Here is a 72,089-nt window from a genome sequence, read left to right on the forward strand (position 1 = left end):
GAAGGATATGTTATATCACTCTTCCACTAAAAAAGCTCCCAACAGAATATTAAAACAACTTACATACTTCTTAGCGCAACGGCGTAAGCCGAATCAAGTAAAAAAAAATGCAGTGATGTTAAATTGCAGTTTGCTAGATGTCGCTGGATCTAAGCGTCAAGTCCTGCATTCCTATACTACTAATAAAGCATGAAGGGGCCTTCCAAATCGATAATAGCAAAATCCATTTCCAAAACAACCTAATTCTCCAGTTATCTTTGGAAAATGTAAAAAAATAACAAATTAATAAGTTGGTAATATGCAAGATAGAAGCAGCCAGCACTTTTCAATGATGCAGAGGAGACTAGCTAATTGAGGAGCCGATTTTCTAAGCATGATATCCAAATTTAAATTTCAAAGCCCTAAGTCAGTGATTAATTTCCAGGTCGAACACAAATACTGGCACAGTCGCTCTGTTATCGCCACTGTTCATGATGATATAGTAAGCATGAATGCTCATACAGCCCTTGGCCCTGCAGGTTAAGCGCAATTAGGTAGTCCTACAACCATGGCAATTATGAAACAGTCACAACAGGTTTTTGCTTGCCAGAGTGAGTTAAAAAAACTCAGAGTGAAGATGTATGATGAAGTATCCTAGTTTTTTTAATCACTTGAAGGTCATTTAATTCCATGGTTCAGACACTGATAACACAGTTATTCGTATACTAATATTATAGAGGCCACGAAACTTGCTGCCAGGTTTATAAATTATGGGCACACATTGAGGTTGGTGTGGCTTACCTGACCAAGCCGGTGGGAATGGCATCTGGCTTGGGTGGCTTCTTCCTTTTTCGAATGGAATCAGTCTCAGTTTAAGAGTCTTTGGAGTAGTTTTTTGGCCATGGATGAATGTATGAAAATTGTTTTCATTTCCTGCTTCTTGGTTTTGTGGGGCTTCTGTTAGCTTCATCCCATCGGGTGAGTTTGATGAATGCCCACATTCAGAAGGGGATGTTACATAAGCAGTTTGTAATAATTCGGTGATACTTAAATCTTGATGTTTTCTTTCCTCGCTCAGAGGCAAGGTTACCTCGACAGTTCTACCGTTTCTTTTGTCTACCGAAGGGCTTGGCCTATTCCCGTTGTTGGGTGAGAGCAATCCGTTGACATTCTCCAGCCCTGCCTTCTCAGAGGATGTAGATGGCGTGTCTAGAGATTCGCAGACTCCTGGCTCTGTGAGTAAGGGAGATGTAGGCCCACTCGTCGATTGATCTGAGGAATTCTCCATCTTTATTGCCAGTTTATCCCGGACTGAGGGCTCTTTTCTAAAATACCAAATTATAATTTCATAACTTCCAATGCACCATATATATTGTCATGTACATATTAGGCCTACTACACGAACAGAAATTTTGACGGAATAGACTATCCTGTAGTCTATTTCAAACACCGGAAGTTGAATTTGAAGGGTTGATTATTCAGTTAAGTAATTATACTTGAAATAAAGTCTGCAAAAACGGCTAGCTACATATATTTATTTATTTGATTGGTGTTTTACGCCAATCAGATTTCTCTTATACGACGGCGGCCAGCATTATGGTGGATGGAAACCGGGCAGAGCCCGGGGGAATTCCACGACCATCCGCAGGTTGCCAGACCTTCCCACGTACGGCCGGAGAGGAGCTAGCTACATATATGCTGATGGCATATCTGGGTCAAACCACCAGATTTTGACTAGCATGTCTGCTGTCGTTTAGGAGTGGCAAGGTAAAAATTGACGGCATTGAGGCCATTCTGTGCCCTGTTTATATAATCGAAATAAACTTATCTGAAAATCGACGTAATACTCTAAACCAACATAGAAAAAAGTGAACAGATAGGAGAACAGTAGGCAAAATCTCTAAAGAGAATTAAGTTTGGAAATGTGCATATACATGAAGACTGGAAACTACTTACATCCATTCTTATGATCCGGACAAGCTATGTCGTGTTGATACCAAATGGCCAGGCATCGTGTATCTGTGATTATGACGTCAGATGATGTTTGTCTTGGGAAACAAATCACATTTATAACGTGACGTCAGACTGACCATTTTTTATGCATACAATACCACTGTGACGTCAAAATGGCACCATACCAACAGCGAACAGATACGGTCAGGATGCGTCAATATCAGGTGAATGGTGGCTTGTGATTTTTGCACCGTATATTCTGTCCGATTTCCTCTACAAAGCTGAACGAAAAGTGAAAAATAAATCAATAAATAATTATTATTTTAAAATTATCCACAATCAGCATAATCGGCCAAAGGAGCTCTATTATTTCTTAAATTACACTATCTCGCTTGAGTTGATTCTCCCATATCCTTTGCATGGGCGTGGAAATTCATATTGAAAGTACAATGTAGTTTAAAATTTTAAACTCAAAATACTTTAAAATACCCATGCAAACTAAATTTTGGTACCAGTGTGTTAATGACAGTGACGTTATAATGGCATGTATTATCGCGTTGCCCAGCCGCGTTCACATCGGACAATCTCTCATAGCCGTACTTGTGTTTCAGGTGTATCCGGTCAGGTGTATTAAAAGATCAACGATATGCTTTGATTGCATTGACGACTCGAGTAGCCTAAGTTATCAGGTTTAATTACCTGCTGGTGCATGTGGTGCGATGTCTGATCATCACGGCGTGCATTCCTCCAACCACTCGTAAACTAGAATGTCTTCATATAGGATACGGTACGGTAAGTGAAACATTCTTGAGTGTAGCCGCACACCGAACACCGATATATAATACAGATAATTTAAAAACAAATAAGCAGACCTACCATCATTATTATATATATGTTTTATATATCCGATACGCCTATAAGTAAAGAAAATAAATTGTAAAATGTAGAGCTGCAAAATAACTTAGATGTGGTGTGAACAATCTAATCCCATTCTATTAATAACAGATTTGACTTTTTGACCGTGCCACTCTGAGCACTCTTGATAAAAAGAGCCCACTTCGCCCTGAAAATTAGTGAGCACCGGGAATGGCCTGTAGTGTATAGGCCACACATATAGGCCTACGCCAACGTGAAAGTTGCTTCACCTTTTAAAAAGTGAAAATATCTGGTCACGGTAAAAATTAATGTTTATGTCATCAATCTGAGAGTTTAGAACTTATAGAAAGTCAAACAAAAACTTCAGAAAACAGACCTTGACAAAATTTAATACGGTATTGCGTGCACTACTGATGTATTCTCAACAGGATGTGGACGCCATAGTCAAAATATGAGACGCATGAACATACGTAATTATCTGCCCCTTGGTTGTTGTGGTTGTGCTTGTCTTGTAGTTCCGGCAACGAATAGTGCTTTATCTTTCTATCACCTGTGCAATCTTTAGTAACGTTTTCAGTCTCTTAAATGCTTTATCGCTAGTATTTTAACCTGAATGGATCACAGGAGTAAGCGAAGAATTAAAGAAGCTAAGTCAAAAGCACGACCGGGTAAATCTCTCCATTTAAATCACTTGTCACTACCAGTAAATCCTGATATTTGTTTATAAAATGTCATTCAACAACAACAACAACAACGAAATATTTGTAGTAAAGATAGTACGAACAGTAAAGACTAGGATGGCCCTATTGTTAATCAATGAGCCCCTGCACAGATGTTCATTGTGCAAACCTGCTTCTTTACTGAATTCACTTTACAATGTGACGGACCCCTCAAGTTTAAAATTCTCGACTTCAAAAGAGACTAGAGAAATGTCCCTAGATGACGTATCATTTTATTTCTTTTTATTTTTCCTTATTATTTTTTCTGTTTTCTGTTCCCTGATATGTGTAAGCATGTTGTTACAATTTGTTTTTTGTGTGTGTGTTGTGATTTACTACTCCGAGATGGTATACCGTAGTGGGGTAGTACGGTAGTGGGATAGTCTGGACAGTATAACTCTCCTAAAGACCCCACTTCTGTGACCTTATGGGTGTTTGCCTTGAAATCAAGAGACCCAGGGTCATAGCCAGATCGAGTCATACCAAAGATTTTAAAATGGTGCTTTATTGTTGCTGCCTGGCTTGGCGCTCAGCATTGAGAGGTTAGAGCAAAGAAACAGGGCTGGTTGGCTTGGTGTCAGTGTATTGTGACAGGATGGGGTGTCATGTCTGGTGTCTTCTGTGCTGTTCTTTTAGTTTTTTTCTCCATTGGCATGAAATATTACCCTTCTGTTTTAATTTTTCCCTGATATAAATACAGTATGGGGATTATGCTGTGTGAATTTTATGGAACTTATTTTTAATGATAGGCCTAAAGACATCAAGTGTCTGTATTGTACTAAAATTTGAAGGTTTTCTATTTGCTACTAACATTTGACACTTTGTGATGATTGTGTTAAAGGTCCTGAAGCAAAGAGAGAGATGACTTGCATACAACATAATTAACATATACTGCAAGTGTAAAGATTCATAAATGCCTGCAAGCAACAGCTTGGTAAAAATTGGCATTGTATTTCATCTTTTACACCTAATGATATAATTCTTGTTACTTTAATTACACTCCACACTATCAGTGTGGTATACTAGGGGCCTCTATGGCCGAAGGGGTTAGCACGCAAACGCAGCGCAATGACCCAAGAGCCTCTCACCAATGCGGTTGCTGTGCGTTGAAGTCCAGCTCATGCTGGCTTCCTCATTGCAGATTGCTGGTAGACCTTCCCACTTACGGTTGTGGGTTTACCCCAGGCTCTGTCCAATTTCCTCCCACCATAATAGTATATATGAAAGTATAAAATCTCTGTTTCAGAACTTGGAGAAAGTGATTGGTATCGATTCAGCTATCTGGAAACATTTGATTTGTCTCACAAAACGGTGAAGGATTGTGTGGAAAGAATTGATGGGTCAAAGATATCCTTGCAAGAATTCATTGAGCATTATGAAAAACCTTATAAACCGGTTGTGATAACAAACATCCAGAAGCATTGGAGAGGGAACGAAAAATGGACACCAGAGGTATAATCATCTCACTCTTCAGCAGCTAAATTGTTTGTATGGGATACGACTTTGAACTGATTAATATAAAAAAGTGGCAAATATTGTTTGCATTTTGTTTAGCATTCAGGGCCATCCCTAGTTTAAAGGTTGAAAAGGATGTGGAAATGATAAACCAGGATACATGCTCACTTAACACGTGTTTATTTTGATGAAATTGCTGAATTGTATAAGTAATATGTGAAGCTAGACATACAATTTTCTCATTGGGCTTGAAATGTTTATAAAAATTTACCTGTCTTAAAATATGACTGTTAAAAAGCTTTTCGCTGTCGAGCTATGGACACATTTCCAGATATGGGAACACCTCACAATACAGTCCTTGCAAAATGAAAACTTTCACCTTCAAAGAAATCTTTATTTCATTGCAGAGAATGACCAGAAGGGCTAAATCTGCATTTTCCTTATAAACTTCTTGCTGTTGATACACTTACACCTAAAAATACAGTCCTTTTAAAATGAAAACCTTTGTCTTCAAAGAAATCTTTTTTTTCCTTTAAGAGGTTGGCCAAAAAGTACAGAAACCAGAAAATGAAATGTGGCGAAGATGACGAAGGCTACTCTGTGAAGTTGAAGATGAAATATTATATAGAGTATATGCGACACAACCATGATGACAGCCCCTTGTATATATTTGATAGTAGTTATGGTGAGGTAAGTGAAGTGACGCGTATTTCAAAGTTTACTCAGGTGAAACATTGTCTGTTAAACCTAGTCTGTGCTTCCATTTGTCAGAAGTTGTACGAATGATTCAGTTTGTCTTGTTTTGACACCTCCCACATGCAAAAAGCTTTGTGAATTGACTTTTGTCATAAATCTTGACATCCTAAACCAAGCAACACTTTATTGAAAGCTGGGAGAAAATGAGTTTACAAAGCTTTATGTCTAATGGCCCCTGACCGGTGTAGATGTCCCCATCTCAGCCGCAGTATTATCTGTGTGAAGTGCATTGGTTTGTTATCTGTTTCCTCCACCAGTGCCCCTGAGTGGATAAAACACCCAAAGAGTAAAACAAAAAATAAATAATTTAATAAATAAGATGAATTTATCCTGATTTAGTCCAATGTGAGGACACAGTTCATGTCACAGTCCCCCTTTAGACTGGAAAAGATCAGTTATTGAAGACTGATTTTCTGTCGCACAGCATCCAAAGAGAAACCGGTTGCTAGAAGACTATGACATACCAAAGTTCTTTCGTGATGACCTGTTCCAGTATGCTGGAGAAAGCAGACGACCCCCATACAGGTTAGTTGAAACAAATCGTTTGCCTGTACGCTGTAAGATGTGGACAATCGCACTTGACTTGTGAATGGTTGGGTAGTTAGTTGAAACAAATTGCTTGCCTGTATGCTGTCAGATGTGGACAATAGCACTTGACTTGTGAATTGTTGGGTACTTGATGAAGTACAGTGATTTCATTCAGCCTCTTTTCACTTTGTCAAAGTTAAACCTATCTGACATCAAACATTCTGTGGCACAGCTTAAAATGCTGATCAGATAATAAATAATTAAAAATTAAGATGAATATTTATTTCCTGATTTCAAAGTGGTGTAAGTAAGAGAAGAACAGCACTAGTTTTAATGAGTTGCGTGAACACACTAATGTTTGAAGAAACATGTTACATCACCATCTCTCAGTAGCATTACAGTATTGTGATAGGCTACACATGCATGGCAAATCGCACTGCACAGCAAGCTTTATTGTGGCTGCATCCACAAGTTCCATGTGGATTTAGTTCATTTTATTTCAACTATCAGGTTATATGAGAGAACATGAAACATATTCATATGGATTTGATTTGTCTCCACAGACTTTGTTATTATTGTTTTTAAAAAGAATAAATACCACAGTTCTGTCGATCATGATTATTCTTTCCATGGGCCCATTTCACAAAATTCACGCAGCATTATGTGTATGTAACTTTCTTGGTAACCAGTGTTGTAGATATTACATCATCATGGTAGTTACATGTACATACCGCTGTGTAAAACGGGACCCAGATCTACATGTATATACATACATGTCATGGTTGTAGGTGGTTTGTGATGGGGCCAGCCCGCTCTGGTACAGGTATCCATATTGACCCGTTAGGAACAAGTGCCTGGAATGCTGTAGTGCGAGGTCACAAACGGTGAGTGGAACCTACTGGACATTACTTCTGGAATATAGGAATATTAGCTAACCACTAAATCTGCCAGTAGTAGTGGACACTAGACTCAGGGATTGGACCTCAATATTCCATCAACTGAGAAATCTTCCTTTTGTTTTAATATGTTCATAATGTTCAAATTGCTCAATGCATTCTCATTGTGTGGCCCTGTTTAAGACTAGGTGAGATTTTAGGTCATTTGCCATATTGATTAATATGTATTGAATCACAAGGAAAATGCATATTAACTAGCAAGCAACCATTGGAACTGAAAGGTGTTTGTTACTAAAGGAAAACAGGTTTATCAGTCCAGAAGAATATTGCCCTGACCAGCATACATCTTTACTACTCAAACATGTTGTGTTTTTCTCAACATCTTTTTTTTTGTATCAACTGTGCAACAATTTCTCCAGTGTCCGTGTTCTGGGTTTTCAAGGTATGCAGGTGTAGCATTTGTGGTTTGAGTTTATTCTTATGTCTCATGTGTTATTCTGTTATGGTTATTGCCTGTGTCCTCCTTCTGTCCCCAGCTGGTGCCTTTTCCCCACCCACACCCCTAAGGAGCTGCTGAAGGTGACGTCTCAGGAGGGAGGCAAACAGAGGGATGAGGCCATCACCTGGTTTAAGGTTGTCTACCCAAAAACACAGCTGCCTTCCTGGCCTAAAGACTGCCAGCCTGTAAGTCTTGGCCTTTACTGTTGGCAGTCCCAACATAGCAGATGACTGTATTTTTTTTGTGGTAATGTTATTATGTGTTTGATTTGCAAGAAATCAACAAATTTGGTGTCCAAGAGAAACTGAACACATATTTCCACATACATGTAATTGATATATTCAGGTAATATACCTCCAACAGTATTGTTTCTGATTAGTCAGATGTATGTATACATTTATTGCTGACTGCATTGAAGAAATATCTGAACGACATGTTTGTCTTTTAACTGTGTTCACAGTGATTAATTTGTCTAACTACACATTAAAAAAACAAAAGACCTAAATTTTTTTAGCTTGTCAGTGTGTTTATCAAAATATTTTATATATTGCATTTCCACATGCAATAGGTTTGGTAAAGGTAGAACATATCATGAAAACTATAGGTCAAGGAAATGTAATTGTTGGCATGGTCTGTTTTTACCCTGACAGTTGGAGATTTTGCAGAAGCCAGGAGAGACTGTGTTTGTGCCTGGAGGCTGGTGGCATGTTGTGTTAAACCTTGATGATACAATCGCTGTCACTCAAAATTTCTGTAGTGTCACAAACTTCCCCATTGTTTGGCACAAAACTGTAAGAGGGAGGCCAAAACTGTCCAAAAAATGGTATCGTGTGCTGCAGGTGAGTTGTCTCCCCTGACAGAACAGTTGTATACATCCTAAATGACAATAAGTAAAATATTGTCTTCTGAACACTGGTACACTTGGGATGTTTTCCTTACCTGGAGTGGATGTAAGATATCAAACATATTTTCATTGTAAAAAAAAATTGCCAAGACATTATTGCACATTAGAGAAACAGGTGGACTGCTCATCTCACTTGAATTTGTAAGATTAACTCATCATCAGGTAAGAGAGCTGTTTTGGTGTTGTATATAAGGCATTTTGAGTTGGTTTTTACAGTTTGGCCGAACATAGCCAAACTCACTCACTGTGATATAGATTGCATGACGTCGCAAGTAGACAGCTGATCAGACTTTGCAGCTGTTCATGTGGCAAAATGGAGCACATAATAGTCACACCTATGGATTTTGGCATAGCATAGCTCACCTTATTGAACATAAAATACCATAAAACCAGTGATATTGCTGTACGTTGAAGGATTGTCTTTCAGGGAAATATAATTTTCAAAATTTAATTCTCACCTGTGAATTAATTCAGACAGGTATTTTATTTCTATAAAATGCAGTAAACTTATTCCATTACGGCATACTACGAGGTCTGCAATCGTCAGTGGAGAAAGAAAGCTTCCAGTCAATACTTAGATTTCGTCAATGTACAGTTATTTTTCAAACGTGATGAAATGACCTAGTCAGAATTATACAATAATAAAAATAGTTTCTATGGCCTTTAGCATGTATAGGGCTAACGTCCCGTAACCCATTCCTGTAATTCTTAAGCTTTTCTGCGTAGGTTTTTGCCATGTCTGTCAATGGCCTACACTGTTGACTATATGGCTAATTAGCTCAAATTTCTAGTTGTGACGTCATGTGAGGCTCTGGCCACAGAAATTAATGAATACAAATAGGTTTTTTGGGGCAAATCTCAAAGTTGACAAAGACACTAAAAAGAAGCATTAAATTTTTGAAAAATCAACTGTTTAATCTGCTCGTTTTAAAAACCATAAACCAAACCTTTTGATAACATGTAATTTCACTAGGACTTTAATAATAAAAGACTTGTATGTCATCATTTTTGAGAACATCAATGTTATACAAAGTGTAAGTAAGTAACATAGGAGATTAAAGATATCTAATTTCCTCAGATTGCGTAAACTGTAAGTCAAATTGCAATCCTGTCTTAATGCGATCCATGATCAACATGTTTACACCTTGCAGATATTAAATGTTAGAAAACACCAACTGCTTTCGGGTTGTGGTGTAGCAGCAGTATTAGCCTTACACTTCTGTGGCTATTGTTTCAGAGAGAGAAGCCAGAGTTAGCGATGGTGGCTGACAAAGTGGATCTGAACAAACCAACAGGCCTGATGTCTGACAGCTCTAGTTCAGGTTCCTCCTCCAGTTCCAGCTCGGCAGATTCTGAGTCAGATAGTTCTGACAGTGACAGCGACAGGAAGAGCAAAAGGTGAGCAACCGCTCTGTGATGAAAGTTTGTCTCCAGGTTCTTTTTGAGTAACCTCAGTCAGATCAAGTTTTGTTTAAAGAGCCACCTCGATTCATGCACAAGTATTTCATCTTTCAATATTTCCATGAACCTCATTGGCAGTTTACGTTCTATAACTGCTTCATTTGAATATATAATATTGCTCAGTTTGGACACATTTTTGGTTCATTTTCATTCTATGTATTCTCTCAAGTTAATTTCAAAACCAGCAGAACCCTTGCATAAAATTTGCATGATTTAATGATTTCTTTGATCAAGTATTGTCTGATTGTGAGGAAATTTTGTGGTGAGATTTTTTTTCCCTTTGATGTTGTTGGAGGCTTATTGATACCTTCAGATCAAGTCAGTAAACCCAGTATGCTCCATGCATAAGTTGTGCATATTCACTGTGGGATATAAAGTCTCAAGAATTTGGTCACTCTCATAAGATTACTTCTCAGGAGAGTTTCTGGCTTGTGATTAGTTATGGAACATGGGATTTTAGATGATTTACTATAGTTTCTGTTGTGCATGCAGACGCCGCACTCGCTCTCGGTCAGGCTCTCTGACCCCTAACGCCAGTAAGCAGCACTGTCGCTCTCGGTCCAGCAGCCCAGCAGACTCCAGGCGAAGCGTCTCCAGCACCCCCAAGAATTCCAGGTGACAAGTCTCCAGATGATCTACATTGCACCGTGCAGCTTGCTACCACTGGCCACTGCAGCAGCCAGAGATTTGCATCCTTATATATACATGTAGCTTGCTATTGTTTTTTTTTCTTACTTGGCACCAAATTTTTGCGCCGCCAAAAGGCTGATGTGATGACCACAAGTTATTCCGTTTACATACACGACTTGATAAATGTCTTGTATGGAACTTCTATCCTTATATTTGCAATAGTAGTATAAAATCAAGAGTGGCTTTTTTTATATCAAAAAAAAAAAAACATGTAATAGTTTATAACACTGTCAGATTTAATTGAAAGGTGTGACAGTCTTACCTAGTCTTCGGCAGTTTTGTTGATCAGACGTTGTTGTATTGTGTATTGTGTGGCATTTGTGTGATTTTTGAAGAATGAATCATACCTCTCTAAAACAGTTTTAAACCTTTAAATTCTTGAAGAATTCTGTTACGGCTTTATCTACAGATGTAATGAAAACTGATCACTTTAAAAATCAGTTTGTATACCTGTAGCACATCACATCACACCCACTCATCAGTTTTAAGCAGCCATAAATATTTATGAAAGTCATTTGAGAACAGGGAGAAATTCTGTTAGTTTGAATATACAGAGAGAAATTCTGTTCATTTCAATATACAGAGAGAAAATCTCTTAGTTAAGTCTATATTCATGTTTTTGGAAATATGATCTATGGATTTTTATCACATTAACAAAGTAAATGGGAATGATAGGTGAAGTTTTATCACAAGCCCAGTACTGTAACTGTACATGTCAGCCATTTTCTCCTCATCAATGTATTAGACATGTTAGTTTAACTGACAACACAAATTCCATATCATCATTGTTGGGTCTGATCTGTCGGATGTAAATATGTCACTGCTGTCAGCTTTTAGTCCAGTCACTTCATCTGTTAATATATACGCACTTTATGAAGACAACAAGCGTTGGTTAGTCATAATTTATAATGATTTATTTACCTTTTTATTTGAATGATTTTTTACGCATCACTCAAGACTATTTCACTTGTACGGCTGTGGCCTACATTGTGGTGGGAGGAAGCTAACAAGACCGACCATATTTTTTATTTACAAGGACGACATCTGACTTCTGATGGTTGGGGACACTCTTACAGCAGCTTTTTGCACCAGTGGGGTGTGTTTATAAGGAAATCAGTTTAACTAGAAATAACTGAATGAAATGAATGTGACATTTCTGTTACATCTATGTCTGTACACATCAGTTGACCCAGAAGTTAGAATGTCGTCTTTGCATTCATGAGACAGGGCCTGATTCCAAGTCTGACTAAAACTTTAAGATTGGTAGTCTTGGTATGTTCTGTGTGAGAAACAGTACGAAGGGATATGCCAGTGCTCGTCAGCCTGGTGTCAGTATGCTTTGACTGGATGCCAGTGTCAGATCTGGTGTCCTCAGCATGGCAATCCAGTGAGGTAAAACTACAGGTAGGTATGTCTAACTCCTCTATGCGTGTATACAACATCATAGTACTGCATTTTATAGAATTTATTGTCTGTTGTGAGAACATTTTACACGCACATGATCACAGTTAACGCATACAAAATTTGTGACTAAAGGTGAATGTTCAGTGTGAAAAACGGTCAAGAAATACAGTAAGGCTGTTATTTTTATTTTTTCACCAATACAATGAAACTGTGTGATGGGTGGCATGCCTAAGATAAACCACTGATCTTTGGCAAGTTACTGACAAACTTTTCCGCATGGAGAGTCATGGATTGCTTATTGTCACCAGGTCACCACGATGAAGTGGAGTGGGTGAAGTGACAAATTCTGTGTTCAATCCTCTGTCAAATATTAATACCAGTTACATATAATTTGAATCCAGAGATCCATTTGATATTCACAAAACAGCAGGAATAGAACAAAGTTAAGCAGACACAACCAAGTACACGGCTTATTGATTTTTATGAAAATAGTTTAATTGCATAGGTATAAATACTATACAGTAATTGATATATTATGTTAATAACATCTACTGTAAGTCTACTCTTGGTACAAGGGCCTATTTAATGAAGCAGTGACAACATTTACCCACTCCAAACATTCATCACATATCGTGTAGGCATGGATATACCTCAACATAGCAAAAGGGCAAAAGATATCTATGTTATGAGATGGGCCCCTGATGTCTGTGGTGCACAAATATGTACCTAGATTACAACCGCTGTAAATACCAGGGGTCTTTTTCACAAAACAGCTATACACTGTAACCTGAAGTACACATGTACTGGTACACGGCTTGAATCAAATTTTCTTCTTATCCACTAATAATTCAGCTTTAAACATGAAAGTGCTAATCCTGCATCATTTTTACTCCTGTTTAACCGTGATAACATAGGTGTAGGTTGACACTGATGTCTCAATGCTAATGGGGGGTAACAAAGTCTCCTTCCATGATCGTCTGTTTAAGTACTGGGTTTGAAGTACGAGCAGTGTAATGGTGCAATAAGCAAATTCAACCCTTAAACTGCTGCATGTACATGTATGTAATATGGAAGGCCATCCAACACCAAGTCATACCATGCACTGGATGTGTGTGATGGACATATCAGCTGTTGGTGGAATAAAGTATGCAATAAATAACACTTTTTCCTCACTAGTTTCTTTCAATTTCTCTATCAAATCATACGGGCAAGCCTTTAACTGCAGTAATGACACTGAATTTAATACCTATCAGAAAACATATGAGTGAGACAGCAGTAAAACTGTCAATGTCCAATGACTGAACATTTATCACAACACCTGGGAACTAGACTCATCATTTACAGTAGATACCCGGCATACAGTAAGTGTGCTTACGAATTTAACATAATTTATACATATACTGAATATACACTGTAACATAAAAATAGTGCTCCGGCAACAATGATAGGTATATTATACTGTAACCTTAAGTAACAACGTAGGTACACATTAGGTGACTGCTCACCTATGTCCAGTGTTACAAAAAAAAATAAATAACAGAACAGTGTACATTATCAGTATCCACCTAAAAGAAATGCATGTACCTCCATAACACTTCATCACATACCTAACAAGCCCTTAATACCGAGAGGGCATCTTACAAATGACAATAAAGTTTTACATAATCAATTCCATACTAACATGATGACAGTACTGTAGGCTTACCTACAAGGGGATGGCAGAAGGGGCTATACGTTACACTGTGATACAAAATGAATTGGCATGCAAATTGCACAAAAACACCAAGTGATCGTATCAACAATCAGCTGACATGTTGGGTAATTTTGTGAGGCCGATGTAGATCTTACATGCCAATCAGCACGTAACAATTCGTGAACAATCAAACCACTCATCAATGTTTACTAACACACAAACTTAAAAACAATCCTCTCAGTTATCAATACACAACATCAATACACAACCATCGCACACACACCAAAACAAGCAACAACCTGCCTATCTTGTGAATCATCTACATCCCTTAAACTACATGTACAGTACACCAGACATTTTTAGAAGTGTTTCAAATATTATTTGAAAATATATTCAGGTAAATGATATAATTCCATTTTATTTTACTAGGTTTATGGTGTGATGTAGCTGACATTTCTCTTCCCTGACAATATAGACAGAGTTAAGCTGGATACCCACTGGTGATTTTCACCTTACCTGCATAAGGCTGTCCTGGTTGATAATTCTGAGAACGTCATCTAACACATCAGCACTAACAATACTGCTTAGCAGTTTTAGTCTGATGGAATCAGGCTTTTACTAATTTGGAATTAATTATATCATTAACCTTAACTTGTGAATGATCTTGAGTGCAGTGATGTTAGGATGAAGGCTAGATTGACTGATTGGTGCTTACATATAACCCTATACTTATAAATATTTCACTTATATAAGTCAATGGCAGGCAGTTTAATGGAAAAACCACAAACCTTTGTCAACCAACTAACAAAGTTTTCCATGTTTGATGTAACTCAACCTGTAAGCCATTATTTGTTAGAAGGCAAGTGACCTGTGGTCAATTTCATTAATATAAAAGGGGGCATTTTCATCACCTGTTAGGCTACATGATGCAAAACAGTGAATGAAAAAGTGAGTGTTACTACACAATGGTATGTGAAAAAAACATAAAACATAACTCTGGCAACTTGTACCCTGATATAAATATGAAATCTAAACTCACAAGGTAGAAACTCTGTCATAGGTAATAATTTCAGTAACTTTGGGTTGCCCAAAATAATATATGTCTCATATGTTTTTTTGTTCTCTTTTTTTTTTTTGATATTGTATGAATCACTATTACAGCCAGGGTCCATCACAATCAACAAGATACAACACTGTGTGGAGATACCAAATAATAGCACCTGACATCAACTGGCATGAAATCTTCACAACCACTATCTACATGAAAGCACCAGTATGGTGACCCATTTACCCACCATCAGTGATAATAGGACATTATGGCATTTCAGCGCACAATATAGTAAAACTGTACAGATCCATATTAAGCTCATCTGCTGTTGTGAAAATCAGCACAATACGACTCAGTGAGAATATGCAAGTTTACAGAGAAAATCTTAGAATTCACAACACAAAAATAAAATGATCGTCTTCAGTTGCATTAAAGTCTGTGCCTGTAAAACGTACAATGCCCGATGTACACATCTAACTGACAGCTTGGTGTTATAAGTTATAAGTGGTTCTCCTGCTTTCATACACCTGTATATCTGTGCAGCAAAAGCTCTCTCCTTTAGTATAATACAACAATACAGTTTTAACGAGCATATATGTTATTACACTAATATTCTAACGATAAAAGAAACACTCCATTGAGCACAGATTTCACAGGAAGCCTGGTGGATAGTCAAGAAATGCTTCCTTATATTAAGCACTTGAATAATTCATGTAAGAAAACATAAAAGCTGTGCAAGTTCAATGTATACTGTGACTTTATAGACAAGCTCTGTAAAGCAATCAGCACGGTAACTAAGGGAAGACAACTCTGGCTGACAGAGCTTGACAGAGTTATCTCTCAGCCCACCATGTAAAGTCCCATTGCCTCATCACTGTCACCCTGCAACATTTGATAAAGCCTGGGTTTGGTGGCCTTGTGGCGCGTAACGTCCAGTGAGGGTAGCTTGACCGGCTCGTTTGGCAGACCATGATCCTGGTTATACGGACACACCTTTAGGTGGTCAGCCAATGGGTTGTTGTTCTGAAAGAGCCATCTCTCCACAGGTGTGAATGAGGTACTGAAAAACCATTTCTGAAATAGGAATTTAATTTAAATAAATCACTGATTTACATGAAAAGTAAAAGACATAAAACTAAATGTTTCCTCATCAACATAATGCTTCAGACAAAATTTAGCAGTCTACTGCAAAATATATATACAAATAGATCTATAAATGCATTAGCTGAATGGACCTTGAAACGAGCTATTATAAGCAAAAAATATTCATGGGATGACACTGACACCCTCTTGTTCACTACAGACCACTGTACAATCTAATGTTTTAAAACAATTTTTACTTGATAGGAAAAATTTTCAAAAAAATAAATCAAAATAATTCCTTGCATAGTGTTCAATGGTCTTCCACCTGAATTATATTTCATTTTAGTGTTTTCTTTTCCCGATTTAACACTAATGAGATCCCATGACAAAGCTCTACATTGATTACATGTATATAGGGTAAGCTGTCACATGTACACAGAGATAAGACTTTCTTCTAACCATCTTGTGTGCATGATGTAGAGTACCTTGATACCTTTCCCAAAACTTAATTAATCTCTGTCCTCTTGGTTTGTTTCAACATTAATTAGACAACAAATCCACACATACAAAGAACTTCTTTCCTGTAACATTGGTGGCCCACTTTACCTTGTAGGCGATGTGCCAGAAATTCCTCTGTCCCATTCTTTTCTTCTCCCACACCTGTACGACCACACCTCTCTCCTCTAGCATGTTACAGCAAAGTTCTCGAAGAAATTTACTGGTGAGAGCCAAGTTAGAGAGACTGAAGCTGTCGAGAGACCGAGCAATTCGATGTAAAACCTCATATGGGAGGGTAGTCAGCAAGTCCTGCTCTTCATCAAGCCCTCTGTCTGACAATTTCTTGTTATAAAACGGCTGGATGTGAATATCGGAGTCATACTTGTAGGAGGTGGAGATTTCAGGTGTGGCTTCTCGCTCCTTCACAGTCTTGTGACATGAATCGCTTTTAAGATTGTCCCCACTCTTGCTTGATTCCTGCATATCAGTGAACGCATCCTTGCGGTAACAAGCCATGACTTCTCATACGGTGGCCCGTACACCAAAGCTCTCAGATATCATGCTATGTACAACCTCTGAGCCCATCTCTGTGGGACAAAACCTCTGAAATGAGAACTCACAACCGTAACACGCCAGCGGACATCGCTGCTCCAGCCAGCCATTGAGCAGACAATGAATATCATTGTGGACGTTCTTGAAGTGCCATGGATATTCATCTCTCCTGAACTCCTGGGCACACAAAAATGTGTACATGGCAGGGGCTTAGGCTGGTACCGCGTGATCGATTCAATATTAATGTCCACACCTAAAACCTCGTTCAGTTTCATCGGTTCTTTTAACGATAACAGTCTTTTGGCCTCATTCCTCTATTTCTTTGCTGTAATCAACAAGCTGACGAGCAGTAGATAATCCCAGAGATGGTTCAGACGAAACTTTTGAGATTGATGACTTTCGGAGCAACAAATCCTCATGATCTGAAGACAGATTGTCCGTCAATGATTTACTCTGGCCGATATGAGATGCGGTTGGTTTGGTGGTTAGATTCTTCACTGCCGTGTCCTCTTTGGTGTTGGGTTTGCGAGTAAGTGAACTACTATGGTCAGTCAGAGATTCCCCTGGATGGTCCTCTAGATCCATCATTTCATTGCCTTCCATGATACCTGTCAAAGGGCTGTTGATATGGTTAGCAAGAACATCAAGTGCAGCAGAGAGAGACTCTGTTGTCCTGTTGTGAGGCTCTATACAGCTGGCTACAGACGCTCCTCTGTAGCCCAGGTGGACTTGTCCAGGACTCCCAGGGCGCATCACTGTCATCATCAGATACAGAGTGAGATGTGTCCACAGAGTTAGCCATATCAGACTCCACTGAGCTGCTTCTGTAGTCAAATGGTACAGCCGGGAACCTCTTTGTTAGAGCATTGCGCAACACACGTCGTGTTCTGACTGGTGCCTTTCAGTGACTCTATCAGCATCCTCTGGTCCCGCATGGCCAATGCAACATCTAGTTGCGCACATCGTATATGAGGATTAGCCAATGGGATTGCGGCTTTGGCCTTCATGTCTTGCGAGTGTAAAGGCCAACGATTCCATTCACTTGAGCACCTTATGACACTCGCTGGACAGGTCTCTAAATGAATTCCTAATTTCCACCTAGGTATAAGTATCGGGCAACCATTCTCGCAGTTTATACATGGTGCTTTCACCAAGGGACACCAAAGATAATGGTCTTTGACTTTACAGGAGTGTAATCGTGCCCCGCACCCCACTTCACAGTCAATCACCTTACAGTTCAAGTCCTCGGCTGGGGTCTCAGAACAGTAACTGTTGTAGCAGGAAAAAACAGTGATCATGTATGTACTCTGATGGGCAACATTCAGGCTGTCCACGATCCATTTTGATAAGCAGCAACTGAAACATATAAAACATCAGCTCCTCTTACTAACATGCCACCTCATTAATTAATGGCTAGTTATCTCCAGGGCAAACAAATTGGTGAATGGTTAGTTATCCCCAGGTGATACCCACTGGTCAGTGGCTAGTTTTCTCCAGGTGATACCCACTGGTCAGTGGCTAGTTTTCTCCAGGGAATTCCCACTGGTCAGTGGCTAGTCATTCCCATGGAATACCAACTGGGGAATGGCTAGTAATCTCTTGGGAACCCTACTGGTCAGTAGGTGTTTATCCTCAGGAAAGACTCACTGGTCAGTGGCTAGTTTCCCAAAAGGGAAACCCACAGCCAGTCCATCTATAATCAAGATAGTAATCTTTATATTTTCATGGTTAATCTATATGGGTTATTATATCCCCAATAAAAAAAATTTTAAAAATGCAATATATGTTTCATACACTTCAGGCTGTACATGAAAACTTTGGGCTTTACTAGGGTGACATTTTCGTATCTTCCATACTAAGAAGACTAACTGTGAACCGAACTTGTAACAAATATTGCCTACATTTACATGGAAATTGACAGGAGATATAAGCTGTATTATTAAGCGCTCAGTTTTCGTTAGCGGAAAAAACAGGTAAAAGCACTTTACAGAGTTCTGCCATTAATACAATGAATAGACAGCTCATAAGTCCAAAATGCTAACAGTAAATTAGCAAGTCACGAAGAATAAATTAAACAAAGGGAAGGTAAGTAAACAATGAAAAAGATGTATCATTCATTCATCTTTGCTCATTCAAGCCAGGTCGAGGCCAACATATTTGCCCGTTCCTGGTTTTACTCCATATATCATCTGTTTTCGATACATCTACTCTTTTGTGCCCATCCACTGAAGTTTAAAGACAAAACCTTTCGTGCCTCAGACGACTGCTTAGAGGTTCATCGATGCAGCGTATGTATCATGATGACAGGGTAAACAAAGAAAGTTCGGTGTCTAACTTTCGGAGCTGAGTCCCTGTTCATTTTGCATCCCGGATAAAATCAGTATGTCAATGAGCCATCTAAACACTCGTACATTTTCTAGACTTCAAATACATGTAATACAGTGATCATTATGGAAACCGGATGAAGGCATCTCGCCCTCGATTACAGGAGGGTAGATATTATTTTCATACTGTACTCTATGCTTCTAACATTAATTTCCTTTGATACAGAATTCTATTCGCTAAAGATATTTTCCTGTTAGAAATTTGAAAATGTAATAATGTTACGTGATCACTGAATCGAGTTCCCAATCATAGCGTGATGCAGGCCTATATATTTTATCTGGGACTAATATAATCCTAGATTTAATACATACCGATTTAGGTCAGTTGGTTAACGTGTGCGGCGTTAAGGATGACTTGTGAATTCAGACTCTTATTGCTTTTGAGTTTAGACATTTATTTTGTTTTTTCATAATTACTTGTTTATGTGGAGTTTTAAAGACTTTCACCCTCCAGTGTTTGGAGCTAAATGGCGAGGTTCTGGTTAACTCGTTAAGGTTTATTAATCAATTACTATACAAATCCTTCCAAGCCTTATTTTAAGTCATATATGTTAATGAGTCTGATTGACAGTACACGGCGAACTCCCATTATGGACCTCTCCCTGATATATAAATGTTCTTATTTTATTAGTGTTAACGCTGTAAAAGTTGTGACTTACACGAGTGTCGACAATTTCAGCTATAGTTTATAGGTGGAGAGAGCGAGATGTCACCGGGACTAAGCCCGCCCCGCAGTTAAACAGTCGTTAGTTAATAGTAACCATCTTGCTGCCATTTTTGGAAATCACAAGTTTAAACCACCCTGGCTTCAAGTCGCAGCGGGATCCGTGGGACCTGGAGTCGAATTTTATTTCTTTATTTCCTTTTTGGTCGAAATCTATAGTGAATTATCAATGTTTGCTTGATAACTGATGTTAGATGTTACAAGCAATGTGAAAACAAGGTACGAGTTAGACCACATTTGACCCGTGGACATAACTTAAGGTAGAATCCGGAAGAGCTAAATTGTTTCAGTCGAACGGGTGACAGAGAAGGAAGAAGTTACATGTTGATGTTATAAAAGCAACGTTTGAAAGAAAAAGTGAGTTTGAGGGTTAGGTGGCCCCATAAAGTAAAAGATAATTTCACAGAACGTGTTTAACGAGTGTATATCTAATGTAGTATATTTATCAACACATCATGGAAATGCTGACTGAAGTGGTGACCATCTAACGATGTTTCAGTCAGTACCACAACCGTAACAGTGACTCCATGCTCTCACAGTAACAATGTTTCTGCGTGTACGATCGCTGTAACAGTAATTCAGTACCATCGCACGAACACTAATTCTGTCTTCTCCGTCATTCCGTTAAACAGCAGTATGAATCTAATATGAATCAGCATCGGCCTGTACAATCGTTTTAGCATGAAAATTCCATCTGCTTCTTCATTTTTAACATTGATTCTGTCAGCTCCATCATTCTAACAGTGAATCTGTGCTTATCATAACATCATTATCACTCTTATTCCGCCTGTACATTGTCCTTGCAGTGATTCTTTTTGTACAATTACTAACAACTACTGTATCTGTAGCAACATACAGACAGTGACTCCATCTGCATGTTCAAGGATACATAAAAAGGAACTTTAAAACAAAGTTTATGTTTCTATCCCAAATGAAGAAAATTATGCCCCAGAATTTTTGTTGAAAAGAAATCATTTAGGAGGTATATTTGTACCTGTCAATTACCCCTCTATATTATGCATATTTTCTGTCCACTGTCAGATTTATTCAGAAATTACGTCAATGTTGATCTTGCTTGGGACTCAGTGAACGCCTCCCAAGTGCACCGAGCCCAATGAACCATGTCGCTACAGTGTCTCTACAGTGTCGCTACAATATCGTTCACAGATATTGCATGGTGTTTTTGGGCCAGCTTAGCGCCCCCTCCACGTTCCTACACCCGCTGCCATTCGGTCTGTTCACCACAACCCTGCTCCCATTCAACCAGACCCTTACGGAGTTCTTTTTAAACAGGGATCATTGTTGACATCACCGCTGCAAGCTTCTTAATTTCCAGACTGACCGCTGGGGCCTTAAGAAAACTGTCCCTTGAAGCCATTTTTACCCCCCAAAGTGAAAGTTAAAAAATTTGTTTGTACTATTAAATGTTATTATACATGATAATCTGCACAATAAGAAATAAAACCAAAGTGTTTTATGTATCCTTTAATTCTAGCTATGGTTTTGAATGTGTTATTTTATTGTATGGTCGTGGGTTTCCCCCGGGTTCTGCCCGGTTTCCTCCCACCATAATGCTGGCTGCTGTTGTATAAGTGAAATATTCTTGAGTATGGCGTAAAACACCCATCAAAAAAATAAATCACATAAATATTTTATTGTATCAGAAACATCTTCAACAGTGTGTTTAAATTCTGCATTTTTATCTCTTTTATTCAGGGTTGTACATCACTTGATTCCTCGCCACCCATCAAGATGACTTTGATGGAATTTTTTGGGTGCTCTTTCATAGCCTTTGTCCTCCACTTGCATTGTTTCTCTTCACAATTTGTCGTGATTCATTACGCATTATTGTGCTTATAGCTAGGTGAGTAAATCGTAGCTACCTTTTCATAGTTGCAAATTATTAATGTCCAGGGGGCCTCCGTGCTTAGTTGGTTAGCACGCTAGCGCAGCGCAATAACCCAGCAGTCTCTCACCAATGCAGCCTCTCTCTCTGCGGCCGTACATGGGAAGGTCTGCAGCAACCTGCGGATGGTTGTGGGTTTCCCCTGGTCTCTGCCCAGTTTCCACCCACCATAATGCTGCTCGCCATCATATAAGTGAAATATTATTGAGTATGGCGTAAAACACCAATCAAATAAATAAATAAATGGTAATGTCCTTTGAGAGGAGGTAGTGGTAAACAGTTAACAAACTGTGTGAAGAATAAGAGGAGTCCAATCATTGAAAAGATAAATGTTTTGTGTTAAAACATGATGAACATTTCTTGAGCACTATTAAATATTTTGTTAAAATGGATTAAAATGCAATAAACAGTAGGCCCATCACTTACAATCTCAAAATTCAACATGTTGGAATTAGGAGTGAAAACTTGTGATGTATTTTACTATGTGGAATGAATGTCAGTTTGAGAGTTCAATCAAGACATTTAGTGAACTGGAGTTTAACATGTAGATTTTTTGCGCCGTGATCAGATTAGCCCTATCACTTCATCCACTTCCTGGATGAAGTTGTACTGTTTTTTATATGCTTGTATAGTTTGTTTTTGGGATTAACTTGTATTGAACTATGTTTGTAAGCATCGTCAGTGCGACATTATAGTGTCTGTGAGCGTTTTTTCACTGATGGACTTGTACGTGTATGATGTGTGTACACAATGGGTGTACACATGTATGATGTGTGTACACTATGTGTGTATACATGTATGATGTGTGTACACTATGTGTGTATACATGTACGATGTGTGTACACAATTAATCCATTTTCTGCTTCAGTGGGTTTTTCTGGCTGCTGTCTCTACTTCTCTCTTCCATCCTGTGGTTTGCTGTCGTTCCACTCCGCGACAGATTGGCCTTTGGCCTTGTCTTCTCCGTCCTGTTCCAAGAGCTTTTCAGGTTTTTATTCTACAAGTTGCTTAGGTAAGGATTTACATCATTGCATGATTGATCAGTATTGTTCTTATATACTGTAAAAAGATATATGAGAAAGAAATTTTGAGTGATTTTGCACTGTTTTTCAAGGACAAACACTGTCTTCATAATTTACTTTAAGAGAACCAGTGTTTTAGGACAAATCTTTCAGGTAGTATTTTGACTGGTTTCTTCAGGCCATAAACCTGCTGCCACATAAGTTAAATAATTTTAATGCAACACAAATAAGTATATAATTACAGTGAATAGAAGTGCATATTTTTCAAGTCAATTTGCTTTCAAATTTTTGTGGATTTCTTACCTGTGACCTCCTTTTTCATTGCATGAAGTGACTGTTCTATCATAGCTAATGTGTCAGAACTCATAAGTACATGTAGAAGACAGCTTTAAGTCTGTAGTAAGAAACGATACTGCATTTATACTGGATGGGTGGCATATCTGGTGACAATGGCATGGCTTTCAGACTAGAGTTGGCATTGAGGTAGTTCTGCTACAAGAAGATTGAAGTTATGCTGATAGCAATGTTAAACCTAGGGAAACGAACAATGCTTAAATCTGTTTCTGTGTTCTCTCCCACAGGAAAGCTGATGATGGGCTTAGAATGGTCAGTCAAACAGGCCAGTCTGCAGATGTACCCTCCAGAGACCTCAGTAACAAACACATCATGGCTTATGGTAAAACTCTTTCTTACGGCTCTCATCTGATGAGCGTGCTGTTGTCTACTTACCTTACTTATATTACCGCGGTATCCTAATATATCTGTAACATATTTTCGGAAAAGAACCATAGAACAGCTGTTGTCTGCTGTCTGCATTGCAGATATCAAGAAAATATAAAATTATCAGGTATTCCTACTTCTCCGTTTTTAGTGTTGTTTACAAAAGAAGTATGATTGTTTAAAACACTGAATATGTAACTAAATGTACTAAATATTATTTACTTTCAAGATACAAATACTTTGGAATAAACTAACTGTACAAAGATTCATTTGCCTTACAATTAGTGCTGGTAGGCTTTATCATTTGATAAATAGTTAAGAGAAGTCATGTAATAAAAACTGAATTTAAGTTGAAAAAATTTAAATACATGTGAATTACAAATGTTTGGTAAGATAGTAAGAATTTTCTGGATCAGTGTATATACAGGTGAATGTATGTTAAAGCTATAAGTCACTGCTTCTGTGTGGCTGTGTTTTCAGTGTCGGGGTTAGGGTTTGGAATCCTCAGTGGTGCATTCTCACTCATCAATGTTCTGGCTGACATGACTGGCCCAGGCACTGTAGGGATACATGGGGATTCATCATACTTCTTCATTACATCAGGTAACAGCTTATGTGCCGCATTTTTCCACGTCTTTCTAAATGAAAACAGAATTTTCTGTAATACCACCAATTAAAAATGTGGCTATAATGTGTAAAACTCTTGTTACAGTGTGCAGGTTTGAAATGACTTACTTAGAAATAATAATAACGCCAATCAACCTGTACATTTTGAGATTAAGCAGGGTTGCGTCCCTTTGAATGCAGATGTCTGTGCTTTAATACCTTTTCAACTCTTCTCATTGAATCGTTAGCAGATATGACATATCTAGAGAGAAATTCATAGAATAAGTACATTGGTAAGAAGCAAAGTTAGAACATCCTACAATGATGTTAAAATCCAAAAATAAAGAATTTTCTGTATTCCAGAAGGCAATATGACAGTGGCCTGCCACTAGTTAATGTATGCTGCCGTAGGTCTTGAAGTAGAGTGCTGAAGCATTCTTGAAAGTAGTTGAAATAAAACTGAAATACCGAATATTGTATCGTCTTTCGTCATTTGTTGGAGTTGCCACTGTACTCTACTTTGTGAAGCTTATTATTAGAAATGGAAATACTAATGTCTTAAGCAGCTTGATTATGTTAAAAAGGAAGCATTGCCACAATCCTGCCCAGACATAGAAAGATGCATAACACATGTTTTATCTGATGTCTTTGTAGCTCTGCTTACCCTGTGTTTTGTCCTGCTCCACACATTTTGGGGGATTTTGTTTTTCCACGGCCTGGACAGGAAGCGGTACCTGTGGATTCCTGTAGTAGTAGCCTCCCACATGCTGGTCTCCTGCTTGGTGAGTTATCTTTGTGTTACCAAATTGTACAACTAAGTTATGTTAAGAATAAGAATCTAATATAAGTGCACTGTAAAATGTTGGTACTACCCTGATTGGGGCTCAGCATAAGAGGAGCAGATGAAGTACTGGTTAGCCAGGTATCTGGATTATATGAGTGGATGGAGCCCTGTGTCTGGTGTCTTTAGCATGGCGTTCCAGTGAGGCAGCACATTAATAAGGTCGGCATTAGGATATGCTTGCTACTAGGAGACTCCATTGTGCTTTAACTTAAATATTGTTTAAAGCCCAGTCGTACAAAAAAAAAAAAAAACTTACAATCATGCATTCTGAATACACTGAGCAGCCCAGTAATTTGTTTGGGGTTTTGGAGCGAAGTATAAGGTAAACTCAGAGAAGTAGTATTTTTCATAGTGAGTGCTTCCCAGGCAGATTTTTATGTGTATAGTTATATGAAGACTGACGTTTGTAATAACCAAATTCATGTGTGGCTTAATGGTGTGTATCAAGGCAGTATGAATGTTTTGGCAGTGAGGAATAATGAGTGATAAACCGTTAAAATAGTATTTACTCAGGCTGGAATGTTTCTCATTCACAGCTACTGCAGTAGTGGGCTGAAAATAAATAGTGTCTTTTTATTAAATACATTGTTATTGATAATTTTAAACTTTTGAGTTTACCCTTCATCTCAGTTACCTCCCATTATGATGAGTTACCTCCCCTCTTTTGTCTCATTCACAGTTGCTCCAGTAATAAGCAGAAAATAATGCATACTTGTTTAATAATTACATTGTAGTAGTTTAATAATTTCAAGCTTTTGAGTTTTTCTCTGCATCTCAGTTACCTCCCTTTATGATTACTTATCTCCATTTGTCTGTTTCAGACTCTTCTTAACCAACACCAAGGGCCAGATGGTCATTCAAATCCTCTCTACTTTGCCAGTATAATTCCTGCCTACGTTGTCATGATTTTATTGGGATGCTTGTCTTTCAAGGTTGTCGGTGGTTCTCTGAGGAACCTTAAAACAGCCCTCACCTGTAAAGTACAGCGTTACGAGATAGATTAACAAAGACCTATATACTGATAGTGCTTTTTGTTGGAAACAATTCGGAGGTTTCACCTGTGTAGGACCAAACTTTTGTAAATATGCATCGGTGTATATTTTTCTTTCTCATGTAAAATAATCATTGCTATCTGATCTTGTGAGTTGTGTGTTCAGGTATTGTACTTCATCCCCATGTTTTGCAGATGTATTCTTCTTACCTGTTATCACTTTGAATACATTACCTGTGGTAGAACAGGTGTGTCTGTGACAAAGACCTGCTAGATTGTTTAATTCGTAAGGAAAGGTGTCAGAAGCTCACCAACATACCAAGGTACTGACATTCTCAGATTTATACTGATTTATTACAAACTGAAGGCTCATACTCTCTTGTGTTTCTCTGGATGTCTGTATATGTAACAAATTACCTCAACAACATGAATGAACCTGAAGTTACAGTTGTACAATGAATTAAATTGCAATTATGGATGATAACAAGGTTTATTAGAATCAGTTAAAATATTAATACATTATATTGTAAGATTTTCCAGATAATGAACTTAAACTGCAGTTTTGTGTACTTATACACTATAATTTATCATTTGGTCACATGTACTGATGCATGCAGACATTTTTGAATACATGTAATTATCGTCTTTATAGTGTGTGAGAATCTTGTCATGTAAATGTTGTACAGAGGTGCTGTAAATAAACAATATGATAAAATACACTTCTGGTGACTGCTTTGAATAATTTGTGCCCTTCACTGAAACCACTGCACTTCACCAAGCACTTGGGCCAAGCACCCGGTGTCATCAATACAACTGACTACACCGTGAGGTAATGGGCTTAGTATCGGTCATGGAATTATCATTCTTGGTATTTTGCTGGTATGTGGTCAAAGAACCAGATAACTGGACATGGACCAGTGTTGGTGCACTTTGACTGGATGGAAAGACATGAAACTGTGTCTTCAGCATTACCTAGTATTATAAAAATAGCCTGTAAATTAAAATGTTACTATTGGAAATGGCATGATGGAAGAGACAATGACTGTCACCATTTTCAACGCTATGTTAAACCATGAGTTGACAAAGATCCGCTAGTCTGTGGTGAAGAACGTGTGGTGTAAAATGTAGCATTCCAGCTCACGCTGGCAGTGGACAACTTTTCCTGCTACCTACTACGTCTGGATGGCAACAGCGTTATTTCAATGGCCATCTTACCCTCATCAGTGTGCACTGTGCCAACCCTTGACTAGGTAGGCACTGGATGGACGCTGTTGTTAAATAGAAAGTTCTCTTTGATTATTGTCTCAGTGTGAACCTCTGGCCCGCACCATGCTTTGAATTATTTTAAAAATGGAAGAATACTGCCTGCTGTAACAAGTAAGTTATGGACAGTATTAGAAAGAGACCGGTTGACATGCCTAAAGCACAGATGGGTGAACCATAAAAGATAGGAGAGTTGTATCAAGCGTCGTAAAGCCTGTACTGTTAGCCGTTGTAAGGAATCACCTACTCTGTCTCCACTTTTGCTACGCCTTATATTATTGTCTTGTAAACAGAAGAGCTTGTGTCACCCCATTGTTTAGCCCAGAGACACCACTTTGCTGTCGACCGTAATGAGTATGAGACGCCCCTTAAGTGGCGTCTGGCAGCTGGACAATCCGTTCTTCACGTTACATCATGGTCGTCGGTGAAGATAGTCATAAACAACAGACCCATAGCTGTCAAGCGGAGTTCGCCTCCCTCTGCAGTGTCTGAGAGAAGCACTTGTATGGGATGAGCCTCAAAATTCGCTGTATCAGTTGTACGACTTTTGTTACGAGCTATGTCATACACAAAGGTTGCGCTGTCATACAGTTCTCCATCAAACTCTTTCACTTGAATTGTCATCATAATGCCGTGACAAAATGCCAGGCTCAACTGTACTCGCTTGTTTATGAGAGTTAATTGGGAATCAGTGCACATATAGTTTAGATGTTCTTGATGCCAAATCACTATGTGTTACAGTATCGGTACTACAACTCGTTCTATCTACCATTTGATAACATGGCTTTAGGAAGAAAACAAAACGCATATTGATGGTGTATCATTTTGTTATCAGCTTTGTTCAAAGTCAGAAGGTCCCATTAAGAAATGTTCAGTGTTAACCAATTTTAAATTGAACTGAAAATCTTTAATAAAGACAAGAATATTTCAACGGATTGGATGGGTAATTGGGTAGGAAACTGATTTTGAAATAAATCTCTCATTAGTATCGATTAATCAGTTTCTTCCTAAAAAAAGGCATGTTTTAACGACGTCATGCTTTTGTTAGCCTATGACGTGTACATTTGCCCGACAGCTATTGTTATTGGCGTACTTGATGATAATATGAAATATAGTGTAACTTTTGCAAATGTATACTGGTGATAAATCATTATATAACATCCAACCGTTACAGTATCGCAGTATGTCAGCGAATCGTGTTAATTCTTTACAGAATGGTTTAATCTGACAGAGTCTCTGTGGAGAAGGTGTGTTATCTGGAGACAAGGGCTAGGTGTGGGTAACGGGGTCGGCCAGACCAGTCCGTTGGACCGAGGCAATATGTCCCACAGTGCATGCGCTCGTCTCCACTTGCTGATCTCCAGCCTTGTTTAGCTAAGGGGCGCGAAGCCTGTTACATCAGAGACGTTAGATGATCACCTCTAGAGATAATTGGTTTATTGAAGAAATCCCATTACATCGTCTTACCTGACTTGTACAGGTGGGAGGGTATAGTGGGAGTGGGTGAGCTCTGATGTAACCTGCCTGACAGCAGTAAGCGCCCCGTTCCTGTGGCCTATAGTTTAGCACTCCCTGAATACATTAGGCATAGCACGATTGTCAGCTCTCGTTACACATAATAGCTGAACATTCCATGGTGCCATCGCTGAAATACAAACCGAGTGTCATCACTGGGCAAATTAAGATATCCCCAATAGGGCTACCTTAGAGGTTAAGCACTAAACACAAGCCTTTGACGTAACACGTAAACGGTGAAATCTGGCCTAAATTTACCACAGTTAAAAATTTATTTTAATTGGTCGTGTACATGCTTGCAAAGTAGCAAAATTCAGGCCCCGTAGACTTATCCATCTATGGTTTATCACTACCTGAAGAGACAAGCCTACTGGACTCATTTGCTGATGACCTAAACTCTTCAGCTGTAACCATGACGTAGGTTGTAGTGAGGAAGCTATGCTTTTACTTGGAGTCCTTGGACCCACTAAAGAAAAAAACGCGTGGAATCCTACTGGAATTGAACCTATAAATTCCAATTAATAATGGATGCTTTTTTATAACTTATCTCTTTCTTAGCTTTCTCTCCTGTGTACATGTAAGCTTCAGGTATGAATGTTAAAAAAGAACAAAGAAACGAAATGGTGTTAGTGTTTTTGCTGCCTTTTAAATCTGTCCCTTTGCCGGTTCCTCATCTGTCGTGCCAAAGTTTCTTGTGTCCACCCTCACTCTCCCATCTGTTGTTTTAGAGGCTCTCTCCACAGCTGTTATATAAGAACTGTCTTACTGCTTCTAACAGCTGTTGATGTGACGGGGTGGAACAGGCTATAAAACAGACGTTCCTCCAATCTGTTGTCCCTGCATGGCTGCAAGTTTGGCCGTCTGTCGGGTACAAAATTGTTTATGTAATGATATCAACTGGCATTGAGTGACAGTGAAATCTTTTTGTTATCTGGTTTGTCATCCAGTAGTAGAGGAACACTGCTGGTCAACACGTTATATGTCCAGGAGCGTATCCTGTATGAGAAGATATTAAAACGTGCTAATCACCAGAGCTCAAGTCGCAATACCATATGGACCCGTTTTCAGGTGGATGTCTTCAAATGTACAGAAATCATTATCTCCAATAACGACTTTGCTCAGCTAATAAAGCTGTCATTGTCTCTGTGTCTAAGCGGAGTAGTTATCTCGTGGACACCCAATTATGAAGAAAGGGATGAGGCGTCTGTCAGGCCTCTGATCTCTGCTGCTGAGGATGGGGAAGGCTTTTAGTCCCTGCTGTCAAGGATGAGGCATCCTGTCGGCTGGCTTCCTCAACAGATGGCGAGGGAAGCTGAAGCCGCGATGACACTCTGTCTGACAGATGTACTTGATCGAATCACGTGATCCGACCTGTCGTCATCTTCACGACCTAATCTCTAACTCTCAATTACTTAAATACGTTCCGATTTTATTTTCATGAGTCGTGAAACTTCTGTGACACCCATAAGTACCCACTGGGCCCTGAAATACCGACATATGGTATGGCAATAATACTGCTATTGTTGGTACATGTTGGTGGGAAGCGAAACTCATGAATTGACGTTTACAAAACACATATGAAATTAATACATATGTTGATACACTGCTATGTAGTGCACTATATATACAAAGTCTCAGCTAAAATAGATAAATACATTAATTAATACTAAAACAAGGAAATTAACACCTTCCATTAACTGCCAAGTCAGAAATCAAGACAATCAACACCGATACATCAACCTGACAAATTCAACATGATCAAAACGTTCGAACTGTCAATCAATTTTAATCGAAATATAAAATATCCTATAGGTTTGCCATTTTTCTATGGCATTATATAAAATCGCACGCTAAAGGATTCTCACATTTTAAAATTTCACGCATTCTTCAATCATAGTCAGATGTTTAACTGTCAGTATGCTTAGTAGAAGAGTTGAATCTTTCTGTATTCTTGCATGATATCTGGTCGCAGTATTACGGCAGTGACGTGTATCCCTGCTCATCCATTCATTCATTCATTCTTAGCTGAATTTCAATACATGTGTATATGTACAGAGTAAGTCATACATGGTATAACATATGCACCACAGATATATTAAACTCTACCAAGAGCGATTCATTTTTACACAGGCCTTCTGACGCTGTATTTGTTTCAGTAAACTCGAAGTCTTCAAAAGTACATACAATAAATAAATACAAGTCAACGTTTATAACAGATACTTGGAACGTCATTTGGCATAACTTTACGTCACGTTATAACGCAAATCAGTCATACTTTCATTAGTATTTTCAGTCTTTGTGATTCAGGGCATATACGTGGCATCAAAAACCATGCTCCTCATTCTTCATCAAAGTAGTTCTCCATGGCCAGCAATATACTGTAGCAAAGGCCTGCGGCAAACTAGTCGGATCGCATTTTGCGAAAAAGCTTTCAAAATAAATTTAGCGACTGGTTGCTCGGTGAAACCTATCGACACTATTACGGGTAGTGTGTGGCTCGTGGGAACAGTTTGTTCACGAGGAATCCACTGTTTGGTCCTCTCCATTTGTTTACCCTAAAGTGTTTCGATACGTATTTGTCGGATACCTCACAACCCTGTAATGTCCGTCCTGTTAGCGCAGCCATGAACAATCTTAAAAGCCTTGTCTGGGCATAATTAAAACCCTCTTGTCCAGTCTGCTGTGTTGACATGCATAGCCACTGCATCGTCTGAGCGGTCAGGATTGAGCCATTGTGATTAGCCTGTGTTAAGACATAATACTGGTTACTGACAGAAGACAGAATGACCACCGTTGTCTGAGTGCGTGACCTCGATGGGACTGCTAAAAGGTTCTCGAAATACCAAGCACGTGTGGGAAAACACGGATACGTAACCCGAACAAAATCCACAAAATTACTTGTATTCTTCTTCAGGTAATCCTAGTGGACATCAAACGGACACCGGTCCGCAGAGAAATAAAGCGAACGTTACTAGGAGATTGATTTTTTTTCCGAAATGGTGAACAAGTTAAAAGAAGATAGTTTACCATAGAGCTTAGGTTAGACCTTTGTTACGTACCGTATAACAACCATGCAGTCAACCTGAAACTCACCTTTGTTACATTTTGTCATGATGGACAAAGTGTTTGCTATGAGAGGCACCACAAGATGTTTTCTCACCGACTAAAGCTGGGCCTGCCAGTGACCACAGCATAGTTGCTCTGACGAATGAGGTTTTAAGTGACTGATCAGCCATAGGTAGTGAGATTGAGCGATTTATTCTTTTTTTAAATCCAACTCCCAATCAAACTGATTAAGCAACTTCAAAGGCTCAACTTACAATTATTATTCGATGGTCACCATTCTTTAGCAAGGGAAGAGGGAGTACGTTCAAGGATCTGTCTCTAAAACAAAAATCTAGATCAGGAGGGAGAAACTTTTGTCGCTGTATGCCATTGTATACAGGACGCCCATTTGGAAACAGGCATTGTTTTCATGTGTTGCACAGTCTTACAAGAGAGAGCAAAATAGGAACAAAATTGCCTGGTCACATGCAAAAAAAGTGAAAACAAAAAAAAAAGTAAAAAAAGAAGGGATATGACCGATGACTGATTTTAAAAGTGTCGCCCATGCACGATAAAGAACATCGAAGAGTACCAATATAGGAAAACACCATCCTACCATAAAGGGGGACCTCCGTGGCTCAGTTGGATAGCGCGTTAGCGCAGGGTAATGACCCATGAGTCTCTCACCAATGCGGTTGCTGTGAGTTCAAGTCCAGCTCATGCTTGCTTCCTCTCTGGTCCTATGTGGGAAGGTCTGCTAGCAACCTGCAGATGGTCGTGGGTTTCCCCCGGGCTCTGCCCGGTTTCCACCCACCATAATGCTGGCCGCCGTCATATAAGTGAAATATTCTTCAGTACGGCGTAAAAACCAATCAAATACATAAATAAATAAATAAATAAATTCTACCATAAAGTTTAAAAATTAGTTGAGTTAATTTAGCTAATTTAGTTAGTTTAACTGAGTTGTTGACATTAAATATTTGTAAATTAACAGTCGATGACTTCAGTTATAGCTAAAGATTATGCATGTATTGCATGGGATAGTCGTGCACATGTAAATATAAATGGTTCACTAAAATCGCTGAAACTTTCTGAAAATATCAACTTTAGGCTAATACGACGTTATTATTGTATATATTTTTTTTATACAAACATTTACGTGTTTGTGTTAATGAGCATTATCAAATGCATATATGGGTTTTGTCCAAGGAAGACGTTATTAAATAAAAGGCTTTCGGGGCACTATCTGTGTTTCAATAAATTTTGTTTCTGGCAAAATCCACGCCAAACATTTAAAGTTATAATTTAATCAAACGAAATAGACAATTTCAATATGGAAATAAAATTAATTTTCCATGCAAGGTTTTTTCCACCTGACTTATGAATATGCATGGCAGTGACTGGGTGTACATAGTGCATTCATCGATAAATAAATTGGCAACCGCAGACAGCGTCCGTGTCCATATTCTGCACAACCCCTTCAGTTTTCTATAAAAAAAACGTTGATTTTTGCCACGACAAGGCGCCTCCGCACGCCAGTTATTGCCCTGAGACCGAACACGCATGTCCACGCCCGTTGCGCGTGTTGGCAACTCCCGTAGTCACCCACACGTGACTGACACTGGGATTGAGTTTGTGAAGCGTGTCCGGACAAGGTAAACTCATTTCTAATAGGCGTATGGTCGTAAGTACTTGATGGTTGCCGCAGCCTCTCACACCCATCATTAAGTTCACTGACCTAGGACCAGGGCACAGGTTCAACATCTACAGAGGGGATTTAGAAGAAGGCACACACGTGGCTGCCCCGAGCGCTCTGTCACTCTGTTACAGAATTAAAATGACATCTTTATGGCTGCTGAAGCTCGATAGAATGATCACGTCCTGTAGTACTTCCAATCATATCAGAATTGTAAAGCTTCCTGAAAAAAGCAGGGGTGTCATTTTCATCCAGTAAACCAGTAGCTTGTAGATAACGTGACAGCGTAACAATGTATGATTTGATTGAAGTTTTGCACACATGTGTCCTGCATTTCTATCGCTGACGACTTCATCAGATACTGGCACTGAAAATGGACAATATTCAGGAAAATAATCAGGGAATATTTACCAACGGATATAAGAGTCTAGGTGTTTTGCTGCGCATGTTGTTGTGAAGTTTCAGGAAAAGCGCAGAATATGTATTCACGTATGTATATGTCTCTGCAAGATGGCTGAAATATTGCTGACGTGTTGTTAAGCCATAATCAGTGATTTATTCATTTATGCATTTATACATGTATATGTCCAAATTGCCCGACCCTCACCCCCACTCCCATTAAACAGTTTAAGGTCAATGAACAGCATAGAAATCAGCTTTATTTAAAGAATCAATTATAGAAAGCAGACATGTCCGTCAATGAAAACCGAGAAACGAAAAAGCTGACAGAAACTGAAATATACACGATGCCCATGTGCGCTGTAACTGTTTCAAGGTGCGCCGGATACAATGATCTGATTCATCAATTTCGTGGAAGATTTTTGCAAATGAACAGGATTGGTTTTTGCTTATTTTTATTGTTGTTATTTTTTTGCCTTTTTATTTTGTTTGCTTTTGTTTTCTTTGATATTTACAAAAGGTATACCAAATAAAGCCATAATCTTGTTTATTCATTTATGCATTTATACATGTATATGTCCAAATTGCCCGACTCTCTCCCCCACTCCCACTAAACAGTTTAAGGTCAATGAACAGTATAGAAATCAGCTTTATTTAAAGAAACATTTATAGAAAGCAGACATGTTCGTCAATGAAAACCGAGAAAAGAAAAAGCTGACAGAAATTGAAATATACACGATGCTAATGTGCGATCAATCTCGTGGAAGGTTTTTGCAAATGAACAGGATTGGTTTTTGCTTATTTTTGTTGTTGTTGTTGTTATTTTTTGGCCTTTTTTGGGTTTGCTTTTGTTTTCTTTGATATTTACAAAAGATATACCAAATACAGTGCTCAGTGATAAGATGCTGTCTTTTGCCCCACTGGAAACATTAAGGATGGAATCCCAATTATTTGTTCTAAGTTCATGGGTCATAGCTGTTGACATACCATGTCCCGCATTGTTGTGTGAATTATGCCTTGTGTGTGTATATTTTTTGCTGACGAATGACATTAATTGCTCAGGTTGGACTTTCTAGACATACTCCGGTAATTAACACTCTGAACCCACCGTTTGCCCACTGACTTTCCTCCCCGCTCACTCTTCTGTCAGATTTCAACAGCTTTAATCCAGTCTTGTCAGCTTTGTTAATTAATTTATATTTAAACGATAGACATTTGGACCAATTACAGATTACAGTGGCTATCGTATCGTTGTTGTTTTGTTCTCAGATTGACAAGCTGTACCTCTGGCCACGCGAGCTAGAGTATAGTGTTGTGGGAACGTCAATGCGGGGAGAGTTTGACAGAGCACTTCTCTTCACGTGGTTTTCTCAATCACAGGTGATAACGTTCTCCTTAACCACATATTAGCCTGGCTGACCGACGCGTGACTGTCCAGCGTTCAATGATGGCCGGTAAAGCACACGCGTGTAGTTGTAAGAAAATACATGTCAGTGATTCTGTAAGTCAAGGGTCAGCCTCTCTCCGGACCTGGGGTGAGGAACAGAACGACTGAGGCCTCTCCAGCGAAGGCTGGATCATTAAATATTAACCCGGGTCCAACACCATCACATTCAGATAAGCTTTGTTTGACTCCAACAAAGAATGGATCGAAATAAACCTTAAGGCACTTTGAGCTTAGATCAAGAAGATAGAGGAAAAAACGCAGATTGTTGACAAGTAAGCAACTCGATAGCTTTCGAAATGCAACAATCTTAGCTTGGCAGTTAAACTGGAATTGATTTCCGGTCGTGGCAGGGTAAGCGTGTGATCCGAAACAGGCGATTCGTTAATTGTTTCGTGTTTCCTTTGTCCACATTAATACATAAACAATGAGGGATATTCTTAGGAGCAAGTGTCAAAAACAGTTGGTTTAGTTTGCCTCTCTGGAACTTCTCATTGGCAATTTCAGCGAGGTTTGCTGTCCAGAAATACATGGCTTTAGTATAGTGTCTAGATCAAAAATGCTTTTTAATATATGCAATAAACATACAAAATAGGTCAACTATAATCGATATTTCAGCTGCTTATATAGGACAACAAACAATAGATTATGCTTGAAAATCATGAAAAACCTGAAAACCAAGGGAAGAAAGTCAAGAACTTGCGTGGAATGAATCATGCTTCTACATTGAGTCAACACCAGGATAGTCGGCTAAATAACAACTGATTGAATATAAAGAGGAAAATACAGTCGGGTCATAAATTGGAAGGAACATTGTGTTTTGTGCAAGATGAATTTTCATAAAAGTGTCAACTGTCTGTCCTCGGACATTCCTAAAGCAAATGTGTAAATATTATTTATGACACACTGTTTAACACGTGCGTCCTTGGAAACTGCAATTTTCGTTTATCGGTACATTGAAAAATAAGTAGTCTCTATTTTCTTAAATATTACGCTCATAATTATATGGTATCTCGTAAAATATACGGGAAAAACTCAAATACGTTTTCTTTATTTCCCATCACACTCGTTGTCGTATTCTTTAAATGTGTGTAGATAAATTTCGATGTATGATTTTTTTTTTACATTTTAATTTTTTTTCTATGCTATGCGTTAAGTTTAACTTCGTGTTATGTTGATGGAGATCACCATGTATTCATGAATTTTGTACACAGACAAGACTCATTATAAAGCCTATATGATTATTAAATCTGCTGAGACCATATTGGACTGATTTTCGATAAATGGTGAACTATTGATAGTAACTCTGATGACTAATGAGGATGACTTGTTAATTGGCAATTCTCGTCTGCTTTGGGTTTAATTGGCCGGTAATGTGGTAGCATGGTTGTCTGTTTCCCTGTCACTAGAGCTTTGCTTACAACACTAAGCCGTTCATTAGCTGGACAACCAAACTTTTGTGTAGGTTAGCGGGAGTGGGATGATCAGACAAAAGTCCAGTCTGTAATCATGCTAATCAACTCTCTCTACATCTTTACCCTGTCGTCTCTTCCTTTGTATCGCGTTAGCATTGGAGAGACTGTATAGACCCTATGCAGGGATGCGACACATATGCAGGCAGGTCGGTACACAGGCCTAGAACCTGTCAGACAAATGTGAGGGTCTATATCTGACCTGAGGGTTTATATCTGACGTGAGGGTCTATATCTAACGCGAGAGTCTATGTCTGGCGCGATTGTCTAAATCTGACGTGAGGGTCTATATCTGACTTGTGGATCTGAGTCTGACGTAAAGGTCTGTGTTATGATGGTCTGAATCTATCTATAGGGTCAACATCTCACGTGAGCGTCTGCATCTGACCTGAGGGTCTATGACATGAGAGTCTGTAGCTTAGGTAATTGCCTAAATCTGACGTGAGGGTCTATATCCATTGTGCATTACGTATAAATTCTGTTCCATAGAATTTTGTTTTGGCATATCTTTCGGCCATTTTTTGGACTTTACCACAAGGATTCGCTTCGACTTCTCACGGGACATTTATTGTTTGTTTGCTCTTTAATCTCCAACTCAGTAATTTTTCACGTATATACCACGGTGTTCAGGTTTATGGATAAGTGCAGCTCTGTAAGTTGCTTTGTCTGTATAACAATCTACCTGCTCACCGGTCGGTCCAAGTATAGACATCCTATCTTTTAACACATAGGCCGATCTGTCAAATTCTTAAAATGCTATGTTTAACAAGGGCCGATCTGTCAAATTCTTGACATCCTATTTTTAACCGGATCCGATATGTCCAATTCTTGACAACCAGTCTTTTAACATGAGCAATTCCCCTAACAAGAGCTCGTAGCGCAATACAGTGCCAACATTTTGCGGGGTGTTGTAGCTGTTGTGAGTTCACTCCCTTCCCAAGATCTTACTCGGTTATTCGACGTCCATGGACCTAAGAACTTCGGACAAGGGAGCTTGGTTCCATTGGCCTTGATGCCAATAAGTAATCTACCGTGATCTCTTGTTTTGTCTTACATGAAGTTCTCTAAAGGCCACTTGCCTTTCACCAGTATATCACGTATCTCAGGTAATTGGATTTATTTATTTTATTTATTTGATTGGTGTTTTACGCCGCACTCAAGAATATTTCACTTATACGACAACGGCCAGCATTATGGTGCGAGGAATATTTCAACTGAGAATGCATGCATACAGCAGCTATACAATTCTGCTCTATCGGTGCACCTTGCATGTTGCGAGATGGATCCACAAGGTCCAGCCTATCCACGAGTAGGTCTGTGAGGAGATAATGTTCCGCCATTTATAATTTATGACCACCAACTAACTAAATGTAATATATTACAATGAAAATCACGTCTTGTCACACGCGAAACGATTTTGGTTTTTCGGCAAAACGTGCACGATTAGCCTGTGTAGCTGACAGAACAAAGCAGTCGTAGGAAACCATCTGTAAAATGCCAATCGCCTCGAAAAAAACACAGCAAGCGAAGCGTGAAGGCATTTAGTCTGTGTTTTTGTGAAAAGTCATGTTTTTCCCTGACACATGATTATACATTGCATCGTGTTTAGATTATAATAGAGGCAGACTCCGGATTGCGAGTCGGCCATGTTCACACAACCTATCACCTGTTCTATACATATGTCATAGCATCTCGACAGTCGAGCAAATACAATCTGTATTATAATTGTATGAGAAGCGGGACATTGTTCAGGCCACGGTTCAACGATCGGGCCTGCCCTTCCCACGGTTCGCTCATATAGGGGTGATCCCGCTAAAAAGCGGTTTGACGACGCCTTAGTTCACCCGAAGGCAGGGTAACGTTATATTTTCTGAACTTTTTGAGCTCTGACAAAGTTTTTTTGCATACATCAGCGTGGCGTACATCGGTACGTAAATTGAACGACGGCAAAGAAAACAACGATGAGCTGAGAAGGCAAAGGTTAACATAAGCAAATTTCACTAATAGTATTTTCCATTTTTATTTATCCGGTTTCCCATAAACTGAACTGTCATACATGTGAAAATCTTATAGCACGAGGTTAATACCGATCAAATAAGTAAATGACCTTTTACAGTGATTATAAGGGTAGTCTACGGAGTTTAAAAAATGTGCTGAGGATAACATCGGTAGAAAATTAGAATGGGATATGTGTAAATTGACTACATATAAAGATTTGAACGTATGTAAAGTTCGTGCATGGTGAGCAAAAAGCTCAGTATTGTGTGGGCGCACCTGCATGTATCGTACATAAAAGATATAAACATTCACGACGCATAAACCATTATGCAATGAGATTAAAACTGTGTAAAGCATGAATACCAAAGCTCTGTACAGTAATATCATTTAAATGATGTGTCGGTGGAACAAAAGCAAACCTTGATCTTAATTTATTTCAACCACTTGAATCCACCCCTTCTTTATATATTCCGGAGAGTAATGTAAGCTGATAGGGCACATACTCTTGGGTAGAAGTTACATTACCTTTTCGTTTACCCTCATGTATATCTTGTCAGTGTGACCAGTTTCAGTTAGTGGCTTTGCTCTGCACGTTGTCACCGTAAACAACCGGAAGTTTTTGATGACTTATAAACCCCGTGATAATACGTAAACATCTGTACTTAACACACATTGTATACAGATCAAATCTGCAGTCTTACCAGGTTGATAGCCTATACGCTGCGCATAAATGCAAGAAAATACCCCCCCCCCTCCCCGCCACCTTCCAAGGCATATATAGAAGAGCTCTTTAATTGCCGAGAATTAAGTCAGAGTGGTATCATCATTACCAGGAGGTCCGTTGGTTCCTCCCCTCGAATCATTTATATTTATTATTTCATTGTTGTTTTAAGTGCATGTTAAACTCAAAAGTGTTTACGATGGTGGATTGTTTCAGGTTTTGCAAGTATGGGTTCGGGAAACTTTGGTGAACCACTAAAGCGCCAGCGTATATGTTCTGTTGCCACATATAAAGAGTTGTAAAGGAGACGATAATGTAACTAGGAGCTGTTGAGTACAGTATATACGTGGAAGCAATAATTAATACCTGTTTGCTGAATACATTTATATATAGACGGTGCTGTTCACGTGTATACAATGAGCCTTGACTCTGTCTAAGTTAAATGAAAGTTCGCTCTGATTAAAGTGCAGGCTGCATGTATAAGTTCTAATTATAAGCACGTATGCTTATAATTTGGCCTTCTTGTCAAAGATATTTTTAGTAACCGTTTTCGTAACGTTAGCAAAATATGTGCATGTAAAAGAAATCTAATAATGCATGCAAACTTCTGTTTGGACCGCATGCTTGATGTTATTCATTCCCATGTATGAATTGATATATAGATATAGTTTTCTCACAATTCATGAAAACAGTATTGATGCCGTTTTTCTCATGGGAGAAGACATGCGATATACACAAATCATGCAGTATATTTTAGTCTACAATAATTCATGTTGATTATACGGATATATTATAAGTACAGTTTACACGAGGTTTGCACTTCGTGACATTGCCCACTTCTGTCATACAATCATCTCTTGCGACATCACATTCATGACTAAAGCACACAAATGTTTTATATGTACAGTGATTATGATTGTCTCAAAAAGAGGTCGATAAAACTGAAATATATACACAGCGATTGTGCACGCCAATATACTCTTTACCCGGAGTCACCTTACACCAAGTATTTCCCCACGTTGAAATCCACTCACTTTCTGAATATCGTGTATATCCTGAATCCACACGTTTTCGTTTTCATCGTGAGAGAGTCTTCAAAATATCAACAACAATTTTAATATCACGTTTCGTTTCACAAGATTGGTGAATGGAATATTTGCCGTACAATAAGTTCGCCCGCATATCCTTTTTCTGTACACAATACACCGTGAGAATTAAGCCATGCATAGAAAAGATGAAGTTTTTTTTTTCTTGCCGGCTCATTTACTCACTTCCCGTAACGTAAACACAACATTGTGTAGACGTTAAGGGTATACTGTTATATAGCCAGGAAATCGGTGTAATTATTGGAACAATCACTCCACTGTGGAGCCATTCTTGTGTTCAACAAAATAAAATCATGCCCGGGCTGGAGTGATGCGGGCGCCTCTTGTGTAATCGTCGGGCATTGGCTGCCATAATGAAGAATCAAAATTTTCATTATCAAGATTTTAATTTTTTTATAGAGTTATATTTTTTATGTAATCTGGTAATAAGTATTCTCTGCTTCTAATCGCCAAATATCCCATTAATTGCAGGTGTTCTCCGCACCTCAGCTTGACTTCTATGCCCTGGATAAATAAGGGTCTGGTCGTAAAAGACCCTCTCTGCATTACGCTTTCAGAGTTTCTCTGTATATGGTCACGTTATGGTTTTCCTAATTTTGGAAAGAAAAAAATTAACCGCTTTGGTGTAATACCACAAACTTTGCAGATACGCAATAAGGCAGAGCACTGAAACAAAAAGTCGTTAAACGAGTCCATTATTTCATTAACTTGTAAGCAACAGCGAGCCCGTATGTGAAAGGTCTGCACCGCCGCTGAAGAAATATCACTTTTCGGGGTTATGTAGAGTTGGATTTGTCATGAGGCATTAATTATGCCGATTGGCCATTCTTTGACACAAGGTCTCTGACGAACAGCCTACTGTATATTTGACAGGGTAATGACTCTATGGTATGGGGGATAGAAAAGGCATTGTGTCATCCGTGCATGGTGCAGTCAGTGTCAAAGAACCGGATATTAGAAGGAAGCGCCTCGCCAGCCGCGCCTTTCTCGCATCCAATTCCCCACCCGCTATCGTGGGAGCGCATGTACAGCCTGTCGAAATAATTCCAGTTTCCAGGGAAACGCATCATCTGCAGCAGAACGATTTCCGACGGTCGAAGCTGCTAGACGTAAACCCAAGACAGGTTTATGGGGCAATGTTTCATCAGCTCAGTGCAGTTGGTGAAATGGCTGTCGTTAGATGTCACATTCTACCATCTTTTCCCCATGGCCCGAGATCTTATCACGGGGTGAGCTGAGTTAAAATCAGGCCTGACTGGCAGAGAACCACGGCCGCAATCCAGTAACTAGGGATCGATAAGGAGGGATGCTGAAAAAGAACATGCGACGTTCGTTTTGAACCCGATGATTGAGTGGAGACAATAACATAATCAATCTATAGCCTTATAAAACTTAATCCTTCAATAAGGAGGCACATTAAATGCACTCTAAGGACTCCTCCGTCACCATATGACTGAAAAATTGTGTAGTATGACGTTAAACCCTAAGCACTCACTAACAATAAAACTTAAACACGTGAATAGTGTTGATGGTGATTTGTACTGTAAAACAAATATATTTATTTATTTATTTATTTATTTATTTATTTGATTGTAGTTCATCGCCATCATCCTGAAGTTTAGGGTTCTTGTTTATCTGTTGGTTAGTTTTGATCTATGTGGGAAAAACCTTACACAACTAAAGTGACTAATTTGCTATGCACACGCCTCAGCACTATATATGTTCACACCAACGTTTGAATAACACAGAATTATCCACGCACTTGTTTCTGGCACAAAAAGTTACTCCGATATAATCTTTAATACTAACTTCACCCGCATACATGGAAGTGGGCTTGGGTGACAGCCTCTGGTCAAGGAGAGCATTTCCGTAAGGTTAGGGCTGATGTTTTCTTCATTCCTCACCTTTCAATGCCGTGTTTCTAAAAAAAAATTAAGACCACCCTGGCTGAGTTGGTTAGCACGCCAGCGAGGCACAATAACCCAGGAGCCTCTCACCAATGCTGTCGCTCTGAGTTCGAGTCCAGCTCATGCTGGCTTCCTCTTCCGTGGGGAAGTCTTCCAGCAACATGCAGATTATCGTGGGTTTCTCCTGGGCTCTGTCAGGTTTCCTCCCCCAATAATGCTCGTCGCCGTCATACAAGTAAAAACATTCTTGAGTACGGCGTAAAAACCTATCAAATAAATAAATAAATAATTTGAAATTTTTTAGTTTCAAGTTATAACGCACCATTTGACATATTTATCACGGACAGAAATGTTTTAAATACGCTACATGTAGGTATGCTTGGAAAACTTGAATTAAACAGAATATAAAATTTTATATTTTCTGTTTTCAGTAAATCCATTTTCACTGAGCAAGATCTTTAAAACAGATTCTTAATTTATATGCGTTGAAACAGACATCCGTAAACCAGCCGCCAGCAGCTATGAAGGATGTGCAGGTCAATAATCAAAAGGCTTAATTCCAAAACGATGTTAAACACGAACTACCAAAGAACTAAGAATGTGTATAAAGTACCAAATTGGGACGGAATCAATCAAACAGAAGCAGGCAACAGTTTCCAATGATGTTGGAAAGACGCAAGGTATGATCCAGGTGAATGAGTGAAATCAGTGTTCAGACCGTCTAGGACATGTGTAAGACATGTGGAACATGGATGCTTATACGCGCCCCATAACGCGGGTTAAATGGAAAAAGATACCTGTAGATAATACAATAAGATCCATATATGACAACAGTAAGGAAACAGATCGCCAGAGGTTCTCAACTACAAAGTCAACTTTCACAGCACTTCATAAATCAACTGTTCGCAACATTTTCTGATCGGTCACTTTACCTTGGATTCCGATATATACAAAACATAGACTTCACTTCACTTCCTTAAACTTGGATTTGTGAACGTTGCTTCAGAGTTGCGAACTTATAATGGCATTGTGTCTGAGTTTAGATCTTCACTCGAACGATAGTTTTCAGATCTGTCACGAAACACTATATTATAACACCACAGAACGGGGAGTGAAACGGAACAGTGTAAATTTGGCAATTGGGTCACACGTAAGCAGTGAAATCTGGCCTCGTATAAATTTACCTTAGTTAGGGTTTAAAGAACTGTTTATGCAAAGGCTTCAGTTGTGGCAACTTACACACCTTCTAGCACCAGGATTAAGCATAATTAGGTTAATAAATGCACCCAATGCATGATGCAATTTCTCAACTGATGAAACCAGGGGTATTAATAATATTACAATAAAAGTTCCAGAGGTAAATCAGAATTTTAGCGCGGTTCTGAAGTCAAGACTACAGGCCTGTCTGAAACCCTAGATAACTCTTTGATCCCTAGGATCAGAATCATTATTATCTCTTATCAGAACCCAGCCCTCTTGGATCGGACTGAACATTCATAAGGAAAACAGAGGTACTCGGCAAAGTGTATTGGTTGCCTCGGATCGCAGTGCACTCCACCAGTGCACATACAGGATAACTTACATATTTGCTTGAGTATGCCGCGTAAAACATCAACTAAATAAACACAGTTGTATTTTAAGTACTTAAACTCGTCACGTGATATTACGGACTGCTGCTTATATATAGACAAGTCACATCCACTCAGTCAATGGAGGGAAGATCGGGATCTGTCTGAACGTGTGAGATTTAAGAGTAGTTTGTCTGCTCTTTCAGCTGCTCTTAATTCCGGGGATATCTTAATCCTGTTTCTGCGCGCAAAGGATAAAGATGTAGGAGCATATTCCGTTGTTCCAGGTAATGTCCCTGCCCCAAGGGTTTATGTTGAGTGCGGTCTCGCTCTTCCAACAATACCCGCATCTATACCCCTTACCTCCCAGTGATACGGACCGAGGTAAAGCTGCCTCCCCTCCCCTCCCCTCCCCTCCCCTGCTTTCCGCCTTTGTCTTGGCCTGGCACCCCAGCCTCCTGATGGACCGGAGATCCGGCATCCGTAATAATAGTCCAGTCCCTTCACGGCAAAGGTAAACTGACACGTGTCCGGAAGACCCGTGCACGGAGCAACACGTGCAAGACGCATGCAATGAAATACATGCGCCTCAGGACGGCACGAGATCGCATGGCAACCACGTGCGGGCATTTGCAAGCGAGACTTCCCTCGTTTCCTAGTGCAGCTTTAATAAGCGTTCGCTTACAAGCGGCATAGACCAATGAAATAGTTATGTGGTCGTGTATTGTTGTTCTACTGATAGCCCTGCCGTACACCGTAAGATAAGCACAGAGCCGCTATGTAAACGAACAAAGAAGGTGTTCAAAGCAATTAAAAATAATTCATTTTCAATACTGTATGGCTAATCCGGCGTTGCATGGGATGCGTGGGGCTTGAGCCGACTTGATACAAGACGGCATGGGGTTACGATAAATGCTCTTTCGTGATTCTTAGAGCTTAACCCTGTTTAAACTGTGTGTTTTGGGCATACGGCAGAGGTTCTAGGAGAAATGTTGTACTGACTGTAGTCACACAAGCTGCTCAAACGCTACTATAAAGTGTTACATCTCTCATTGTCATTCAGATTTTCCCTTCAGATCTACGGACGTGAAATTAACATGGTAAATCTACATCATTCGCACCGGGACGTCTACAGCCAGCTCAAAGTCTGCATTACAACCTGCTTAACACAGATTCCCTCATAAATTGATTAACAACAAAATGTGAAATTGCACATGAAACTTTTACCCGTAATAAAACAGGTTGGGAATGTTTTGTAGAGAGGTCGTGGTCTGGTTTTATTGGCCATTGAGGCTTGCCTAGGTGTTGACAGTAAAATTTTGGTGGAGAGATGCCATCTGCTTTTGACAATGTACTTTAACTTTTACAGGTAATAAACCAAGGTCTCGGACCTTCAGTGGATGTTTGCCGGGCCATTTAACACTTAACACTTCGTTCTTTGGTGATAAGTTTCCATAACGCTTTTTTTGCGAGGTGCTTAGCTTCGTCATGCATGGACTTTCCACAAACACCATTGTTGTCTTACTACTGCTAAGTGTTGTCTTTGTTATAGGACTTTCCTCACAAAGTGAAAGGTCTATGTTATTCACCTGAAATCCACCTTAGTGGTTATTTATCCCCACAGATGTTTTCAAATGCAGACATATTCATGGCGATTAAATCACAACAGAAGTTGAAGAAATACTTGTAAATATATAAATGCGCCTGAAGCACGAACTTTAATATGAACATATATTATATACATACTGCATTTGTACAATTGCCCATTATATGGAAAGCAAACTTTACATATACTTGATCTTGTTCTCGTTCACATTTTCTCACTAATACTCTCCATTCGCACAAATTAACAAAATATACAGCATTAAAGTGGTGTGCAAGAGCGCACGGAGATTGGCTAATGTCCTCAGGATACGTCATCTGATTTGCATAATTTAATGGTACATGCTACAAATAAAGACGTCCAGGAGAGTGCGCTGTTTTGGGGGTGGTTTTCGCTTGTGAATGCACACCATAACTCCTCCTATCTCCGATCATTTCACCACGTGACCTTAGTCCAAAGTTCCAAAGTCAAATTAAGGAAAGCACCAATGGGATATATTTGTATAGATGTTGATATCTGTATATAGATTTCACACTATGACTTCCGACTGCTGTCGTCGTGTACTGTGTATGTCCAGCTCGGTTGTTTTCGGCTGACTTCGTAAAACCTCGTGTTGTTATTATTGTTCGCTTGGAGAGACATCTGCTGAGCCATCATGTGCTGAACCAAAAACTTCACATTGTGCTCGTTAATCTCCTCGTTTTGGAAACCTGGCAATAAAGAAGATGAGGTTAACAACAGAAGAAACCTTAACAGAGTAATGGAAATAAACGTTTGGCAGAAGTCATGAACAGGTGCTTTGTAATCGGAGGTATAAAAACCACCCACTTGAGTCTGAAGTGCTGGCGAACATGGGACCTCTGAGGCCTCAAGTGTAGGGTGATGGGATGTCAAGATTTGAATGAGACGTATCCTCGAATAACCCATCACGTCTGTATGTCAGAAAAAACTTATTCGGACACTAAGCGAATTCTTCTAAAACTACACAGTGTTTTAATTTGAATAGGCTAATGGGATATAGATGACCAGCATAACGGTAGAGAGGGCATCCTGGTGAGGAAGCAGTAGGATGGTATCATCACGGAGTGACTTGGGGAGCAGACGAACTGCCATATGGTAAGGCCCAATACCCGGCCCCAGGCACGGAGTGACAGGTAGCGTGGGGAAGGGAGGTGACAGGGGCGGAACGCGTTGTCAGCCGTGTCATACCAGCCCGGGACAATACATTCCACAATCGCTAAGTCATTCCAGGTAAATTAGTGGAGTCGACTCGATGAATGGAGACAATGAGCTGATCAGACAATCCCTTAAAGCATCTATGTCGCCAGGTGTAATTGAGCATGGCTTGATGAGCTCGCATCTCCCGAAATAACTCTATACTGGCTGAACAGTTCATATACAGAAAAACTAATGCGCAGCTGCTTGAATTGTTTATAAATGAGTATCCCATGGATATACTGTGCCAGGTATCAAACTTATGCGCTCGACAAAAGCACGGACCACTAAGGCCAATGATAAAGGCAAATGTTGACAAATTATTAAAGATTTTCAGACCATATGTGGCAAGAGGGTCTAAAGGTTAGGTTTTTTATAGGACGCTAAGAGAACTTCGTGGGAAAGTCTTACAGGGAAAGACGGTATGGCGATGACTTGAATACCGACCATCTGCTAGACAAGCCCGCTTTGTAAAGGGGAAAGGTCGCATTGTCCAGTATCAACTTGTCAAGGGGCCACAGAGCCGAGCAAACAAGGTATGGGGCCAAACAGCCTTATCCTCACACGCCTTTGAGAGAGTAAACAAACCAGATAAGTACCTGGTGGCTGCCAGGAATGTCCCCTGTCCTAGCCTAGCGACAATTTATCGGCTTACACTGTCATATGCCTCGGTCAAATAAGTCAGTTATCCGTGTATACACTTCAAGACTGTGAACACGAGCCATTAACCGTCGTGGTTGAGTAAGCAACTATTCAATGCGCATTTTTTTCTCCTAAGTTTCCATCTCGGCGGATAAAGAGCTAGCTAAATCGACTAAGTTGTATTTTACATTGCAAAGCACTGGAGTATTGACTGCTCCAGTATTGCAGTATCAAGAGCAATCCCGCCTCTGAGCTGTTGCAAGCACGGGGCAAAATTCGCCGTGAGTATTAATAAGGGTCTTTTTTCATAAAGCATACAAATCCACAACAAAGAAGGATCAATGTCGATGATCCATCCCGATTTGTCACAGGTGTTATCAGAGGGAGTGGGAACCTGCAGGGGGGCAATCAGTGCTAATCCCTATACCTATTTAGTGTTTGCACCTGAATCAACTCCTCGTTCTTAACCTCTGCTAGTCCATACAGGTAAGAGCGTTAAAGGAGTCTGGTATGCATGGGCGCGTTAAAAGGGTCATAGAAATGAGCAACACGGGGCCCGCTTTTGTACCTTTGTCATAGAAAACACCTGAACAGATCTTCATGTAGTAAAGATAAGTTCTCTCCGGCAGCATCTGTACAGACTTATCACCCTCACCATACCTCAACGCATAACTTAGTACATTAAGCTACCTGTCACCTACTATACACTAATCTATAGCACAATCTCTAAAGAAATAATGATACAGAACTGATAATTTTGATAAAGAATGTTAGTTCGGAAACAGGTGTTACTGTAGGCCATATGTTGTAGACTTTTTTTCTGTTCTGACAGTGAGTCATGCTGACGATTAACTATTGACAGCTGCCCCACGCTCCTGTGCTCAGGCAGAGTAGGGATGATACCGGAGGGAGATATCTTACCTTGACGAGACTGTAACCGCTCAGCTAAGGCTCGGTGAAGCTCGTCTATGTACTTCACAGCTTCTTCTATCACAGTAACCTGAGAAGTCAAGATAATTAAGTGTTCGTAAGAAGTCAAGATAATTAAGTATTGTTAAGGGAGGGAGGGAAGGCAGACGAATAAAAAGAGCCAATCACATGCTGTAACTTGTAAATCGAGTCATTGTCAAAAGCCTGAGACAAGCATGCGTGACAAAATTAGACCAATACTTTTTAATGTGCGGTGAAAGGCTTAAATAATGTACATACCTTTGAGACGGATTTTTTCTGTGCTACAGCAGGGACCATGGCCCTGAGTTTGGCGTACTCCCTTTGTCGGATCCTTTTGAGGTGAAGTCTCAGATGCTGGCGAGCAGCGATCTGGTTGGTGGAAGTGCCGTACTGACCGCATCTTCGGCTGTTGGAAAGTTTCTGCATCTGTCAAAAGAGAACAAACGAACGTCAGACTTTTATCCTGATCGATATCAGTTCATCAAAAGGATGAACTGACCTCCAGAAATCAGCGCTTTTGGTTACAACTTATCTCAGATGAAGTCTTCACTGACCAAAAAACTCACCTTGACGAAAATTAGTGACAGATAGTCTGAGGTAAATAAATCCGAACAGTTAGTCCAGGTTAATCCAGCTGATGTCTGCGGAAGAGACTGCTCAAAGGCAATGTGACATCCACGGCTCATCCGTCGCTTTTATACCGCTCATACCACGTGACCTCTCCGGCGGCCGAGGTCAGCGATTGGCTGTCAGTCTGCTCACACCAGCTGTTGCACTGTGGGTTTGTCACCTCCGTTCCCACGGCCTAGACGGGCCCCGGCATTGATACCTGTGCCCGTGATTGCAGGTGGGCCCAGTTATGCCCGGGCCTGTGTCAATACCGCGCCATGCTCGCCATCTGGGCTGTACAAGGCCTCGAGCTTCAGACACGGACAGGCAAAATTTCTGCATTTAAATTCAGTTCGACCTAACAATCGTAAAAGGAGTTTCCTAATATATCTCCTTTCACATAAGTCAGACGACAAGGATAATCTGGCGGTAATTTGTTCTCGACTCGTGGGAACGTAACTCTGAGGTCAGATTGAACGGGGACAAGGAACATGACACTTGCAGCAAACATATTTGTGGTTACAGTATACAGCTTTGATGTCAACCTTCCGCATTCAGACGTATTTCTGTCATAAATGTGAAAAACTATCCAGTCCCACCATATGCGTACAAACTATGCACACGACTACTAGAAAACTGTTTAAATCCGTTTTACATATATGGAGGATTCTTTTATACAACTCACATGACATGAATTGTTTATCCTTATGAAAGGGTATTACTTATAATGCTGATTTTTTTCGCACTTGTTTATCTGGGTTTATTACTCTGATATTAGGTTCCCTGAATGTTCTGATTCGATTCAGTTTTGTTTATTTATTCGCACTAAAACTACTTCTTGTGGCATAATAAAATCCATAGTCTGCTAACAATAATATGGCAGGGACAAGGACGACACAGCTGAACAATCAATGTAAGTAAAGGACGTCAGCTTGCCGAATGAATTTTCTTAAATTCGTTTATTTATGTATTTATTTATTTGATTGGTGTTTTACGCCGTACTCATGCGATGGTGTCCAGGAAAATTGCGGGAGGAAACTGTGCAGAGTCCTTTGGAAACCCACGAACATTCGCAGGTTTCTTTCCCTAAACTGTTCGGTTTTTCCTTGCCATTGACAGATATACATGTACTTTAATTTTAACTGTTTAAACTTTGAACATTCCACTGAAAACGGTACTCATAGCCATATTTGATTCCTGCTCTGACATGTACGTCCCTAAGACTCTCTTCCAGTCTTCTCTTACAATAAGCCAGATTAAGAATAAAGGAGAAAGTATGACTGCCCAGTCAAATAGACTAGCTGGTTACCAGGACACCGTAAAACGGGCGCCACTAATGCGCCACCAATGCGTATCCATGATACTGTAAATAAAACACAAGTAAGTCAGACGAAGGATTTAGATGTTTTTTGAATGCGTACTAGCCTGTTCAAAGCGTTATTGTTGTTTAGGGGTATCAGAAAGCCCGTCTGTGATACCAGGTGTGTCTGGAGCGGGTTAGTCCAGTCTGCCTGTCACCACAACCCTCGCAGTCCGCTGATCGCAGGTTAGATAGACCCGGGGCAATACTTATCCCTACACGATTTATCTCATACTTCCGTCTTAACGGTCAATGTGGACACCACCGTGACGACAGACAGAATCAAGCATTTTGGACTTTAATGAAGTCACAATGTAAACTTTGTTGCATAAAACGTTGTGGTATATTTGTATAAGAAAAAGCGCCCAACATCTTTGTATAAGTTATTTTGTATACCCATTCAACTGAGCGAGTTCATAGTTCTAATGTCTAGTATCATAAGTACAAATACAGAAGTGTAAGGAGACCGATTAGCATTCATTTCACAGTTAGGCTCCCACTTGCTTGGTTTCTTGCTTTTTATTAAAATACAGTCTCCTGTGCAATGCCAAACATGGGAGACAGTCAAATTTGTTAGAAATAAATATGCAATGAAACCTTGAAAGTATAGGATAACAACTTACTTATACAACAGCAGTCACAAAGTAAGCGCCAGGAATTTGGTTTATTTATTTATTTATTTGATTGGTGTTTTACGCTATAATGAAGAATATTTCACTTATACCACGGCGGAGAGTATTATGGTGGGCGGAAACCGCGCAGAGCCCGGTTTAAACCCACGACCATCCGCAGTTTGCTGGAAGATCTTCCCTCGTATGGCCGAAGAGAATTCAGTTTATAATGTCAGTGAAGCACACTAGACTGTATGTAGGGTATGTATATATTTGACCGTTTCAAAATAACAAACCAACAAATTGTTGTCGAAACCGTAACTGAAAAATCCATACCGTGACAAATATAGGTATATTACAGGTGTTAATTCATGCAAGACTCGAACGTCATTTATATGACATGTGTATCTATTTGTACTGCTGCTTCAGACCATATAATTCTACCTTACGGTACTTTTTAATGCATTCTATGTTGGCGTATCATAAAGTATGGTACAGAAGATAACATCAGCATTAGACATGGACATTTGGCTGTGTTTGATTAACTTCATATATTCACTGAACAGGTATTTACTGTATACAAATTATTGCAGCAGTACCCTTAAGTTATGACAAAGGCTACATGGGTATAATGTGTGAATTGAAGGAGGCAACATGTCTAGTAGCCTAAAATATGTTGGTTTGACTGATTTTCGAAGTTTCATATTGGGGGTAAGGTTCTAGAGGCCATTAGACCAGTTAGGGAATTGTCGTTTATTTTTAATCCATGACAGGGTGGGAGGTGTTTTAGTCTGAGGTCCTGAGGTGTCCCGGGGTTGGGTGGAGCTCTGGTCGCCGAGGCCATTACGGCCGTCTGTCCGGTCAGTACCCGCCATGCACAGACCCATCAGCAAGGTTAATGAGCCGGGTCGTAGGTGGAGTAAGACTAGCTCACGTAATACAGCCTTTCGCTTCTGCCGGCAGCTGAGTACCGATGACATCACCTGTCAGAGATCTCAGGCGATAGCATGGTCAGCTAACTGCCCTCTGTCTGACCAGCTTATATGATACCTGGACAAAAACACGCAATTACACAATCAACAACAGTTTACCTTTCAAATTAAAGCGAGCCTGGCCCTGTTACCTTTGTGTCTGAGTATTAATAGCATCATCATGAACAGCTCTGGGTTTGACATGCCACCAACCCAAGGTTTGGCCTTTTTGGCGGAGGGGAAGTAAATCTTTACTGTTTATCAAAACTTTTAATAAGAAGAAATGCATTATTTTTAGTCATAGATTGAATATTGTTTCCCCAACCGATTATGAACCGCAAAAAATCACATTATTTCTTTCACTTTATTTTGTATGCTAGTTTTTTTCTCCGGTCGTATATGAGAAAGTCTACATGCAGCAATCTGCGGATGGTCGTGGGTTTCCCTACAATAATACTGGTTTAAGTGACAAAACACTCAAGTAAATAAATTGATTTGACGGTTGAAATCATAAAACAGAAACCATCAAGGATGAATATCAAGAACGGTCTTCATCGATAAAGCATATTAATACTACACTCAAAATCATTTTTGTGCACGCCTGTTGGGACCAACATGACCTGTACAAATTCAAATAATTTATTTCCCCTTTTAATCGTGTTATGTTTTATTAAGCAGTTTAAGGCTCAGTAAGTTAAGTTCCTGATCAGAATTCTGTATCTACAAACAGGCGAGGCATTCAGTTCCATATGTACCTAGATCTGTACGGATCTACAAGAACTATTTGAATCAGATTTTCTGAAAACTGCAAAATCAGTAAATAAACAGCTGGACAAGTGATCATGCATATAATCTGTAAAGCATCTGGAACTGCATGCGTGTATATGTCATGTCTGCCTGCGGTAACCTCCAATACCTCCCAATGCTCGTGTCAGTTTTATCTTTGTCATTTCTTTCCGTCAGTCACAGTTAATCTTTGTTATCTTTCTCTCTGGGCAGGTGTGATAGCCGTTAACTCATTAAAGACCAGGTGAGATTCTTGCAATAGCCTGTCTCCGTCATTCCCCTGACCCTTACTGACTAAACTGTAGGCTTACATGCCATGCATACGACGACTGACCGGGCATACTGGGCGGGGCGTTTCGGCGCGGGGAGGGGCAGCCTGATTATCTGTGAAGATTACCACAACTGTTATTGTACCCATTGTTAGACCCACGGTCTAAAACAATCTCCCTCCCGCTAAACACCTTGATTACACAGCCAGGTACGCGGAGATTTGGCGAGGTGTCGCCCCCTGTATCCCTACCCTGGGAGCTCAGAGAGACTTTCGCTGTTATCTGATATGTCTTGACATGCTCTCTTTAAAACTCCCCGGCCCAATGCCTGTTGTAATTACACCTTGTCTGAAAGCCTCGCTGGAAATGCCCGCCCTATAACATGTCATACGAGTACAGGCCCGTGTTGTAAACAAATCTATTTTAGCTTAACAATAGCTATGCAATATTTAATAGCGATTACGGGGGTAATTTTCTCGGCGTGTGTTCGAAACTAAATCCTGACTTTTGCTCAGCTGTGTACAGAGCGCACGACAAAACATGGAATTGACAAAAACAAGGGAGCAGCATAAAATTCACATAAAAATAAGTCTACAATTTATATATCATAAACTTTATAAATACATTTGGTTTATGGCTTTGCATGTTTACCACTTTATGATAAGCCATTTTTATCGAATATTAGATTTCATATTTATGTGCTATACAATGATAATTAAAGTAAGGTTTAGTGATGTAGCTGATCAGACAACAACACCTTATGGGAGTTAAATAAATATATCCTGTCAGTGTTCTAGAAAAATTGTATAAGGATGCTCTACATCACCCGAATCTTAAAGTGCGCACTGCAAGAATCGATTATGTGTATTTTATGATTTCTTGGCTATCCTATAAGGTATGTCAACTGTTACAAAATGGCAGAAGAGCCAAATAAATCTTTCCGGTCCATTTCAAGAGCCGAGACATAACGTGTTGAAAATTTCCAACAAACTCCACGAATGGTTATTAAACTTTAGTAATTAAAACTTGGCAGCCCTTTCTCGTGAAAGATATAGGGTATTACACTACAGATCCCAAATGCCACAATGCGAAATGTCATCATATCTCAGGCAATTTGAGCGTGATACGTAATCACACTTTGGCAGGTGGAGTTGTAATACCCTTTTTACATCTGCGGCTGTTCATTTAAGAAGAAAAAAAACACACACACAACGTAATTGTTACAAACAAGATGTCATCCAGAGGTGAGGTATATTCACCCGGCCAAACCAATCGACAGGTGATTTTCCGAAGTCTATTCAGTGCACAGTGTTGACATCTCTTCTCAATTCACAGTCCCACTCTACTTAATTGGTGTTTTGGTATTTTGATATGAAAGCAACCCAAACGAAGAATTCTTTTCATGACATTCAAACCGAAAGAATTATTTCGCTGCCAGTTCTCCGCTCGAACAAAGACTTGGGAAATGTATCACAGCGTGGGAACTCAACACCGCTTTAATGGACCAACACTCATTCACAAAATCGCCAAGTCCCTTTTTATGAATGAACGGCCGCTGTGTGTGTGGCGAGTTTAGCGTGCGTGGTTTGGCTACAGGGCCTTGAGCTACGCCTCACAACTGTCATAATTTGTATCCCACCATACACAGAACTATTGGTTGTATGTGCCCAGACATCTCCACAGTTTGTGCTAAGTCTCTGACCCAGCATTAGATGATAAAACGTTTCCGGTGTGGCGGCTCACCTGTGTATACGGTTCATCTACCTGTCAGGTAAACTTTACAATATCGGTCACAGCTGGCCCGTTTGTCTTACCTTATCGCTACAGACATGTGAAGAATGTTCGGCGACTGATTTAGCTTTCTACAATTCATAGACCCCTCCTCCCCTATCCCTAGTACCCTGACATTATCATTGATCGTTTGTCCTCATTTTGTCTGTCAGTTTTTACGATGGTCCTCCTCTTCTCTCGCCGGATGTTGGTGCTCGGTCGCCCGGCGTACCAGGTGTGGGGCGGGGGAAGGGCTAGTCCTTGAGGTAAAACACTAGATGATCAGCCTAACATCCGGTCTCTGATGAATAGCTTATACAATATGACAGAAGAGTTATGAAGCGGCATTTGTTTGCACAGCAGACTGTCCTTTCAGCTCAGGTAAAGAATCCGTGTCTTCATTGTGTGTGTAGAAAATTGTGTACAATTAAACCGAACAGCTGAGGTTATTCCGTGACACGGACAGTGTGAAGAATTTCAGATCCGGGGAAGTGATGAGATTGCCTTTGAAGTAATATAACACTCGATGATATCATATTTTAATACGCGACAATATTACATGAAATTTAATACCTACACATAAGGACTGTAGGGGGTCCCGTGGGGGGGGGGGGGGTGTAAATGGCTGGGGACGCGGTAGTGCAATAGCTATGTGTGTGAGATGGATTCGTTATACAGCAAATGAAAGATCACTTTGAAATGTTACTTCTTTATGGAAGCCGAGAATGGATCTTTTGCTGCATCGCCCCATCGATCTTTATTACAAGGGGCGAACAGCGAAATCTGTGGACTTCATACATAACGTGTCTACATGTGCAGCTATCTATTAATTAATTTATTTATTTAAGTGTTGTTTGACGTCGTACTCAAGAATATTGCACTTATACGACGGCAGCCAGCATTATGGAGGGAACAAAATCAGACATCAGAGTCCGGGGGAACCCACAACCATCAGCAGGTTGCCGGAAAACCTTCCCCCATACGGCTGGAGAGGAAAGCAGACATGCAATTAGATATTAGATTCCTTAAAGCAAACTCCACAGTATATAAGTGAAACTCAATGCAACCATTATCAAACGCAGTGATCATATACTTCATTGTCTTATCTTGAGAAACTGAGATACACTTTAAGTCACATGTCTATCAATGGTGTAATTCAAATGGACATGGGACATGCTGGAAGACAAACTGGTAACAAACATACTGCCAGCAATCACATAAATGCTCTCATAACTGACTAGTGTTTTTGTCTGCACAATACTTTATATTGCTGTTTATACCATTTAGCTGAACTAAGTTTTGGTACGTTCTGGGCCACATTTATCAGCCCATGCGCGTTGAGACTGAGCGTCACTTGTTGGTCATGGCCCCACCCCAACGGCATCTGTTATACGGATGTCAGGCTGTGAAAGAGTCGTGTCTACTCGGATCACGACCGCCTCGTGCAGGCATGAAATGACCGGGAACAAGCGGATTTGATAGCACGTGCTAAGCCCGTTAAATGAGATGACCATATTTAATAATAAATAAACTGTGTGGCATCCCGATGATGGTTATCTTTGTTACAGTCGTGATGCGGGGCATGAGGAAGGGGGATTCCCCGTCATCCCACGCCAGGGTGTCCCATCACGGCATTGTTATCTGGGATAGCCAACACTCCTGAACGAACAGTGGTCACGTGCGTAAAGTCTAATTATCTGTGGGATTGTTGTCTTTCGGTTGTGTGGAGAACCTAATCAATATGTCTGGCCGAACAACAGGCAAACAGACCGACAGACGCACACACAACAACTCTTAATATTTCATCTATGTTTTCATGGCTTTGGCTATTTAAAATGTCTAAATCTCGTCAATAGCGATAGCATTGCCATTGCTGATTTTCTTTGACAATCATCTCTGTTTCTGCTTTGGCCATCTTTATAAACCAAAATGCTAATGTCAAACCTCCAGAGGCCTGGTTGTGATTAATGTATAAACAGTTTGGAGTTTTCCGGCAAAACAAGATCTTCCGCGGAACTACTTTTCTGGCAAAGTGGTGTCTTCTTGCACCAAGGTATACGTAAGATCCATTTTGACTGACGGCTGACACATAGCTTATATAATGTTCATATAAATACACAAGCGGCGTATCCAATTACTATGATAGACCTCAAACAAAACATTGAAAATTGCACTCATTAGTCAGTTATACAGCTCAGGCAAATTGTAAAATTATAATTTCAAAAGATTTAATATTCAGATTTACATTTGTCTCAATCTCATTTGACATACAACTCGATAGTTCTCAAAATTATGTAATCTTTTACGGTTTGAATCTTGTCGTGTCTTAGAATGTGTAAGGTCATCAGGTGAGAATAATGGAGTTCTAATCCCAAACAGATTCTCATAATGATGGAGCTGAAGGACCGATCAGTTTCTGAGAACGATTTAGCTGTAGGACCGATCGGTTTCTGAGAACGAAGGGCAGGCTGTAGGGCAGATTAGATTCTGAGAACGATGGAGCTGTAGGACAGATCATTTTCTGAGGACGATGGAGCTGAAGGACAGATCAGTTTCTTAGAACGATTTAGTTGTAGGACCGACCGGTTTCAGAGAACGATTTGGCTGTAGGGCAGAATAGATTCTGGGAACGATGGAGTTGTACGACAGATTAGATTCTGAGAACGATGGAGCTGTAGGACAGATCATTTTCTGAGGACGATGGAGCTGTAGGACAGATCATTTTCTGAGGACGATTTAGTTGTAGGACCGACCGGTTTCAGAGATCGATTTGGCTGTAGGGCAGAATAGATTCTGGGAACGATGGAGTTGTACGGCAGATTAGATTCTGAGAACGATGGAGCTGTAGGACAGATCATTTTCTGAGGACGATGGAGCTGAAGGACAGATCAGTTTCTTAGAACGATTTAGTTGTAGGACCGACCGGTTTTAGAGAACGATTTGGTTGTAGGGCAGAATAGATTCTGGGAACGATGGAGTTGTACGGCAGATTAGATTCTGAGAACGATGGAGCTGTAGGACCGATCATTTTCTGAGGACGATGGAGCTGAAGGACAGATCAGATTCTGAGGACGATGGAGCTGAAGGACAGATCATTTTCTGAGGACGATGGAGCTGTAGGACAGATCATTTTCTGAGGACGATGGAGCTGAAGGACAGATCAGTTTCTTAGAATGATTTAGTTGTAGGACCGACCGGTTTCAGAGATCGATTTGCCTGTAGGGCAGAATAGATTCTGGGAACGATGGAGTTGTACGGCAGATTAGATTCTGAGAACGATGGAGCTGTAGGACAGATCATTTTCTGAGGACGATGGAGCTGAAGGACAGATCAGTTTCTGAGAACGATTTAGTTGTAGGACCGACCGGTTTCAGAGATCGATTTGGTTGTAGGGCAGAATAGATTCTGAGAACGATGGAGTTGTACGGCAGATTAGATTCTGAGAACGATGGAGCTGTAGGACAGATCATTTTCTGAGGACGATGGAGCTGAAGGACAGATCAGTTTCTTAGAACGATTTAGTTGTAGGACCGACCGGTTTCAGAGAACGATTTGGTTGCAGGGCAGAATAGATTCTGGGAACGATGGAGTTGTACGGCAGATTAGATTCTGAGAACGATGGAGCTGTAGGACAGATCATTTTCTGAGGACGATGGAGCTGAAGGACAGATCAGTTTCTGAGAACGATTTGGTTGTAGGACCGATCGGTTTCAGAGATCGATTTGGCTGTAGGGCAGAATAGATTCTGGGAACGATGGAGTTGTACGGCAGATTAGATTCTGAGAACGATGGAGCTGTAGGACAGATCATTTTCTGAGGACGATGGAGCTGAAGGACAGATCAGATTCTGAGGACGATGGAGCTGTAGGACGGACAAGGTCTGTGGTACAGATTATATTCTGAGAAAAACGGAACTGCAGGCCAGATCACAATCCGGGAACGATGGAGCTGTAGGACAGATCAGATTCTGAGAACTATGGAGCTTTAGGACAGATCAGATTCTGGGAACTATGGAGCTGTAGGACAAATGAGATTCTGAGAACTGTGGACCTGTAGGACAGATCAAGTTCTGAGAACTATGCAGCTATAAGACAATTAAGATTCTGAGAACGAAGGAGCTGCGGGACAGCGGGATTTCTGTTATAAAGGGAATTCTTGAAGAACATTAATACCAAAGAGTAAACATTTTAGTGATGCTGCTCTTTCCGATTTGAAGAAACATGTTCATGAATTTATGATTTTTACGTACCGGTAACTATCAATTTCGATGGGAACAGCGCATGGCTACGGGAATTCAGTGGCTTCAAAAGCACATTAATGGCATCGATGTTAATCTCCTGGAACACATTGCTGGGAAGTTTATCATTTATTTTTGTATTTCATCGTTGCTTTACGCCGTGCTCAAGAATACATGTACTACGGCGGCCAGCTTTATGGTGGGAGGAAACCGGGCGAAGGAGCCCGGAGAAAAAGCACCGCCATCCGCAGGTTGCTTGCAGACTTTTCCACGTATGGGGAACCTTTACCGGTTTAAAACAGGTTATATTTGGAGATCATGAATTGTTTCCTGAAATTTTTAAACTTTGCCTTCCTATATGGTGTTTGAATTCAGACGTGTGTTTACCATGTGAGAGCTATAACATATCTCGGAAACCAAGAAGACAATTGGCCTAAAGTTTTCTGGCTTCTCACACACTTGTATGTTTATTGTGATTTTATGTCCTTTGTTTGGTTTACGCACGTGTAACTTTTACACAGGAAATGAGTGAGAATAAAGTTCCTTAAAAAGCATAAGTTATAACTTCTGGTCTGTTTCCTCAACGTCAAGTATTTTATTTAGCGCAAAGAATACACCCTCGTCGCCAACACGTCGCTTTACGCTTATATAGCACTCTGAATCTATACATCTGATTAACCAAGTCAACCGCTCTTCACGTGAGGAAATTTTACGACTGTATGTCCATTTGTGTACTCAACAAACAAAACGCAACTAAAACCCTGAAGATCCTGTGCCAGATATCACCGTTTACCAAACACGCAATATTGCCAATGCTGGGAATCTGAGCGTTTGTGTAGATATGATTTGTGGATAGGGCTGGCGACAAAAGAGCCGACTACTGATCCGTGTAACACCGAATAGATATTCCGTGGGAAAAGCTAAGTTTAGTTTGCCTGCTACAAGAGGACACATATGGGAAATGTATGAGAGCGAAGCCTGTTCCAGTATTCATATTATGATATGTATAAAAGACATTAAAATCGATTGTACAGCTGACTTCCTCTCCACAAGGGCGCTGCACACCAGGCTTCCCGCCATGCCTTTCACTCGCACTCAAGGTCACGTGTTTGCTCGGGATAACAGGATCCGAGACCCGGCTGCCCGAAACCCCCGGTGCATGAATATCTTATGAAGCCATTTGTTTAAATATTTTATGCGCAGGAAAACTTTTGTCCAGGACAAATGCTGTGACACAACTGTCGACATCCACAGCCATATGATTCTGAGATTCGGCCATCTGATGGAAACAGATAAGCGTGAATCCAAAGAAAAGGCAGAACCTCTGTAAGACTTAATAGTGATTGCCAAATATAAATGTAATGGTTTTCGTGTGAATTAATGACCGGCAATGATGAATTCGCATATGTGCGACCAGCTCACATTTATTTTATTTTATTTTTGTTAGTATGTAAGGACGGTGTGTGCTGGTGTTTTAAAAGCTGCTTGGGCAATAATCCCTGTTCCAGCTTGTAATTATCATATCATACAGACCTTGCAATGTATTTTATGGGTGAAGGTCTAATCGTCTTATTTAAGCGATGTTTCAAAGAAAAATAATTATTGACAATTGTTGTTCAAAGGAAACAAATCAGAAAATCTTTCCACTAAGATCGGTCAGTTTTTGTGCCATGGCAATTCCGTAAAAACTTAATGATTTTCAATGTTCGCACTGAAAAATAAATGTAGATATTGCTAGAGGCTCATAAGTGAGGGGACATTTAAAAGTCAAATTAAATTGGACACATGCAACATATAGGAAGATTGCGTTGCGTAAACACTATATTTATATTCATATATATCAAATGCTAAAAAGTATTGTACGCAAACATCTTAGGCCAAGGTTTTTACCTAACAAATTATTGAAGAAAACTAGTCTGTATTGAACTAAATTAAACTGAATGGCTTTCTTACATTTGTAACGCCAATGACTGCTTGAGTTTAGCATTGCTGTTGGCACAACATTTTCCCTTACGTAACAATGACAAGATAAAAGTGCTTAGATACAAAAGAAACATCTTTTCATCTATGTGTCCCAGTGTTTTGTTCGGCTGGGCCTCATCGGGGTGTGACTAGCTGCACTCTGCCCGGATGTGGTAGGTTTGGACATGAAGATCATAGGTGGGGTATATCAGAATTGCACCAGTGAATTGACCTCATGGGGACTCGTCCACAAAGAACACTTCTATCGTATACGCTTTAGTCATGGTCGGTTTGGTTTGGCGGTGAGGTATTAATTAAACTAACCCCATAGAAAAGATTGGCCTTAATCACTGGATCCTTTGATCTCACCGCTTATCAGCAGGTATGGTATGAATGCGATTTACCACGAAAACACCTGAAACAATAAACTCGGCTATGTTGCTGACGGACGGGTCGTTAGACCCATGGTGAGTTTCCCACCCCTGCACACCTCACCTAGTTACATGCGGGGTCTCCCACGTAAACCTCCCATGACTTGTGAACAGGGAGGGATAGATCACCTCTTGTGATCGATGTCCCCAGGTGTTTACACGACTTATCGAATACCTGTTTTGACGGAGTTATATTAACATGCAGTCTCCTCGAGTTCTGACAGAAATCATTTGATGAAACCTGGAAGAAGCTTTTTTGTATACTTTTGCCAGTGAACAGTCCATTGTTCACGAAATAGATATAGCACATTCTCCCAATCCTCAAAATTACACATGGTAGTTCAAATCCTAAGCACTTTATCAGCTTTTGCACATGTTGGTCCCCGTTGCCGAGTATGTGAAAAATAAAGCCGCTGCATACAACACCGACAACCCACTATAATAAAAAAACTTTTTCCCAGAAAAGTTTTTGGATTCAGAATGCAGAATTTTATGCTAATAAGCACAAGCACCGGTAGTGCGGATCCTTTGGGAATCCGTCAGTTTTCATCTCTCTTCATACGGCTCTCTTTTGCTCGTTTACGCACACGTTTCGTTCAAAACAGAAGTTTACAAACGACATATTTCTTTTGAAATATAAATATACCCCATATAATATAATATATACCCCATCTCCCATTAATGGTGCTAGTTAACATATACCAACTGTACGCGATGTCACGAAAGAAAATAACACATTCCTTACGTTTTTCAGCTAGCAAAATGTAGGTGATTAGAAAAAAAAGATTAATACACCAGCCTGAAGACCATAGATTGCAGTTGGATTGAATTTCTTGGGCATTATTGTAACGGACAACTGTCCTTGACTCGTTATCAAAGGTGACAGATGCTATGTATGTTTTAACACGTTAATGAAGACAAGAACACCGTGCATGATATACCACTGACTAATCATCAGACAGGAACAACACCGGCTGCATACCTGATACACACACACACACACACACAAAGCCATGGTCAGGTGTGATGAGGAATCAGATATAACTATATGAAAATATGCTAAAATATACATGCACACCTGGGATTTTAATACCCATTTCCAATTAGCAATATCGTAGACATTCCCAACTTCTCTGTATACAATATGTGTTCCAGAGAAGGGTGAATATTTCATCGTAGTTCAAGTATCTCCCGCCAGTCTGGTCAGTATCAGTATATCATAAAAATTACTCGATGTACTTTAATAATTAGTCTTTATCGTCTTAATCTAAAGAGTCGTCTACATACCCTGAATATCATTGAGTACGGCGTAAAACACTATTCAAATAAATAAGTCATATAGCTTGTATATATGCCATGTATGCTATAGTATATAGCTTATACCTGAGCGGTACTGTATATTTACATAACACAATATTCTTTATTTGACATTATGTTACAGAATTCATTCAAGATAGGTGGCTAAGAAGAACGTTCTGTCCAAAGAGTAAAAACCTGAATATTGTACAGATCCTACTTTTTAAATTCGCTATATATTTCTCTCTGTAGTAGACATTTTAATTTAATTGTCCCAACTTAATAATGAACATATGGACACACTGCGGTTTGGTCACGTAGACCCTTCTGGTCAGATACATCGATTAATGAAGGTGTTAAACCGTTAAGGTGACATAGGTTAATCAGTGCACTTGTAGTTCTGATTGAACCGGCCGACGATTGATGTTTACCGCCAGGGTAACACATAAAGTACTGGTTTATCAGCAAGCCTTCAAGTTATACATTACTTACCATGCGTTTATTAATGTGGATTATAACATATGCGTTTACTTGGATAAATGACCAGTAAATATAATAATTACATATCATAATTACATAAGTGTAGCTGTTTGTCAGCTGTCCATTGCGCAGCCGGGACTTCAGCTCAGGTAAGAACACATGTATCCATCCCCGATTTAAAGAGCAAAATCTTCAGTGTCTTGTTTAAATCATTTATTGCGGAATTTAATTATAGAGAGTTTAATGTAAAAAGTTTCGTTATATAAATGATCTGCTGATTACAACATTCATTAGTGTGTTAGTCCTACCAGTATATAGTTAAGCATCAACAATCAGAATCTGTTCTGAAAAAAAAAAACTATTACACGTTATATACACGCTTGCAAAGAGAATCTAAGTATTACAAAAGAGTGTCACTCACAACATCCATGTTTGCCTGGAAGTCTTAAATTTTATTTAAAACTTCTTTGTTCTTGTATAACATATTAAGCATCACATGTGCCTTATTTGTTTCTGAGTTCTCTGTTAAAGGTACTCAGGCTAAATCAACATTGTTTTACTTTTGCAAGAATTTTAGGGTTTTGTTTTCTTTTGCTTACATCCAGTCAAAATGAATCTTTCATCATCTTGAACAAGAACAATTTCAATGATCTCTTTCAAAGAAATCAACTATTAGAGGCATATCCGCACAATTCTGTAGTGAAAGTATATAATATAATACGATATATAATGTTTGAGTATATCAACAACGTAATAAAGCTATAGATACATAGATTTTTAGGGGAAAAAACACCTTGGAATAATATTTCCTGTCAGGGCAATCTTGTATTCCTTTGTTTTTCATTTAGGCTTCTGTCGACGTATTGTTATGTAAATAGAAACCTTTAATCAGAAGCTAAAAAGTCAGTTTGTAACTTCAAACTAGAACAGGTAAACTAATTCAAGTTTGAAGTTAGAACTTACAACTTGTAATTTCTAACTAAACGTCTTTATTTTACGATAGAGTTGTAAAGAAAACATCAACTACCATTCCAGGAGAAAGTACATATCATGAAATAAGGCAGAATTTCTTTCTTTTCTTCATTTCTGATATCATTTTGTAGACATACAAATGTTTCTAATTTTAAATAGCTGAGCTGATGATCTTAGCTCGAGTGTGGAAAGCGCTTTTACAATGAAGTTGTCATGTGTAATTGCTACACTGAAGTTCTGGGTTAAGTTTGTGGCCTTTATCAGAAAACTGAGTAAAGACGCTGTCCTCTGATTAGCTAATTAAATGGCCATTTAAAATGGCCTTTCGTCACCGGCATGATTGAAGGCCCTGCATATTCGCCCTGACTTTGATAAATACCCCGTCTTTAGATACATCTGGACAAAGCGTTCCACAAAATAATCAAGGTCGCGTTTTAAAGCGTTTATCGACTTAAAATGTACAGCGGATTTTAATTCCTACATACCTTTGCTAACTAGCTGTTTGTGGTCTTACGAAAGTGAAACTCTTAGTCATTCCGACATAAACCTTTTTGATCGGAAAAATACAAGGTACTAATTAGAAAAAGTCTCAAGCTGTGAGTGTGACGTAATAACGTTAACAGATGAACCTGCTCAGGTGCGTGATTGGATTAAGTATTAAGCCAGAGCCTTTAACTACACCTTAGCCAGGTAACCCCTTGAAAAGCTTTTAAGCAGATTTTGGAGTGTGCCGACAAAGTGGTGGACAGTACAGATAAAGTGTAACCAGGTATCAGGTATGCGTGATTCCAGCTGGGAACGTTTAACTAAGTTAGGTAATCGCTGATGTGTGTAGATCAGCACATGGTTGTGGTCAACTCAACTCCAGTCAACCATGTGCAAAATAGTCTACGCAATGTACATTTAATAGTCCCAGAAGAGTCACGAAAATGGATCACTAAATACAAAGTTTTCACGTACAAAAGACAGGGTGTTGTTGGGAACGGTGCTGTCACCTCTTTTAATTCCCAGTAGCCATCTTTCATTATACATGGTCAGTGGGCAGAGGCTATGTGCTGTGCCGTGTGAACGCCTGGTACATTGTACATGCATCTCCTCTGCCTGAACTAAGAACTCAGCGCACCGATCAATACATCAATAAATCAAACATTCGATGACTGATCCACCACAAGGCACACAATCGTCGTTTAGTTAAATGCAGTTAAACATTCAACTTTGGTAATCCACCTTTGTTCATTCACCCAATCACCTTGGCATCCAGCCGCGAGCGAATTAAGACATCGGCAAAATCCCCAACCGTGAACCAACCATGCACTTATAGATAGTAGCATATCAGTTAATCAGACAGTATAATGTATTGGGGAACCTTAGTGACTATAAGCTGTGGACGAGGTTTGCATGACTGTTTGCGTCCTAACTCTAGTGTATCGTTCGTTGAAAACCACTCAACTCTCACCAGGAGAGTGTTCATATCTTTGTCACATGTGGTCCAAGGCAGTGAATCATATATAATACCCATGTGATCAGCTCTATCAGAAACAAATATGTAATCAAACAAATATGGAAACTGATAGCGGCCACGCATGCTTTCGTCCCTTCTACTCATTTTTAGACCAGAAATTAAATCTGAAAGTACGAAACAACGAAAGGGCGAAGCAAAAGTGCGAGGCAAAATTATGACAGTACGAAACAAAAGTACAAGGTTTTTCCACCTCGCACTGTGGTACCTTCTGAGGTTTGATAAGAGTTCGTCCTTTCGACCTTTTTGCCTTCCGGCTCGTCATACGCCCAACGTTTTAAAACAGGAAGATAAAGGTACCACAGTGCGAGGTTTTTGATGGAACCTCGCCCTTTCATTGTTTCTTGACCGGCCCGGATAGCACAGTTGGTAGAGCGTCCGCTTCGGGACCGGTAGATCCAGGATCAATCCTTGGTCGAGTCACACCTAAGACTTTAAAAGAGGAAGTTGTAACTTCCTCGCTTGGCGTTCAGCATGAAGGGGATAGTGCAACGGCTGGTTGACCCGTATCAGTATAATGGCTCGGGCGGGGCGGCTTACTTGCCTTCGGTAAGTCGTCTCAGTGATGCAGCACTAAATAAAAGAGCGGTGGAAATCCGTCCTGCAACAAGGAGGCACATTACACATGCATGCACCCTAATGATTCCTCCGTCGTCATATGACTGAAAAATTGTTGAGTACGACGTTAAACCCCAAGCACTCACTCACTCACTCATTGTTTCTTATGTTATATGTGACTGAAAACTCAAAAGAACACAAGGACGAAAGAATAGCAGAAAGGAAGAGGCAAAAGAGGCGATTTGGCAAAACCTTACCTTGCACTTTTGCCTAATCCATTAATTGTTTCGCCCTTTCACATATTTTCTGGACAAAATAATCGGTAAACAGGGCGGAAGTACGAATGGCCTCTATCGGCCTCGATAAACAAATGTTCTTTTGAAGTGAAAATATACCCAAGAGCACCCATGTATTTTCTAATTATTTGATCTCTACATGTGAATTTTGGTAGTCTTACTTGACAAATCACAAAGTTCTACTGGGATATACGTAAATGCATATGATACGAAGGAAATTACGTGGCAACATGAGTTTGTTATTCAAAAACGTGTTTCACTCCTCTAATATCGTATATTACATCATAATATCATGCAGAGCTACCGAACGTCTACGAATGTATGAATTAATTTCTTACATTTGAACGTTTTCTGCCAAAAAAACCCCCCAAAAACAAAACAAACACCATCACGATAGAAAACGAACCGTTGTTCCATTTGTACTTTTTACTTAGTCATTAACTTACTATTACAGTACTGTATCGTTATGAATTAGTTTCTCCTCAGGTCTGAGCACCAAAGAACATCATCAGCACAGAAAACGAGTCGTTGCTGTCCATTTGTATTATATTACTTATGTATTTGCATTATCACTATGAGTTATTATCTTACGTATACCCAGGTGGTCCAGTTAAAGGGTAAAAGAAGTTGGGTGAAAGCAGCCTGGGAAACAAGACAAGCAGGACGACAGAATATGGATTTGACCTTTTGACTATAATGTTTGAGAACATCACTGGATACTGGCGAAACACCTGCAGTAATCAGGTGCCGCTTTCATGAAGCTCACTAAGTTAAGTTTGCCCTTAAATACCATGTCGACATGTGTTGTAGAGATATACAGTGCACTTAGGTAAGTTCGACTTAGCACTAAGTATGCTTCATGATACTGGCTCAGATCAGACAACACAAAGTTGGATATTCGGTCTATATTATCAACTCTTTGATAGTCGCTGCTTGATAATTAAACATGGTACGGTGGTGTCGTATTGTTCAAAGAGACACGCATGAATAATTTTAACTGTTTTGCCATTCGTATTATGGATTGTTAGATTATCCAAAGTATTTCCTTCATCTCATTTTCTCGCTTATGACTATATTTGTACGGTATACCTTGGGACGGAAAGGATAAACTGAGTTGTTTACGCTAAGATGTACATGACCTTCCGTGATAAAGGTATCAAATCTGTGATGAAGAATAATGGGTCTTGTATTTGGGGTCAATCTATTGGAAGATGTAAATACTTTGCCCAAAGGCCATCGATGACCCTTTACCTGTAATATTGTAAAAGCCATGTTAACCGACGCTCTACAGTTTCCAGTTACGGCTTACTCGCATAGCAGTCTTAGAAGTGAACTAATGCGTATCAGTCATTCCCCATTTATGCTCCATTACCCGCAAATTATCCAGACGTATGCGAGATCACATAACTGGTCGCTCGGGTCAGTCTGTAAGCCGATATTCGATTGGTTAAGATAATGGCGTTGGGTTTATTTTCAGCAGGAAATCCACAGTTTGCTACCCATGAACAAAGGGATCACAATGAGACACCACGAAAGTCAACAATGTTTTTAGAAGTAGATATGTTTGAAATGTACGCCTTATTATAGCCTTTTACTCATTGAATATACATGTACAAACTTTACAGAATCAGTAAGGACGCGATCTGCACAACACTGTTACATTAAGACAATTCATGAATGAATATCTAGATCATAATTCAGTTTATTCTTTATCCAACACAGCATCTATTAGGACAGTGCAAACGTGAATCATATATTCACCGATCTATATCCTTGTTTCATCCACGTGGAGGACCATCTCACTTTCACGTTGATATTAAACATATGTTCATCAATGTATTTAGTCTATACTTAAAATGTACTTGTCTTTTTCTTTAGTGTTTAACGCGGTGCTCAAATGCCGGAATTAACCACCGCCATTCACTAAAAACTTGACCAACCCTTGACTTAAAGCCTCAGTCGAAACAGCGAGAGAAGAGCCATATTCCTTACGGCGCATGCGTCGCTCTCTATACGCTCGCTTTACATCGCTGTCACCACTGGTCTGTTTTGTACAGACATCTTGAACAACCCCGAGGAAGACAGGAATGTGTCAGAAAAACAACAGAATCTCTGTCAAAATCTTTGCCTCGTTAAATAGTTGTTGCAAAGAGTATGGAACTGGTTTGGAACAATGGGCCTCCTTCACTAAACGCATAAAATTCACTGAAGAGCTTGTAGCAACCTTTTGTAATAAAAATCGCTAACTCTTTCAACCTTACAAATTTGGAGAACAACATACAGGAGAAAGTTAGACATATGACAAGATGTCCGCATGATACTATTTGACGTAAATGTTAAAGAAGAAAAATTTATTACATTTATAGCAACTTTTAGTACAAATGTAGTTGTTAAAAAGCGCATTTTTATTAATCCACTTCGGGTAACAAACCGTTGGGGTTCTCAATGGTACACACGTTATTGACTGCCTATTGTTGTATCATGTGTCACCATTGACACTTTTGGCACGTGTACCTCATTGTCAGTGCCCTAATAACTATCGCGTTTGACCTTCAAGAGAATATGCATGCATGTTTAAGTTTGTTTTCATCTCATTTGTGACCGGTAGATTAAAGGAAACAAAGCAGCCATGCAAGCCTGCACCCTTTTACGTTAATACTGCCTTGGTATTCCGCAACACGCCTCTGAATCTCTGGATACTTTTTGACATGCGCATATGAAGTTTGTTTCCAAATTTATGACGTCAAAGACTTCATTACTATGTAGGCATAATATTAATATTACAGCAGTTTAACCATTTGCTATATATATATATATATATATATATATATATATATATATATATATATATATATATATATATATATATATATATATATATATATATATATATATATATATATACACTATACTGAAGTGATCACTTCATGTCTGGCAATGTAGGACAACGATATACCGTTGTAAACATATATTACGTTTTTACATTCATAAAGTTTAATGGAATAGAAGAGTTTCGAGTTTAAACTCTTCTGTCGCTAAAGGTCTTACTATACCATGTTACCGGTCAGAAATGTTAGGCAACTTTTTTTTTGATTACATATACTATAACATGCGCGTATGGAAGAATCTAAGCTACTTATTTAGACTAGACAAACCTTGCTAAAAATTGAGGAGCTGGGAGCTTGTGAGCTTTAGAACTTTCTGAAGGAAAGAGGTGTCATTTATGCTTCCAGAACAAGATATATCAGGTGATTGGTAAATTAAATATCAGCGAAAGTTGCCTAGAATGCTTGACGTTAAAATAGCAGGATTTTTTTTTTACCTTAAACAACAAAACAGATCGAACCCGAAGCCTCCCCCGCTGACCTATTGTACTTTCATATTTAAAATAACACGAATCAACATTCACGTGGTATTATTTTAATCATTTGAGAATGCGATGAAAATTAGATTTAATCCTACAGATCTTAAAACAATGGGACTACAGTTTGTATTCAAATTATATGTGAAAAAGTAACGCAATATTCAGCGTCATCCTAAGTTTGGAGGCCAGCAATAAAAACACAGGAAATTCGAATTTTATTGCTCAAAGCACATTTTTATTTATAGATGCGAACAGTTTCAGACGTGTAGACAAAAAAAAAACTAAGAATTCGGCAGTTTACCGTGGTTTTTGTATTAACCGATTCTGTGGACGAAAAACCTTTAGAAACAATCGAAACCTTTGAGCCGTCAGAAACAAAGCTTGAGGTGGGAGCGACGGTTTGCTGGTCAGTGGCCGAGACACAGGCGTGCAGGTGACGGCCATTTATGACAGGCCGTCACACAATGACCACATACACACATCGAGCAGCATGGAGGAGGCTGGGTTTTGTGCCTCACGACTTAATTAGCTTTCTTCGGGAGGCCCACCGCCTCGTTCCATGGGCGTCTTTAAGAAAGTAGTAATATTACGGAAACCTACGTGTCATTGACAGTCACGTGTCTGTATGTAGAAAAGTTGTGAGTGAAGAGGGTAGGTAAACATATCTACTGGCCCTTCACCTGCTGGCCGATCTGTCCGACACCCACAGGCCATTCGGGAGCCCAGACCTCTGGGCGTACAGACCATTGTGTCCAGGGGAGCGGACACGGGGCAGGGACTCCGGGCCATTGGCCGGGCCTGCGTTGCCAGCAGAATGCTTGCCCTCATAAACTCTACAGAACGCAATAAAACACTTCAAGCAGTGAATAGGGAAATAAATCGGGCGATCAATTACATAGGGTGAATAAAAAACTGCAATAATCCGACACCAGTCAATTGAAGTACATACATTTTCTATTCATGAACTTTGCGCACGAGTTCCTCATATCCACCTGAACTCTTAAATAACCAGTCAGTTCTAGTGACCCCGTAATTTCTGACAAGGCTAATGGATGAGGTATACATCACAACCGCTGAGTGACAACCAACATAAATATGACTGGTCCAAACATTCGTTTACAAAACCAGAGAAATGTAACTATAATGTAAATTCTTCAAACTTTATGTGAATTTTCTTAAGAGTTGTTCCATACAGTCATTGTTTTGTGTGTTCAGTGAAATATAACATAGAACATTAAATAAATTTGTTTGCAGTATTTGTTTTCAGTCATCGATAAAAGATTTTCGGCTACTTTTTCTGTCGACATGCACTAGAAAACATGGAGATTCACTTTGATTCAACTGCGATCGAATTTGAATGTAGTTTAAATCGTCGGACTTTCCCCCAGCTAGTACCATTACAGTCATCTGGAATTTGTTTAGATCTGTCCGACATGATGTCTTCAGCACAACCCTGCATGTAACATATTGTCATGTCACAATTGTCTAGATCTTGCAGAGTCTTAGCTACGGATCCCAAGGAACTTAAAACTATCTAGGATTTAGCGTCTACAGTCATGCTTTTTCAGCTTATGTCTGAGATAGATCTTGTTATAAAACATACAATACAAAATTCTGGTTGCAGTATTACAGCATACACCTTATGCTCGATATATATGTCACTGATACAAGACATCTCGGTGTGTTATACCTCACATATCATATACACATGAGGACATATATTCTGTGTTATACCTCCGACCAAACACTGTGTGCTCTAACCCATAGTTTATACCTCAGACCATTCACTGTGTGCTCTACCTCATAGTTTATACCTCAGATCATTCACTGTGTGCGCTACCTTATAGTTTATACCTCAGGCC

At 39.6% G+C, this 72,089-nt stretch overlaps 4 protein-coding genes across 4 annotated transcripts; 2 read left to right on the top strand and 2 right to left on the bottom strand.

The window, feature by feature from the left end:
- The first annotated feature begins 3,327 nt into the window (after positions 1 to 3,327).
- LOC135467869 (bifunctional arginine demethylase and lysyl-hydroxylase JMJD6-like) lies at positions 3,328 to 11,621 on the top strand. Its single transcript, XM_064745771.1, has 9 exons — positions 3,328 to 3,476; positions 4,774 to 4,979; positions 5,520 to 5,672; positions 6,163 to 6,263; positions 7,055 to 7,150; positions 7,699 to 7,846; positions 8,312 to 8,500; positions 9,803 to 9,963; positions 10,519 to 11,621. Exons 1-9 carry the CDS (start codon positions 3,422 to 3,424, stop codon positions 10,643 to 10,645), a joined length of 1,236 nt encoding a protein of 411 aa, XP_064601841.1. The 5' UTR covers positions 3,328 to 3,421; the 3' UTR covers positions 10,646 to 11,621.
- A 4,028-nt stretch (positions 11,622 to 15,649) lies between these two features.
- Positions 15,650 to 19,077, bottom strand: LOC135467373 (F-box only protein 30-like). The gene is given in 7 exon segments (XM_064745146.1): positions 15,650 to 15,935; positions 16,551 to 17,203; positions 17,206 to 17,274; positions 17,306 to 17,666; positions 17,668 to 17,895; positions 17,897 to 18,350; positions 18,789 to 19,077. Coding segments are annotated over 6 exon segments (1,941 nt in total). The 5' UTR covers positions 18,293 to 18,350; positions 18,789 to 19,077; the 3' UTR covers positions 15,650 to 15,701.
- Positions 19,078 to 21,854: 2,777 nt separating this feature from the next.
- Positions 21,855 to 26,889, top strand: LOC135468536 (gamma-secretase subunit Aph-1-like). The gene is given in 7 exon segments (XM_064746840.1): positions 21,855 to 21,894; positions 21,897 to 21,966; positions 22,877 to 23,020; positions 23,612 to 23,706; positions 24,231 to 24,353; positions 25,011 to 25,138; positions 26,022 to 26,889. Coding segments are annotated over 7 exon segments (783 nt in total). The 3' UTR covers positions 26,205 to 26,889.
- A 19,117-nt stretch (positions 26,890 to 46,006) lies between these two features.
- LOC135467374 (uncharacterized) lies at positions 46,007 to 49,422 on the bottom strand. The gene is made up of 4 exons (XM_064745147.1): positions 49,303 to 49,422; positions 48,995 to 49,162; positions 48,707 to 48,785; positions 46,007 to 46,638 (listed from the first exon to the last, which is right to left on the bottom strand). Exons 1-4 carry the CDS (start codon positions 49,420 to 49,422, stop codon positions 46,463 to 46,465), a joined length of 543 nt encoding a protein of 180 aa, XP_064601217.1. The 3' UTR covers positions 46,007 to 46,462.
- Positions 49,423 to 72,089: the final 22,667 nt, after the last annotated feature.

Source organism: Liolophura sinensis, chromosome 6 (assembly GCF_032854445.1).
Source record: "Liolophura sinensis isolate JHLJ2023 chromosome 6, CUHK_Ljap_v2, whole genome shotgun sequence".
NCBI classification, from domain to species: Eukaryota; Metazoa; Mollusca; class Polyplacophora; order Chitonida; family Chitonidae; genus Liolophura; species Liolophura sinensis.

Bases quoted from the DNA above. Each gene is read 5' to 3' on its own strand.
- LOC135467869 (XM_064745771.1), top strand. From the start codon at position 3,422: ATGGATCACAGGAGTAAGCGAAGAATTAAAGAAGCTAAGTCAAAAGCA. The intron at 3,477-4,773 runs GTAAATCTCTCC...TCTCTGTTTCAG, and splicing joins TAAGTCAAAAGCACGACCGG to AACTTGGAGAAAGTGATTGG. The intron at 6,264-7,054 runs GTTAGTTGAAAC...TCATGGTTGTAG, and splicing joins AGCAGACGACCCCCATACAG to GTGGTTTGTGATGGGGCCAG.
- LOC135467374 (XM_064745147.1), bottom strand. From the start codon at position 49,422: ATGAGCCGTGGATGTCACATTGCCTTTGAGCAGTCTCTTCCGCAGACA. The intron at 49,163-49,302 runs GTGAGTTTTTTG...CTCTTTTGACAG, and splicing joins TGTCACTAATTTTCGTCAAG to ATGCAGAAACTTTCCAACAG. The intron at 46,639-48,706 runs GTAAGATATCTC...CTTTATTGCCAG, and splicing joins GCGGTTACAGTCTCGTCAAG to GTTTCCAAAACGAGGAGATT.